The 72,089-nt window shown below is 43.7% G+C and overlaps 1 long non-coding RNA gene across 1 annotated transcript; it reads left to right on the top strand.

Annotated features, from left to right (window-relative positions):
- The first annotated feature begins 21,270 nt into the window (after positions 1 to 21,270).
- LOC146079672 (uncharacterized) lies at positions 21,271 to 46,106 on the top strand. The gene is made up of 3 exons (XR_014474689.1): positions 21,271 to 21,421; positions 41,965 to 42,091; positions 45,654 to 46,106. It is a non-coding gene; the product is annotated as an uncharacterized LOC146079672 (long non-coding RNA).
- Positions 46,107 to 72,089: the final 25,983 nt, after the last annotated feature.

The raw sequence follows: 72,089 nt of genomic DNA, 5'->3' as shown, positions 1-72,089 counted from the left end.
TACCTGTAAAAAAATATGTGGGTGATCCCTCACTCCTTGTGTTATAGTGCAGCTCAGCCAGCAGGGAGTTGTTATCCTTTGGGCCCCACATATTTTTTCACTGAGTGCATTAACTGTAGATAGATAGATAGATAGATAGATAGATAGATAGATGTTTAGGTAAATAAATGGGTGGGATGTTGGGTGGGTAGGTGTATAGATAGTGAATCATTAGATAGACAGATAAATGGGCGGGTGGGTGGATAAATGGTAAATCATTAGATAGATAGTTGGGTGGGGGAATCTCAATACCTGTAAAAAAATATGTGGGTGATCCCTCACTCCTTGTGTTATAGTGCAGCTCAGCCAGCAGGGAGTTGTTATCCTTTGGGCCCCACATATTTTTTTCACTGAGCGCACTAACGGTAGATAGATAGGTAGGTAGATAAATGGGAGGGTGGTTGGGTAGGTCGGATAGATAGTGAATCATTAGATAGACAGATAAATGGGCGGGTGAGTAGATAAATGGTAAATTATTAGATAGATAGGTGAGTGGGTGAAGCGCAATACCTGTAAAAAAATATGTGGGTGATCCCTCACTCCTTGTGTTATAGTGCAGCTTAGCCAGCAGGGAGTTGTTATCCTTTGGGCCCCACATATTTTTTCACTGAGCACATTATCTGTAGATAGATAGATGGGTAGGTAGACAAATGGGTGGGTAGGTGTATAGATAGTGAATCATTAGATAGACAGATAACTGGGCGGTTGGGTGGATAAATGTTAAATCATCAGATTGATTGATAGTTTGGTGGGTGGATTTCAATAACTGTAAAAGAATATGTGGGTGATACCTCACTCCTTGTGTAATAGTGCAGCTCGGCCAGCAGGGAGTTGTTATCCTTTGGCACCCACATATTTTTTCACTGAGCAAACTAAATGTGGATAGACAGATAGATAGGTAGGTAGATAAATGGGAGGGTGGTTGGGTAGGTGGATAGATAGTAAATCATTAGATAGATAAATGGGTGGGTAGATATATGTTAAATCATTAGATAGATAGGTGGGTGGTAGAAGTGCAATAGCTGTAAAAATATATTTGGGTGATCCCTCACTCCTTGTGTAATAGTGCAGCTCGGCCAGCAGGGAGTTATCCTTTGGGACCCACATATTTTTTAACTGAGCGCATTAACCGTAGATAGATAGATAGATAGATGGATGTGTAGGCACATGGATAGTAAATCATTGGATATACAGATAAATTAAGTGGATAGGTAGATAGATGGTAAATTATTAATTAAATAGACAAATTATAGCTAGAATAGTTCATAAAGTAGAGGCATGGATAAAGAGGTGAGGGATCCCTCTCATTTTTCTTAAGCCCCATAAACGCTACTCAAAAAGAAAAGTTATCGCTCAGAATGGCATTTTTGAGCGATCTCTTTTCTTTAAAACAAATCTGTAGTATGTATACTCAATATAGTTAATGATGTGTGCTCCCGCGCATCCTTAACGACCACCCTCCTGCCCCTTCACCTGAACATACAGGTCATCTTTGGCCATATAGCCTATGACCCGCATGTTCAGCAGGTCACTGGGACATCATTGAATGATATCGGTAACAGATTTCTTTCAGTGTGAATAGTGGAACCACATATATAGTTGACTATATAGATGGTGCCCCTAGACTCACAGTGTGTACAGGGCTTTAGGGTCAATGTATACTGAGAACATATTATCATGCCTATTTCCATTTTTTAGGTGAGAATTCTCCATAAAACATGTGATGAGGTCATAACAGCTGACTACTGCAAAGTGACCTGGACTGCAGAATCCTCCTCAAGTCAAAAAACAAAGATTAAGCACAGCAACAGGAGACCGAAGTCAGGTAATTAATGAAAATTAATTACTGATAATATGTTTTTGGTATACATTTGGTCTTCACAAATAGGACTTCTAGCTATGAACTCTTCTATTATTGTACTTTGTGATTACTTAGTGTACAGTTAAATAGATAGAGATAGGTAGAGATAAATAGAAAGAGTAAAAGATAAACTGATACCTTCCTCCACTGTCCGTTAAGGCAGCTTAACGGACATGGGGGTGGGAGGGAAGTCAGTAACCCACTTTTTTTCAGTCAGCAACTTTCTTCCCTTTGTAATGTTGCAGCTTGACCAGCAGGGAGGGTGGGATCAATGTTCCCTCTAATTTTATGAAGGCTGTGTGCGGAAAAAGATTTTGGCTGTGCAACTTTGGAAGGAAATTTAAATTTTTGTGCGTCACTTATATATAACTGGAAAATGACATTCAGCATTTGTGTGAACTTTACTTCAAAATGATATTACACATTTAAACATTCAAAACACAGCACACAATGTAGTTAATGGGTGAAACACACATTAATTGAGTCCACAACTGCAAAAAAGGACCACTGCTGCTCTGTGCGCTCTGTTGTAATGTCTGTGCGCACGCTCGTTGAGTTGTGTGCGCGCGCACGTGCGCACAGCTTAGAGGGAACACTGGGTGGGATCCTTAACTGGGTAGGTAGGTAGATGGTAAATCATGAAATAGAAAATGGCTAGGTGGTTGAAGTGCAATATCTGTAAAAGATATGTGGGTGATCCCTCACTCCTTGTGTAAAAGTACAGCTCGGCCAGCAGGGAATTGTTATCCTTTGGGACCCCTTTTTTTTTACTGAGCATATTAACTGTAGATAAATAGATAGATAGATATATGGATATATAGATAGATGTTTAGGTAAATAAATGGGTGGGATGTTGGGTGGGTAGGTGTATAGATAGTGAATCATTAGATAGACAGATAAATGGGTGGGTGGGTAGATAAAAGGTAAATTATTAGATAGATAGGTGGGTGGGTGAAGCTCAATACCTGTAAAAAATATGTGGGTGATCCCTCACTTCTTGTGTTATAGTGCAGCTCAGCCAGCAGGGAGTTGTTATCCTTTGGGCCCCTCATATTTTTTCACTGAGCGCATTAACTGTAGATAGATAAATAGATATATGGATAGATAGATGGTTAGGTAGATAAATGGGTGGGATGTTGGGTGGGTAGGTGTATAGCTAGTGAATCATTTGATAGACAGATAAATGGGCGGGAGGGTGGATAAATGGTAAATCATTAGATAGATAGTTGGGTGGGTGAATCTCAATACCTGTAAAAAAATATGTGGGTGATCCCTCACTCCTTGTGTTATAGTGCAGCTCAGCCAGCAGGGAGTTGTTATCCTTTGGGCCCCACATATTTTTTCACTGAGCATATTATCTGTAGATAGATAGATGGGTAGGTAGACAAATGGGTGGGTTGTTGGGTGGGTAGGTGTATAGATAGTGAATCATTAGATAGACAGATAAATGGGCGGTGGGTGGATAAATGGTAAATCATTAGATAGATAGATAGTTGGGTGGGTGAAGCTCAATACCTGTAAAAAAATATGTGGGTGATCCCTCACTCCTTGTGTTATAGTGCAGCTCAGCCAGCAGGGAGTTGTTATCCTTTGGGCCCCACATATTTTTTCACTGAGTGCATTAACTGTAGATAGATAGATAGATGTTTAGGTAAATAAATGGGTGGGATGTTGGGTGGGTAGGTGTATAGATAGTGAATCATTATATAGACAGATAAATGGGCGGGTGGGTGGATAAATGGTAAATCATTAGATAGATAGTTGGGTGGGGGAATCTCAATACCTGTAAACAAATATGTGGGTGATCCCTCACTCCTTGTGTTATAGTGCAGCTCAGCCAGCAGGGAGTTGTTATCCTTTGGGCCACACATATTTTTTTCACTGAGCGCACTAACGGTAGATAGATAGGTAGGTAGATAAATGGGAGGGTGGTTGGGTAGGTCGGATAGATAGTGAATCATTAGATAGACAGATAAATGGGTGGGTGAGTAGATAAATGGTAAATCATTAAATAGATAGGTGAGTGGGTGAAGCGCAATACCTGTAAAAAAATATGTGGGTGATCCCTCACTCCTTGTGTTATAGTGCAGCTCAGCCAGCAGGGAGTTGTTATCCTTTGGGCCCCACATATTTTTTTCACTGAGCGCACTAACTGTAGATAGATAGATAGATAGATAGATAGATAGGTAGGTAGATAAATGGGAGGGTAGTTGGGTAGGTTGGATAGATAGTGAATCATTAGACAGACAGACAGATAAATGGGTGGGTGAGTAGATAAATGGTAAATCATTAGATAGATAGGTGAGTGGGTGAAGCGCAATACCTGTAAAAAAATATGTGGGGGATCCCTCACTCCTTGTGTTATAGTGCAGCTCAGCCAGCAGGGAGTTGTTATCCTTTGGGCCACACATATTTTTTTCACTGAGCGCACTAACGGTAGATAGATAGATAGGTAGGTAGATAAATGGGAGGGTGGGTGGGTAGGTGTATAGATAGTGAATCATTAGATAGACAGATAAATGGGCGGGTGGGTGGATAAATGGTAAATCATTAGATAGATAGTTGGGTGGGGGGATCTCAATACCTGTAAAAAAATATGTGGGGGATCCCTCACTCATTGTGTTATAGTGCAGCTCAGCCAGCAGGTTGTTATCGTTTGGGCCCCACATATTTTTTCACTGAGCACATTATCTGTAGATAGATTGATGGGTAGGTAGACAAATGGGTGGGTTGTTGGGTGGGTAGGTGTATAGATAGTGAATCATTAGATAGACAGATAAATGGGCGGTGGGTGGATAAATGGTAAATCATTAGATAGATAGATAGTTGGGTGGGTGAAGCTCAATACCTGTAAAAAAATATGTGGGTGATCTTTCACTCCTTGTGTTATAGTGCAGCTCAGCCAGCAGGGAGTTGTTATCCTTTGGGCCCCACATATTTTTTCACTGAGTGCATTAACTGTAGATAGATAGATGTTTAGGTAAATAAATGGGTGGGATGTTGGGTGGGTAGGTGTATAGATAGTGAATCATTAGATAGACAGATAAATGGGCGGGTGGGTGGATAAATGGTAAATCATTAGATAGTTGGGTGGGGGAATCTCAATACCTGTAAAAAAAATATGTGGGTGATCCCTCACTCCTTGTGTTATAGTGCAGCTCAGCCAGCAGGGAGTTGTTATCCTTTGGGCCCCACATATTTTTTTCACTGAGCGCACTAACGGTAGATAGATAGGTAGGTAGATAAATGGGAGGGTGGTTGGGTAGGTCGGATAGATAGTGAATCATTAAATAGACAGATAAATGGGCGGGTGAGTAGATAAATGGTAAATTATTAGATAGATAGGTGAGTGGGTGAAGCGCAATACCTGTAAAAAAATATGTGGGTGATCCCTCACTCCTTGTGTTATAGTGCAGCTTAGCCAGCAGGGAGTTGTTATCCTTTGGGCCCCACATATTTTTTCACTGAGCACATTATCTGTAGATAGATAGATGGGTAGGTAGACAAATGAGTGGGTAGGTGTATAGATAGTGAATCATTAGATAGACAGATAACTGGGCGGTTGGGTGGATAAATGTTAAATCATTAGATTGATTGATAGTTTGGTGGGTGGATTTCAATAACTGTAAAAGAATATGTGGGTGATACCTCACTCCTTGTGTAATAGTGCAGCTCGGCCAGCAGGGAGTTGTTATCCTTTGGCACCCACATATTTTTTCACTGAGCAAACTAAATGTGGATAGACAGATAGATAGGTAGGTAGATAAATGGGAGGGTGGTTGGGTAGGTGGATAGATAGTAAATCATTAGATAGATAAATGGGTGGGTAGATATATGTTAAATCATTAGATAGATAGGTGGGTGGTAGAAGTGCAATAGCTGTAAAAATATATTTTGGGTGATCCCTCACTCCTTGTGTAATAGTGCAGCTCGGCCAGCAGGGAGTTATCCTTTGGGACCCACATATTTTTTAACTGAGCGCACTAACCGTAGATAGATAGATAGATAGATAGATAGATAGATAGATAGATAGATAGATAGATAGATAGATAGATAGATAGATGGATGTGTAGGCACATGGATAGTAAATCATTGGATAGACAGATAAATTGGGTGGATAGGTAGATAGATGGTAAATTATTAATTAAATAGACAAATCATAGCTAGAATAGTTCATAAAGTAGAGGCATGGATAAAGAGGTGAGGGATCCCTCTCATTTTTCTTAAGCCCCATAAACGCTACTCAAAAAGAAAAGTTATCGCTCAGAATGGCATTTTTGAGCGATCTCTTTTCTTTAAAACAAATCTGTAGTATGTATACTCAATATAGTTAATGATGTGTGCTCCCGCGCATCCTTAACGACCACCCTCCTGCCCCTTCACCTGAACATACAGGTCATCTTTGGCCATATAGCCTATGACCCGCATGTTCAGCAGGTCACTGGGACATCATTGAATGATATCGGTAACAGATTTCTTTCAGTGTGAATAGTGGAACCACATATATAGTTGACTATATAGATGGTGCCCCTAGACTCCCATGTGTACAGGGCTTTAGGGTCAATGTATACTGAGAACATATTATCATGCCTATTTCCATTTTTTAGGTGAGAATTCTCCATAAAACATGTGATGAGGTCATAACAGCTGACTACTGCAAAGTGACCTGGACTGCAGAATCCTCCTCAAGTCAAAAAACAAAGATTAAGCACAGCAACAGGAGACCGAAGTCAGGTAATTAATGAAAATTAATTACTGATAATATGTTTTTGGTATACATTTGGTCTTCACAAATAGGACTTCTAGCTATGAACTCTTCTATTATTGTACTTTGTGATTACTTAGTGTACAGTTAAATAGATAGAGATAGGTAGAGATAAATAGAAAGAGTAAAAGATAAACTGATACCTTCCTCCACTGTCTGCTAAGGCAGCTTAACGGACATGGGGGTGGGAGGGAAGTCAGTAACCCACTTTTTTTCAGTCAGCAACTTTCTTCCCTTTGTAATGTTGCAGCTTGACCAGCAGGGAGGGTGGGATCCTTAACTGGGTAGGTAGGTAGATGGTAAATCATGAAATAGAAAATGGCTAGGTGGTTGAAGTGCAATATCTGTAAAAGATATGTGGGTGATCCCTCACTCCTTGTGTAAAAGTACAGCTCGGCCAGCAGGGAATTGTTAACCTTTGGGACCCCTTTTTTTTTACTGAGCATATTAACTGTAGATAGATAGATAGATAGATAGATAGATAGATAGATAGATAGATAGATAGATAGATATATGGATAGATAGATAGATGTTTAGGTAAATAAATGGGTGGGATGTTGGGTGGGTAGGTGTATAGATAGTGAATCATTAGATAGACAGATAAATGGGTGGGTGGGTAGATAAAAGGTAAATTATTAGATAGATAGGTGGGTGGATGAAGCTCAATACCTGTAAAAAAATATGTGGGTGATCCCTCACTTCTTGTGTTACAGTGCAGCTCAGCCAGCAGGGAGTTGTTATCCTTTGGGCCCCTCATATTTTTTCACTGAGCGCATTAACTGTAGATAGATAAATAGATATATGGATAGATAGATGGTTAGGTAGATAAATGGGTGGGATGTTGGGTGGGTAGGTGTATAGCTAGTGAATCATTAGATAGACAGATAAATGGGCGGGTGGGTGGATAAATGGTAAATCATTAGATAGATAGTTGGGTGGGTGAATCTCAATACCTGTAAAAAAAATATGTGGGTGATCCCTCACTCCTTGTGTTATAGTGCAGCTCAGCCAGCAGGGAGTTGTTATCCTTTGGGCCCCACATATTTTTTCACTGAGCATATTATCTGTAGATAGATAGATGGGTAGGTAGACAAATGGGTGGGTTGTTGGGTGGGTAGGTGTATAGATAGTGAATCATTAGATAGACAGATAAATGGGCGGTGGGTGGATAAATGGTAAATCATTAGATAGATAGATAGTTGGGTGGGTGAAGCTCAATACCTGTAAAAAAATATGTGGGTGATCCCTCACTCCTTGTGTTATAGTGCAGCTCAGCCAGCAGGGAGTTGTTATCCTTTGGGCCCCTCATATTTTTTCACTGAGCGCATTAACTGTAGATAGATAAATAGATATATGGATAGATAGATGGTTAGGTAGATAAATGGGTGGGATGTTGGGTGGGTAGGTGTATAGCTAGTGAATCATTAGATAGACAGATAAATGGGCGGGTGGGTGGATAAATGGTAAATCATTAGATAGATAGTTGGGTGGGTGAATCTCAATACCTGTAAAAAAAATATGTGGGTGATCCCTCACTCCTTGTGTTATAGTGCAGCTCAGCCAGCAGGGAGTTGTTATCCTTTGGGCCCCACATATTTTTTCACTGAGCATATTATCTGTAGATAGATAGATGGGTAGGTAGACAAATGGGTGGGTTGTTTAGTGGGTAGGTGTATAGATAGTGAATCATTAGATAGACAGATAAATGGGCGGTGGGTGGATAAATGGTAAATCATTAGATAGATAGATAGTTGGGTGGGTGAAGCTCAATACCTGTAAAAAAATATGTGGGTGATCCCTCACTCCTTGTGTTATAGTGCAGCTCAGCCAGCAGGGAGTTGTTATCCTTTGGGCCCCACATATTTTTTCACTGAGTGCATTAACTGTAGATAGATAGATAGATAGATGTTTAGGTAAATAAATGGGTGGGATGTTGGGTGGGTAGGTGTATAGATAGTGAATCATTAGATAGACAGATAAATGGGCGGGTGGGTGGATAAATGGTAAATCATTAGATAGATACTTGGGTGGGGGAATCTCAATACCTGTAAAAAAATATGTGGGTGATCCCTCACTCCTTATGTTATAGTGCAGCTCAGCCAGCAGGGAGTTGTTATCCTTTGGGCCCCACATATTTTTTTCACTGAGCGCACTAACGGTAGATAGATAGATAGGTAGGTAGATAAATGGGAGGGTGGTTGGGTAGGTCGGATAGATAGTGAATCATTAGATAGACAGATAAATGGGTGGGTAAGTAGATAAATGGTAAATTATTAGATAGATAGGTGAGTGGGTGAAGCGCAATACCTGTAAAAAAATATGTGGGTGATCCCTCACTCCTTGTGTTATAGTGCAGCTTAGCCAGCAGGGAGTTGTTATCCTTTGGGCCCCACATATTTTTTCACTGAGCGCACTAACTGTAGATAGATAGATAGGTAGGTAGATAAATGGGAGGGTGGTTGGGTAGGTTGGATAGATAGTGAATCATTAGACAGACAGACAGATAAATGGGTGGGTGAGTAGATAAATGGTGAATCATTAGATAGATAGGTGAGTGGGTGAAGCGCAATACCTGTAAAAAAATATGTGGGGGATCCCTCACTCCTTGTGTTATAGTGCAGCTCAGCCAGCAGGGAGTTGTTATCCTTTGGGCCACACATATTTTTTTCACTGAGCGCACTAACGGTAGATAGATAGATAGGTAGGTAGATAAATGGGAGGGTGGTTGGGTAGGTCGGATAGATAGTGAATCATTAGATAAACAGATAAATGGGTGGGTGAGTAGATAAATGGAAAATATTAGATAGATAGGTGAGTGGGTGAAGCGCAATACCTGTAAAAAAATATGTGGGTGATCCCTCACTCCTTGTGTTATAGTGCAGCTTAGCCAGCAGGGAGTTGTTATCCTTTGGGCCCCACATATTTTTTCACTGAGCATATTATCTGTAGATAGATAGATGGGTAGGTAGATAAATGGGTGGGTTGTTGGGTGGGTAGTTGTATAGATAGTAAATCATTAGATAGACAGATAAATGGGTGGTGGGTGGATAAATGGTAAATCATTAGATAGATAGATAGATAGATAGATAGATAGATAGATAGATAGATAGATAGTTGGGTGGGTGAAGCTCAATACCTGTAAAAAAATATGTGGGTGATCCCTCACTCCTTGTGTTATAGTGCAGCTCAGCCAGCAGGGAGTTGTTATCCTTTGGGCCACTCATATTTTTTCACTGAGCGCATTAACTGTAGATAGATAAATAGATATATGGATAGATAGATGGTGTGAAGATACAGGGTTCCTCAATCACTCAGACACCGAGCAGATGAAACCAAAATATGGTTTATCTTTATCACAGCACACACATGTAGATAAAGACAGGAACAAGAGGCAAATGTAGCATATAAACGTTATCGGGTAGCAGCCCAAAATGTCAGTCCTTGTAGCAGCCGTTTCAAAGCACAAAACTATCACTCCTCCACACAGCAGTGATAGCAGATAAGTCCACACGATACCTTGTAGCAGCAGTTCCAAAGCACAAAACTATCACTCCTCCACACAGCAGTGATAGCAGATAAGTCCACACGATACCTAGACAGAGCATAACCTCTTAGTCCAGGACAGTCCATAAAAAATCTCCCTCCTGGCTTGTGTGCCAGTCATTTTAAAAACTTCTAAATTCCCACGCGTCTCCATACCATCAGTGGGCTTGCACTCAATCTCTATTGGTGGATTCAAGTCAGGTTTATCCCCCCTCCCAGGTACTGCTGCTGCCCCCCCCCCTGCTGGGTCAGGCCCCAGAAAGTCTTGAAGTGGCCAGAGATATGCAGAGCAGTGTCAACACAAGATACAAAACACAGTCTGATTACATTATGTCCTGATTACCCCCTGTGAACAACCTTCCTGTTGATAGCAGGGGAATTGGATCACCCCCTGTGGACATAACATATGGGTGAATCCATGCAATGTTCTTTCCTGGCTATTTCCTGTCAGACCATATTTGGGCAAGAGCGATCTGATCTGGAAATACACGCAGCTATGGGGAATATAGACATATATGGAGAACAAGAGGGTACCGACGGACTAAAAAGTACATTAATCACTACACCTACTAAAATATAACAATTACAGATTTACAGTGAGTCTGATAACCTCACAGATGGTTAGGTAGATAAATGGGTGGGATGTTGGGTGGGTAGGTGTATAGCTAGTGAATCATTAGATAGACAGATAAATGGGCGGGTGGGTGGATAAATGGTAAATCATTAGATAGATAGTTGGGTGGGTGAATCTCAATACCTGTAAAAAAATATGTGGGTGATCCCTCACTCCTTGTGTTATAGTGCAGCTCAGCCAGCAGGGAGTTGTTATCCTTTGGGCCCCACATAATTTTTCACTGAGCACATTATCTGTAGATAGATTGATGGGTAGGGAGACAAATGGGTGGGTTGTTGGGTGGGTAGGTGTATAGATAGTGAATCATTAGATAGACAGATAAATGGGCGGTGGGTGGATAAATGGTAAATCATTAGATAGATAGATAGTTGGGTGGGTGAAGCTCAATACCTGTAAAAAAATATGTGGGTGATCCCTCACTCCTTGTGTTATAGTGCAGCTCAGCCAGCAGGGAGTTGTTATCCTTTGGGCCCCACATATTTTTTCACTGAGTGCATTAACTGTAGATAGATAGATAGATAGATAGATGTTTAGGTAAATAAATGGGTGGGACGTTGGGTGGGTTGGTGCATAGATAGTGAATCATTAGATAGACAGATAAATGGGCGGGTGGGTGGATAAATGGTAAATCATTAGATAGATAGTTGGGTGTGGGAATCTCAATACCTGTAAAAAAATATGTGGGTGATCCCTCACTCCTTGTGTTATAGTGCAGCTCAGCCAGCAGGGAGTTGTTATCCTTTGGGCCCCACATACTTTTTTCACTGAGCGCACTAACGGTAGATAGATAGGTAGGTAGATAAATGGGAGGGTGGTTGGGTAGGTCGGATAGATAGTGAATCATTAGATAGACAGATAAATGGGCGGGTGAGTAGATAAATGGTAAATTATTAGATAGATATGTGAGTGGGTGAAGCGCAATACCTGTAAAAAAATATGTGGGTGATCCCTCACTCCTTGTGTTATAGTGCAGCTTAGCCAGCAGGGAGTTGTTATCCTTTGGGCCCCACATATTTTTTCACTGAGCACATTATCTGTAGATAGATAGATGGGTAGGTAGACAAATGGGTGGGTAGGTGTATAGATAGTGAATCATTAGATAGACAGATAACTGGGCGGTTGGGTGGATAAATGTTAAATCATTAGATTGATTGATAGTTTGGTGGGTGGATTTCAATAACTGTAAAAGAATATGTGGGTGATACCTCACTCCTTGTGTAATAGTGCAGCTCGGCCAGCAGGGAGTTGTTATCCTTTGGCACCCACATATTTTTTCACTGAGCAAACTAAATGTGGATATACAGATAGATAGGTAGGTAGATAAATGGGAGGGTGGTTGGGTAGGTGGATAGATAGTAAATCATTAGATAGATAAATGGGTGGGTAGATATATGTTAAATCATTAGATAGATAGGTGGGTGGTAGAAGTGCAATAGCTGTAAAAATATATTTGGGTGATCCCTCACTCCTTGTGTAATAGTGCAGCTCGGCCAGCAGGGAGTTATCCTTTGGGACCCACATATTTTTTAACTGAGCGCACTAACCGTAGATAGATAGATAGATAGATAGATAGATAGATAGATAGATAGATAGATAGATAGATAGATAGATGGATGTGTAGGCACATGGATAGTAAATCATTGGATAGACAGATAAATTGGGTGGATAGGTAGATAGATGGTAAATTATTAATTAAATAGACAAATCATAGCTAGAATAGTTCATAAAGTAGAGGCATGGATAAAGAGGTGAGGGATCCCTCTCATTTTTCTAAAGCCCCATAAACACTACTCAAAAAGAAAAGTTATCGCTCAGAATGGCATTTTTGAGCGATCTCTTTTCTTTAAAACAAATCTGTAGTATGTATACTCAATATAGTTAATGATGTGTGCTCCCGCGCATCCTTAACGACCACCCTCCTGCCCCTTCACCTGAACATACAGGTCATCTTTGGCCATATAGCCTATGACCCGCATGTTCAGCAGGTCACTGGGACATAATTGAATGATATCGGTAACAGATTTCTTTCAGTGTGAATAGTGGAACCACAGATATAGTTGACTATATAGATGGTGCCCCTAGACTCCCAGTGTGTACAGGGCTTTAGGGTCAATGTATACTGAGAACATATTATCATGCCTATTTCCATTTTTTAGGTGAGAATTCTCCATAAAACATGTGATGAGGTCATAACAGCTGACTACTGCAAAGTGACCTGGACTGCAGAATCCTCCTCAAGTCAAAAAAACAAAGATTAAGCACAGCAACAGGAGACCGAAGTCAGGTAATTAATGAAAATTAATTACTGATAATATGTTTTTGGTATACATTTGGTCTTCACAAATAGGACTTCTAGCTATGAACTCTTCTATTATTGTACTTTGTGATTACTTAGTGTACAGTTAAATAGATAGAGATAGGTAGAGATAAATAGAAAGAGTAAAAGATAAACTGATACCTTCCTCCACTGTCCGCTAAGGCAGCTTAACGGACATGGGGGTGGGAGGGAAGTCAGTAACCCACTTTTTTTCAGTCAGCAACTTTCTTCCCTTTGTAATGTTGCAGCTTGACCAGTAGGGAGGGTGGGATCCTTAACTGGGTAGGTAGGTAGATGGTAAATCATGAAATAGAAAATGGCTAGGTGGTTGAAGTGCAATATCTGTAAAAGATATGTGGGTGATCCCTCACTCCTTGTGTAAAAGTACAGCTCGGCCAGCAGGGAATTGTTATCCTTTGAGACCCCTTTTTTTTTACTGAGCATATTAACTGTAGATAGATAGATAGATAGATAGATATATGGATAGATAGATAGATGTTTAGGTAAATAAATGGGTGGGATGTTGGGTGGGTAGGTGTATAGATAGTGAATCATTAGATAGACAGATAAATGGGTGGGTAGAAAAAATGTAAATTATTAGATAGATAGGTGGGTGGGTGAAGCTCAATACCTGTAAAAAAATATGTGGGTGATCCCTCACTTCTTTTGTTATAGTGCAGCTCAGCCAGCAGGGAGTTGTTATCCTTTGGGCCCCTCATATTTTTTCACTGAGCGCATTAACTGTAGATAGATAAATAGACATATGGAAAGATAGATGGTTAGGTAGATAAATGGGTGGGATGTTGGGTGGGTAGGTGTATAGCTAGTGAATCATTAGATAGACAGATAAATGGGCGGGTGGGTGGATAAATGATAAATCATTAGATAGATAGTTGGGTGGGTGAATCTCAATACCTGTAAAAAAATATGTGGGTGATCCCTCACTCCTTGTGTTATAGTGCAGCTCAGCCAGCAGGGAGTTGTTATCCTTTGGGCCCCACATATTTTTTCACTGAGCGCACTAACTGTAGATAGATAGGTAGGTAGATAAATGGGAGGGTGGTTGGGTAGGTTGTATAGATAGTGAATCATTAGACAGACAGACAGATAAATGGGTGGGTGAGTAGATAAATGGTAAATCATTAGATAGATAGGTGAGTGGGTGAAGCGCAATACCTGTAAAAAAATATGTGGGTGATCCCTCACTCCTTGTGTTATAGTGCAGCTCAGCCAGCAGGGAGTTGTTATCCTTTGGGCCCCACATATTTTTTCACTGAGCATATTATCTGTAGATAGATAGATGGGTAGGTAGACAAATGGGTGGGTTGTTGGGTGGGTAGGTGTATAGATAGTGAATCATTAGATAGACAGATAAATGGGTGGGTGGGTAGATAAAAGGTAAATTATTAGATAGATAGGTGGGTGGGTGAAGCTCAATACCTGTAAAAAAATATGTGGGTGATCCCTCACTTCTTGTGTTATAGTGCAGCTCAGCCAGCAGGGAGTTGTTATCCTTTGGGCCCCTCATATTTTTTCACTGAGCGCATTAACTGTAGATAGATAAATAGATATATGGATAGATAGATGGTCAGGTAGATAAATGGGTGGGATGTTGGGTGGGTAGGTGTATAGCTAGTGAATCATTAGATAGACAGATAAATGGGCGGGTGGGTGGATAAATGGTAAATCATTAGATAGATAGTTGGGTGGGTGAATCTCAATACCTGTAAAAAAATATGTGGGTGATCCCTCACTCCTTGTGTTATAGTGCAGCTCAGCCAGCAGGGAGTTGTTATCCTTTGGGCCCCACATATTTTTTCACTGAGCATATTATCTGTAAATAGATAGATGGGTAGGTAGACAAATGGGTGGGTTGTTGGGTGGGTAGGTGTATAGATAGTGAATCATTAGATAGACAGATAAATGGGCGGGTGGGTGAATAAATGGTAAATCATTAGATAGATAGTTGGGTGGGGGGATCTCAATACCTGTAAAAAAATATGTGGGGGATCCCTCACTCCTTGTGTTATAGTGCAGCTCAGCCAGCAGGTTGTTATCGTTTGGGCCCCACATATTTTTTCACTGAGCACATTATCTGTAGATAGATAGATGGGTAGGTAGACAAATGGGTGGGTTGTTGGGTGGGTTGGTGCATAGATAGTGAATCATTAGATAGACAGATAAATGGGCGGGTGGGTGGATAAATGGTAAATCATTAGATAGATAGTTGGGTGTGGGAATCTCAATACCTGTAAAAAAATATGTGGGTGATCCCTCACTCCTTGTGTTATAGTGCAGCTCAGCCAGCAGGGAGTTGTTATCCTTTGGGCCCCACATATTTTTTTCACTGAGCGCACTAACGGTAGATAGATAGATAGGTAGGTAGATAAATGGGAGGGTGGTTGGGTAGGTCGGATAGATAGTGAATCATTAGATAGACAGATAAATGGGCGGTGGGTGGATAAATGGTAAATCATTAGATAGATAGATAGTTGGGTGGGTGAAGCTCAATACCTGTAAAAAAATATGTGGGTGATCCCTCACTCCTTGTGTTATAGTGCAGCTCAGCCAGCAGGGAGTTGTTATCCTTTGGGCCCCACATATTTTTTCACTGAGTGCATTAACTGTAGATAGATAGATAGATAGATGTTTAGGTAAATAAATGGGTGGGACGTTGGGTGGGTTGGTGCATAGATAGTGAATCATTAGATAGACAGATAAATGGGCGGGTGGGTGGATAAATGGTAAATCATTAGATAGATAGTTGGGTGTGGGAATCTCAATACCTGTAAAAAAATATGTGGGTGATCCCTCACTCCTTGTGTTATAGTGCAGCTCAGCCAGCAGGGAGTTGTTATCCTTTGGGCCCCACATACTTTTTTCACTGAGCGCACTAACGGTAGATAGATAGGTAGGTAGATAAATGGGAGGGTGGTTGGGTAGGTCGGATAGATAGTGAATCATTAGATAGACAGATAAATGGGCGGGTGAGTAGATAAATGGTAAATTATTAGATAGATATGTGAGTGGGTGAAGCGCAATACCTGTAAAAAAATATGTGGGTGATCCCTCACTCCTTGTGTTATAGTGCAGCTTAGCCAGCAGGGAGTTGTTATCCTTTGGGCCCCACATATTTTTTCACTGAGCACATTATCTGTAGATAGATAGATGGGTAGGTAGACAAATGGGTGGGTAGGTGTATAGATAGTGAATCATTAGATAGACAGATAACTGGGCGGTTGGGTGGATAAATGTTAAATCATTAGATTGATTGATAGTTTGGTGGGTGGATTTCAATAACTGTAAAAGAATATGTGGGTGATACCTCACTCCTTGTGTAATAGTGCAGCTCGGCCAGCAGGGAGTTGTTATCCTTTGGCACCCACATATTTTTTCACTGAGCAAACTAAATGTGGATATACAGATAGATAGGTAGGTAGATAAATGGGAGGGTGGTTGGGTAGGTGGATAGATAGTAAATCATTAGATAGATAAATGGGTGGGTAGATATATGTTAAATCATTAGATAGATAGGTGGGTGGTAGAAGTGCAATAGCTGTAAAAATATATTTGGGTGATCCCTCACTCCTTGTGTAATAGTGCAGCTCGGCCAGCAGGGAGTTATCCTTTGGGACCCACATATTTTTTAACTGAGCGCACTAACCGTAGATAGATAGATAGATAGATAGATAGATAGATAGATAGATAGATAGATGGATGTGTAGGCACATGGATAGTAAATCATTGGATAGACAGATAAATTGGGTGGATAGGTAGATAGATGGTAAATTATTAATTAAATAGACAAATCATAGCTAGAATAGTTCATAAAGTAGAGGCATGGATAAAGAGGTGAGGGATCCCTCTCATTTTTCTAAAGCCCCATAAACACTACTCAAAAAGAAAAGTTATCGCTCAGAATGGCATTTTTGAGCGATCTCTTTTCTTTAAAACAAATCTGTAGTATGTATACTCAATATAGTTAATGATGTGTGCTCCCGCGCATCCTTAACGACCACCCTCCTGCCCCTTCACCTGAACATACAGGTCATCTTTGGCCATATAGCCTATGACCCGCATGTTCAGCAGGTCACTGGGACATAATTGAATGATATCGGTAACAGATTTCTTTCAGTGTGAATAGTGGAACCACAGATATAGTTGACTATATAGATGGTGCCCCTAGACTCCCAGTGTGTACAGGGCTTTAGGGTCAATGTATACTGAGAACATATTATCATGCCTATTTCCATTTTTTAGGTGAGAATTCTCCATAAAACATGTGATGAGGTCATAACAGCTGACTACTGCAAAGTGACCTGGACTGCAGAATCCTCCTCAAGTCAAAAAAACAAAGATTAAGCACAGCAACAGGAGACCGAAGTCAGGTAATTAATGAAAATTAATTACTGATAATATGTTTTTGGTATACATTTGGTCTTCACAAATAGGACTTCTAGCTATGAACTCTTCTATTATTGTACTTTGATTACTTAGTGTACAGTTAAATAGATAGAGATAGGTAGAGATAAATAGAAAGAGTAAAAGATAAACTGATACCTTCCTCCACTGTCCGCTAAGGCAGCTTAACGGACATGGGGGTGGGAGGGAAGTCAGTAACCCACTTTTTTTCAGTCAGCAACTTTCTTCCCTTTGTAATGTTGCAGCTTGACCAGTAGGGAGGGTGGGATCCTTAACTGGGTAGGTAGGTAGATGGTAAATCATGAAATAGAAAATGGCTAGGTGGTTGAAGTGCAATATCTGTAAAAGATATGTGGGTGATCCCTCACTCCTTGTGTAAAAGTACAGCTCGGCCAGCAGGGAATTGTTATCCTTTGAGACCCCTTTTTTTTTACTGAGCATATTAACTGTAGATAGATAGATAGATAGATATATGGATAGATAGATAGATGTTTAGGTAAATAAATGGGTGGGATGTTGGGTGGGTAGGTGTATAGATAGTGAATCATTAGATAGACAGATAAATGGGTGGGTAGAAAAAATGTAAATTATTAGATAGATAGGTGGGTGGGTGAAGCTCAATACCTGTAAAAAAATATGTGGGTGATCCCTCACTTCTTTTGTTATAGTGCAGCTCAGCCAGCAGGGAGTTGTTATCCTTTGGGCCCCTCATATTTTTTCACTGAGCGCATTAACTGTAGATAGATAAATAGACATATGGAAAGATAGATGGTTAGGTAGATAAATGGGTGGGATGTTGGGTGGGTAGGTGTATAGCTAGTGAATCATTAGATAGACAGATAAATGGGCGGGTGGGTGGATAAATGATAAATCATTAGATAGATAGTTGGGTGGGTGAATCTCAATACCTGTAAAAAAATATGTGGGTGATCCCTCACTCCTTGTGTTATAGTGCAGCTCAGCCAGCAGGGAGTTGTTATCCTTTGGGCCCCACATATTTTTTCACTGAGCGCACTAACTGTAGATAGATAGGTAGGTAGATAAATGGGAGGGTGGTTGGGTAGGTTGTATAGATAGTGAATCATTAGACAGACAGACAGATAAATGGGTGGGTGAGTAGATAAATGGTAAATCATTAGATAGATAGGTGAGTGGGTGAAGCGCAATACCTGTAAAAAAATATGTGGGTGATCCCTCACTCCTTGTGTTATAGTGCAGCTCAGCCAGCAGGGAGTTGTTATCCTTTGGGCCCCACATATTTTTTCACTGAGCATATTATCTGTAGATAGATACAGTAGATGGGTAGGTAGACAAATGGGTGGGTTGTTGGGTGGGTAGGTGTATAGATAGTGAATCATTAGATAGACAGATAAATGGGTGGGTGGGTAGATAAAAGGTAAATTATTAGATAGATAGGTGGGTGGGTGAAGCTCAATACCTGTAAAAAAATATGTGGGTGATCCCTCACTTCTTGTGTTATAGTGCAGCTCAGCCAGCAGGGAGTTGTTATCCTTTGGGCCCCTCATATTTTTTCACTGAGCGCATTAACTGTAGATAGATAAATAGATATATGGATAGATAGATGGTTAGGTAGATAAATGGGTGGGATGTTGGGTGGGTAGGTGTATAGCTAGTGAATCATTAGATAGACAGATAAATGGGCGGGTGGGTGGATAAATGGTAAATCATTAGATAGATAGTTGGGTGGGTGAATCTCAATACCTGTAAAAAAATATGTGGGTGATCCCTCACTCCTTGTGTTATAGTGCAGCTCAGCCAGCAGGGAGTTGTTATCCTTTGGGCCCCACATATTTTTTCACTGAGCATATTATCTGTAAATAGATAGATGGGTAGGTAGACAAATGGGTGGGTTGTTGGGTGGGTAGGTGTATAGATAGTGAATCATTAGATAGACAGATAAATGGGCGGGTGGGTGAATAAATGGTAAATCATTAGATAGATAGTTGGGTGGGGGGATCTCAATACCTGTAAAAAAATATGTGGGGGATCCCTCACTCCTTGTGTTATAGTGCAGCTCAGCCAGCAGGTTGTTATCGTTTGGGCCCCACATATTTTTTCACTGAGCACATTATCTGTAGATAGATAGATGGGTAGGTAGACAAATGGGTGGGTTGTTGGGTGGGTTGGTGCATAGATAGTGAATCATTAGATAGACAGATAAATGGGCGGGTGGGTGGATAAATGGTAAATCATTAGATAGATAGTTGGGTGTGGGAATCTCAATACCTGTAAAAAAATATGTGGGTGATCCCTCACTCCTTGTGTTATAGTGCAGCTCAGCCAGCAGGGAGTTGTTATCCTTTGGGCCCCACATATTTTTTTCACTGAGCGCACTAACGGTAGATAGATAGGTAGGTAGATAAATGGGAGGGTGGTTGGGTAGGTCGGATAGATAGTGAATCATTAGATAGACAGATAAATGGGTGGGTGAGTAGATAAATGGTAAATTATTAGATAGATAGGTGAGTGGGTGAAGCGCAATATCTGTAAAAAAATATGTGGGTGATCCCTCACTCCTTGTGTTATAGTGCAGCTTAGCCAGCAGGGAGTTGTTATCCTTTGGGCCCCACATATTTTTTCACTGAGCACATTATCTGTAGATAGATAGATGGGTAGGTAGACAAATGGGTGGGTAGGTGTATAGATAGTGAATCATTAGATAGACAGATAACTGGGCGGTTGGGTGGATAAATGTTAAATCATTAGAATGATTGATAGTTTGGTGGGTGGATTTCAATAACTATAAAAGAATATGTGGGTGATACCTCACTCCTTGTGTAATAGTGCAGCTCGGCCAGCAGGGAGTTGTTATCCTTTGGCACCCACATATTTTTTCACTGAGCAAACTAAATGTGGATAAACAGATAGATAGGTAGGTAGATAAATGGGAGGGTGGTTGGGTAGGTGGATAGATAGTAAATCATTAGATAGATAAATGGGTGGGTAGATATATGTTAAATCATTAGATAGATAGGTGGGTGGTAGAAGTGCAATAGCTGTAAAAATATATTTGGGTGATCCCTCACTCCTTGTGTAATAGTGCAGCTCGGCCAGCAGGGAGTTATCCTTTGGGACCCACATTTTTTTAACTGAGCGCACTAACCGTAGATAGATAGATAGATAGATAGATAGATAGATAGATAGATGGATGTGTAGGCACATGGATAGTAAATCATTGGATAGACAGATAAATTGGGTGGATAGGTAGATAGATGGTAAATTATTATTTAAATAGACAAATCATAGCTAGAATAGTTCATAAAGTAGAGGCATGGATAAAGAGGTGAGGGATCCCTCTCATTTTTCTAAAGCCCCATAATCGCTACTCAAAAAGAAAAGTTATCGCTCAGAATGGCATTTTTGAGCGATCTCTTTTCTTTAAAACAAATCTGTAGTATGTATACTCAATATAGTTAATGATGTCTGCTCCCGCGCATCCTTAACGACCACCCTCCTGCCCCTTCACCTGAACATACAGGTCATCTTTGGCCATATAGCCTATGACCCGCATGTTCAGCAGGTCACTGGGACATCATTGAATGATATCGGTAACAGATTTCTTTCAGTGTGTATAGTGGAACCACATATATAGTTGACTATATAGATGGTGCCCCTAGACTCCCAGTGTGTACAGGGCTTTAGGGTCAATGTATACTGAGAACATATTATCATGCCTATTTCCATTTTTTAGGTGAGAATTCTCCATAAAACATGTGATGAGGTCATAACAGCTGACTACTGCAAAGTGACCTGGACTGCAGAATCCTCCTCAAGTCAAAAAAACAAAGATTAAGCACAGCAACAGGAGACCGAAGTCAGGTAATTAATGAAAATTAATTACTGATAATATGTTTTTGGTATACATTTGGTCTTCACAAATAGGACTTCTAGCTATGAACTCTTCTATTATTGTACTTTGTGATTACTTAGTGTACAGTTAAATAGATAGAGATAGGTAGAGATAAATAGAAAGAGTAAAAGATAAACTGATACCTTCCTCCACTGTCCGCTAAGGCAGCTTAACGGACATGGGGGTGGGAGGGAAGTCAGTAACCCACTTTTTTTCAGTCAGCAACTTTCTTCCCTTTGTAATGTTGCAGCTTGACCAGTAGGGAGGGTGGGATCCTTAACTGGGTAGGTAGGTAGATGGTAAATCATGAAATAGAAAATGGCTAGGTGGTTGAAGTGCAATATCTGTAAAAGATATGTGGGTGATCCCTCACTCCTTGTGTAAAAGTACAGCTCGGCCAGCAGGGAATTGTTATCCTTTGAGACCCCTTTTTTTTTACTGAGCATATTAACTGTAGATAGATAGATAGATAGATATATGGATAGATAGATAGATGTTTAGGTAAATAAATGGGTGGGATGTTGGGTGGGTAGGTGTATAGATAGTGAATCATTAGATAGACAGATAAATGGGTGGGTAGAAAAAATGTAAATTATTAGATAGATAGGTGGGTGGGTGAAGCTCAATACCTGTAAAAAAATATGTGGGTGATCCCTCACTTCTTTTGTTATAGTGCAGCTCAGCCAGCAGGGAGTTGTTATCCTTTGGGCCCCTCATATTTTTTCACTGAGCGCATTAACTGTAGATAGATAAATAGACATATGGAAAGATAGATGGTTAGGTAGATAAATGGGTGGGATGTTGGGTGGGTAGGTGTATAGCTAGTGAATCATTAGATAGACAGATAAATGGGCGGGTGGGTGGATAAATGATAAATCATTAGATAGATAGTTGGGTGGGTGAATCTCAATACCTGTAAAAAAATATGTGGGTGATCCCTCACTCCTTGTGTTATAGTGCAGCTCAGCCAGCAGGGAGTTGTTATCCTTTGGGCCCCACATATTTTTTCACTGAGCGCACTAACTGTAGATAGATAGGTAGGTAGATAAATGGGAGGGTGGTTGGGTAGGTTGTATAGATAGTGAATCATTAGACAGACAGACAGATAAATGGGTGGGTGAGTAGATAAATGGTAAATCATTAGATAGATAGGTGAGTGGGTGAAGCGCAATACCTGTAAAAAAATATGTGGGTGATCCCTCACTCCTTGTGTTATAGTGCAGCTCAGCCAGCAGGGAGTTGTTATCCTTTGGGCCCCACATATTTTTTCACTGAGCATATTATCTGTAGATAGATACAGATGTGTCTACATACATCTTGGCTTTTTTTCTCAATTTGTCACAACATGTAAAACACGGCTTAGCTGTTTTTCCAAATGTAGCAACTAGATAGAGTCTAAAAAATTTCTGATGCAGTAGAACTTGTATAAACTAATAGTTTAGTGAAGCAAATTTTTAGAAAAATCACAAAGGGTGACTTTTGCAGAGTCCAAGGTGTGCCATATTGTGCCATACATGGTGCAATAAAACCAAGATGTACGTGGACATATCTGTAGATGGGTAGGTAGACAAATGGGTGGGTTGTTGGGTGGGTAGGTGTATAGATAGTGAATCATTAGATAGACAGATAAATGGGTGGGTGGGTAGATAAAAGGTAAATTATTAGATAGATAGGTGGGTGGGTGAAGCTCAATACCTGTAAAAAAATATGTGGGTGATCCCTCACTTCTTGTGTTATAGTGCAGCTCAGCCAGCAGGGAGTTGTTATCCTTTGGGCCCCTCATATTTTTTCACTGAGCGCATTAACTGTAGATAGATAAATAGATATATGGATAGATAGATGGTTAGGTAGATAAATGGGTGGGATGTTGGGTGGGTAGGTGTATAGCTAGTGAATCATTAGATAGACAGATAAATGGGCGGGTGGGTGGATAAATGGTAAATCATTAGATAGATAGTTGGGTGGGTGAATCTCAATACCTGTAAAAAAAATATGTGGGTGATCCCTCACTCCTTGTGTTATAGTGCAGCTCAGCCAGCAGGGAGTTGTTATCCTTTGGGCCCCACATATTTTTTCACTGAGCATATTATCTGTAAATAGATAGATGGGTAGGTAGACAAATGGGTGGGTTGTTGGGTGGGTAGGTGTATAGATAGTGAATCATTAGATAGACAGATAAATGGGCGGGTGGGTGAATAAATGGTAAATCATTAGATAGATAGTTGGGTGGGGGGATCTCAATACCTGTAAAAAAATATGTGGGGGATCCCTCACTCCTTGTGTTATAGTGCAGCTCAGCCAGCAGGTTGTTATCGTTTGGGCCCCACATATTTTTTCACTGAGCACATTATCTGTAGATAGATAGATGGGTAGGTAGACAAATGGGTGGGTTGTTGGGTGGGTTGGTGCATAGATAGTGAATCATTAGATAGACAGATAAATGGGCGGGTGGGTGGATAAATGGTAAATCATTAGATAGATAGTTGGGTGTGGGAATCTCAATACCTGTAAAAAAATATGTGGGTGATCCCTCACTCCTTGTGTTATAGTGCAGCTCAGCCAGCAGGGAGTTGTTATCCTTTGGGCCCCACATATTTTTTTCACTGAGCGCACTAACGGTAGATAGATAGGTAGGTAGATAAATGGGAGGGTGGTTGGGTAGGTCGGATAGATAGTGAATCATTAGATAGACAGATAAATGGGTGGGTGAGTAGATAAATGGTAAATTATTAGATAGATAGGTGAGTGGGTGAAGCGCAATATCTGTAAAAAAATATGTGGGTGATCCCTCACTCCTTGTGTTATAGTGCAGCTTAGCCAGCAGGGAGTTGTTATCCTTTGGGCCCCACATATTTTTTCACTGAGCACATTATCTGTAGATAGATAGATGGGTAGGTAGACAAATGGGTGGGTAGGTGTATAGATAGTGAATCATTAGATAGACAGATAACTGGGCGGTTGGGTGGATAAATGTTAAATCATTAGAATGATTGATAGTTTGGTGGGTGGATTTCAATAACTATAAAAGAATATGTGGGTGATACCTCACTCCTTGTGTAATAGTGCAGCTCGGCCAGCAGGGAGTTGTTATCCTTTGGCACCCACATATTTTTTCACTGAGCAAACTAAATGTGGATAAACAGATAGATAGGTAGGTAGATAAATGGGAGGGTGGTTGGGTAGGTGGATAGATAGTAAATCATTAGATAGATAAATGGGTGGGTAGATATATGTTAAATCATTAGATAGATAGGTGGGTGGTAGAAGTGCAATAGCTGTAAAAATATATTTGGGTGATCCCTCACTCCTTGTGTAATAGTGCAGCTCGGCCAGCAGGGAGTTATCCTTTGGGACCCACATTTTTTTAACTGAGCGCACTAACCGTAGATAGATAGATAGATAGATAGATAGATAGATAGATAGATGGATGTGTAGGCACATGGATAGTAAATCATTGGATAGACAGATAAATTGGGTGGATAGGTAGATAGATGGTAAATTATTATTTAAATAGACAAATCATAGCTAGAATAGTTCATAAAGTAGAGGCATGGATAAAGAGGTGAGGGATCCCTCTCATTTTTCTAAAGCCCCATAATCGCTACTCAAAAAGAAAAGTTATCGCTCAGAATGGCATTTTTGAGCGATCTCTTTTCTTTAAAACAAATCTGTAGTATGTATACTCAATATAGTTAATGATGTCTGCTCCCGCGCATCCTTAACGACCACCCTCCTGCCCCTTCACCTGAACATACAGGTCATCTTTGGCCATATAGCCTATGACCCGCATGTTCAGCAGGTCACTGGGACATCATTGAATGATATCGGTAACAGATTTCTTTCAGTGTGTATAGTGGAACCACATATATAGTTGACTATATAGATGGTGCCCCTAGACTCCCAGTGTGTACAGGGCTTTAGGGTCAATGTATACTGAGAACATATTATCATGCCTATTTCCATTTTTTAGGTGAGAATTCTCCATAAAACATATGATGAGGTCAAAACAGCTGACTGCTGCGAAGTGACCTGGACTGCAGAATCCTCCTCAAGTCAAAAAACAAACATTAAGCACAGCAACAGGAGACCGAAGTCAGGTAATTAATGAAAATTAATTACTGATAATATGTTTTTGGTATACATTTGGTCTTCACAAATAGGAATTCTAGCTATGAACTCTTCTATTATTGTACTTTGTGATTATTTAGTGTACAGTTAAATAGATAGAGATAGGTAGAGATAAATAGAAAGAGTAAAAGATAAACTGATACCTTCCTCCACTGTCCGCTAAGGCAGCTTAACGGACATGGGGGTGGGAGGGAAGTCAGTAACCCACTTTTTTTCAGTCAGCAACTTTCTTCCCTTTGTAATGTTGCAGCTTGACCAGCAGGGAGGGTGGGATCCTTAACTGGGTAGGTAGGTAGGTGGTAAATCATGAAATAGAAAATGGCTAGGTGGTTGAAGTGCAATATCTGTAAAAGATATGTGGGTGATCCCTCACTCCTTGTGTAAAAGTACAGCTCGGCCAGCAGGGAATTGTTATCCTTTGGGACCCCTTTTTTTTTACTGAGCATATTTACTGTAGATAGATAGATAGATAGATAGATAGATAGATAGATAGATAGATAGATAGATAGATAGATAGATAGATATATGGATAGATAGATAGATGTTTAGGTAAATAAATGGGTGGGATGTTGGGTGGGTAGGTGTATAGATAGTGAATCATTAGATAGACAGATAAATGGGTGGGTAGATAAAAGGTAAATTATTAGATAGATAGGTGGGTGGGTGAAGCTCAATACCTGTAAAAAAATATGTGGGTGATCCCTCACTTCTTTTGTTATAGTGCAGCTCAGCCAGCAGGGAGTTGTTATCCTTTGGGCCCCTCATATTTTTTCACTGAGCGCATTAACTGTAGATAGATAAATAGATATATGGAAAGATAAATGGTTAGGTAGATAAATGGGTGGGATGTTGGGTGGGTAGGTGTATAGCTAGTGAATCATTAGATAGACAGATAAATGGGCGGGTGGGTGGATAAATGGTAAATCATTAGATAGATAGATAGTTGGGTGGGTGAATCTCAATACCTGTAAAAAAAATATGCGGGTGATCCCTCACTCCTTGTGTTATAGTGCAGCTCAGCCAGCAGGGAGTTGTTATCCTTTGGGCCCCAGATATTTTTTCACTGAGCACATTATCTGTAGATAGATAGATGGGTAGCTAGACAAATGGGTGGGATGTTGTTTGGGTAGGTGTATAGGTAGTGAATCATTAGATAGACAGATAAATGGGCGGGCGGGTGGATAAATGGTAAATCATTAAATAGATAGTTGGGTGGGGGAATCTCAATACCTGTAAAAAAATATGTGGGTGATCCCTCACTCCTTGTGTTATAGTGCAGCTCAGCCAGCAGGGAGTTGTTATCCTTTGGGCCCCATATATTTTTTCACTGAGCGCACTAACTGTAGATAGATAGATAGGTAGGTAGATAAATGGGAGGGTGGTTGGGTAGGTCGGATAGATAGTGAATCATTAGATAGACAGATAAATGGGTATGTGAGAAGATAAATGGTAAATCATTAGATAGATAGGTGAGTGGGTGAAGCGCAAAACCTGTAAAAAAATATGTGGGTGATCCCTCACTCCTTGTGTTATAGTGCAGCTCAGCCAGCAGGGAGTTGTTATCCTTTGGGCCCCACATATTTTTTCACTGAGCGCATTAACTGTAGATAGATAGATAGATAGATAGATAGATAGATGTTTAGGTAAATAAATGGGTGGGATGTTGGGTGGGTAGGTGTATAGATAGTAAATCATTAGATAGACAGATAAATGGGCGGGTGGTTGGATAAATGGTAAATCATTAGATAGATAGTTGGGTGGGGGAATCTCAATACCTGTAAAAAAATATGTGGGTGATCCCTCACTCCTTGTGTTATAGTGCAGCTCAGCCAGCAGGGAGTTGTTATCCTTTGGGCCCCACATATTTTTTCACTGAGCACATTATCTGTAGATAGATAGATGGGTAGGTAGACAAATGGGTGGGTAGGTGTATAGATAGTGAATCATTATATAGGCAGATAACTGGGCGGTTGGGTGGATAAATGTTAAATCATTAGATTGATTGATAGTTTGGTGGGTTGATTTCAATAACTGTAAAAGAATATGTGGGTGATCCCTCACTTCTTGTGTAATAGTGCAGCTCGGCCAGCAGGGAGTTGTTATCCTTTGGCACCCACATACCGTATATACTCGAGTATAAGCCGACCCGAATATAAGCCGAGGCACCTAATTTTACCTAAAAAAACTGGGAAAACTTATTGACCCGAATATAAGCCTAGGATGCGAAATGCACAGAGCAGTTACTAATACACTGGCCACAGGGAGATATAATGGTAGCTCAGGTCTCATTCTAGGGGCATAAGATAAAACCCATGACACTGAAGTGTCCCAATCACCAGATCATTGGGGTTCCACAGGCAGGAGTCTGTGGTACATAGTCAACTATGACCTCTAAGAGGGAAGGGGAGGAAGTTCTGGGGCAGAGGAGGGAAGGAGATAGGCCCCAACAGGGACACTAGTACTCACAGTGACCTGGTTGCTCACTCCGGATCCTACAGCTTCATAGTGCTGGTGGCTGCTGCCCTGTTTCTCCACAAGTCTTGGCTGTCCCCTCCTCAGGGTGGCCCTGTCGGCATTGCAGGGTGGCCCGGCCCCCAGAGCACCAGTACTAGTGTGGTACTAGATAGGGAGGCAAAGCTGCTTCTTATGCAGATATCGGCAGTGTAGGTGAGCTTCCATTAGCGGTGCTGGGGCTGCAGGATTGACGGATGTGGCACTGTGTACGCACAGTCAGTCAGCGTTTATCAGCCGCGCAGCTCCGGCACCACTAATTCAGGCTCACCTACACTGTCAGAATCTGCAGAAGCAGCTTCTTCCTCCTCCCTACGTGTAAGCAGGTGGCTGTGACTTTATTTCCTGCCCCGCTCCCCGCACTCCTTCCTGGCGCACGCACCGAGCTGTGAGAGGGCAGGAGAGACTAATTACACTTGCAGGCTCTAACCCCGGCACGGCAGCACTGATTTCAAATAAACTACCGTATACACCCGAGTATAAGCCGAGGAGGTGCTTTTTCAGCATAAAAAATGTGCTGAAAAAGTCGGCTTATACTCGAGTATATACGGTATATTTTCACTGAGCAAACTAAATGTGGATAGACAGATAGATAGGTAGGTAGATAAATGGGAGGGTGGTTTGGTAGGTGGATAGATAGTGAATTATTAGATAGACAGATAAATGGGTGGGTAGATATATGTTAAATCATTAGATAGATAGGTGGGTGGTAGAAGTGCAATAGCTGTAAAAAGATATTTGGGTGATCCCTCACTCCTTGTGTAATAGTGCAGCTCGGCCAGCAGGGAGTTATCCTTTGGGACCCACATATTTTTTAACTGAGCGCACTAACCGTAGATAGATAGATAGATAGATAGATAGATAGATAGATAGATAGATAGATAGATAGATGGATGTGTAGGCACATGGATAGTAAATCATTGGATAGACAGATAAATTGGGTGGATAGGTAGATAGATGGTAAATTATTAATTAAATAGACAAATCATAGCTAGAATAGTTCATAAAGTAGAGGCATGGATAAAGAGGTGAGGGATCCCTCTCATTTTTCTAAAGCCCCATAATCGCTACTCAAAAAGAAAAGTTATCACTCAGAATGGCATTTTTGAGCGATCTCTTTTCTTTAACACAAATCTGTAGTATGTATACTCAATATAGTTAATGATGTGTGCTCCCGCGCATCCTTAACGACCACCCTCCTGCCCCTTCACCTGAACATACAGGTCATCTTTGGCCATATAGCCTATGACCCGCATGTTCAGCAGGTCACTGGGACATCATTGAATGATATCGGTAACAGATTTCTTTCAGTGTGAATAGTGGAACCACAGATATAGTTGACTATATAGATGGTGCCTCTAGACTCCCAGTGTGTACAGGGCTTTAGGTTCAATGTATACTGAGAACATATTATCATGCCTATTTCCATTTTTTAGGTGAGAATTCTCCATAAAACATATGATGAGGTCATAACAGCTGACTACTGCGAAGTGACCTGGACTGCAGAATCCTCCTCAAGTCAAAAAACAAAGATTAAGCACAGCAACAGGAGACCGAAGTCAGGTAATTAATGAAAATTAATTACTGATAATATGTTTTTGGTATACATTTGGTCTTCACAAATAGGACTTCTAGCTATGAACTCTTCTATTATTGTACTTTGTGATTACTTAGTGTACAGTTAAATAGATAGAGATAGGTAGAGATAAATAGAAAGAGTAAAAGATAAACTGATACCTTCCTCCACTGTCCGCTAAGGCAGCTAAACGGACATGGGGGTGGGAGGGAAGTCAGTAACCCACTTTTTTTCAGTCAGCAACTTTCTTCCCTTGGTAATGTTGCAGCTTGACCAGCAGGGAGGGTGGGATCCTTAACTGGGTAGGTAGGTAGATGGTAAATCATGAAATAGAAAATAGCTAGGTGGTTGAAGTGCAATATCTGTAAAAGATATGTGGGTGATCCCTCACTCCTTGTGTAAAAGTACAGCTCGGCCAGCAGGGAATTGTTATCCTTTGGGACCCTTTTTTTTTTTCTGAGCACATTAACTGTAGATAGATAGATAGATAGATAGATAGCTATATGGATAGATAGATAGATAGATAGATAGATAGATAGATAGATAGATAGATAGATAGATAGGTAAATAAATGGGTGGTATGTTGGGTGGGTAGGTGTATAGATAGTGAATCATAAGATAGACAGATAAATGGGTGGGTGGGTAGATAAAAGGTAAATTATTAGATAGATAGGTGGGTGGGTGAAGCTCAATATCTGTAAAAAAATATGTGGGTGATCCCTCACTTCTTGTGTTTTAGTGCAGCTCAGCCAGCAGGGAGTTGTTATCCTTTGGGCCCCTCATATTTTTTCACTGAGCGCATTAACTGTAGATAGATATATAGATATATGGATAGATAGATAGATGGTTAGGTAGATAAATGGGTGGGTAGGTGTATAGCTAGTGAACCATTAGATAGACAGATAAATGGGCGGGTGGGTGGATAAATGGTAAATCATTAGATAGATAGTTGGGTGGGTGAATCTCAATACTTGTAAAAAAATATGTGGGTGATTCCTCACTCCTTGTGTTACAGTACAGCTCAGCCAGCAGGTAGTTGTTATCCTTTGGGCCCCACATATTTTTTCACTGAGCACACTAACTGTAGATAGATAGGTAGGTAGATAAATGGGAGGGTGGTTGGGTAGGTTGGATAGATAGTGAATCATTAGATAGACAGACAGATAAATTGGTGGGTGAGTAGATAAATGGTAAATCATTAGATAGATAGGTGAGTGGGTGAAGCGCAATACCTGTAAAAAAATATGTGGGGGATCCCTCACTCCTTGTGTTATAGTGCAGCTCAGCCAGCAGGGAGTTGTTATCCTTTGGGCCCCTCATATTTTTTCACTGAGCGCATTATCTGTAGATAGATAGATGGATGGTTAGGTAGATAAATGGGTGGGATGTTAGGTGGGTAGGTGTATAGCTAGTGAATCATTAGATAGACAGAAAAATGGGCGGGTGGGTGGATAAATGGTAAATCATTAGATAGATAGATAGTTGGGTGGGTGAATCTCAATACCTGTAAAAAAATATGTAGGTGATCCCTCACTCCTTTTCTTATACTGCAGCTCAGCCAGCAGGGAGTTGTTATCCTTTGGGCCCCACATATTGTTTCACTGAGCACATTATCTGTAGATAGATATATGGGTAGGTAGACAAATGGGTGGGTTGTTGGGTGGGTAGGTGTATAGAGAGTGAATCATTAGATAGACAGATAAATGGGCGTTTGGGTGGATAAATGTTAAATCATTAGATTTATTGATCGTTGGGTGGGTGGATTTCAATAACTGTAAAAAAAATATGTGGGTGATCCCTCACTCCTTGTGATATAGTGCAGCTCAGCCAGCAGGGAGTTGTTATCCTTTGGGCCCCACATATTTTTTCACTGAGCGCATTAACTGTAGATAGATAGATGGTTAGGTAGATAAATGGTTGGGATGTTGGATGGGTAGGTGTATAGATAGTGAATCATTAGATAGACAGATAAATGGGCGGATGGGTGTATAAATGGTAAATCATTAGATAGATAAATAGTTGGGTGGGTGAATCTCAATACCTGTAAAAAAAATATGTGGGTGATCCCTCACTCCTTGTGTTATAGTGCAGCTCAGCCAGCAGGGAGTTGTTATCCTTTGGGCCCCACATATTTTTTTCACTGAGCACATTATCTGTAGATAGATAGATGGGCAGGTAGACAAATGGGTGGGTTGTTGGGTGGGTAGGTGTATAGATAGTGAATCATTAGATAGACAGATAAATGTTAAATCATTAGATTGATTGATAGTTGGGGGGGTGGATTTCAATAACTGTAAAAAAATATGTGGGTGATCCCTCACTCCTTGTGTTATAGTAAAGCTCAGCCAGCAGGGAGTTGTTATCCTTTGGGCCCCACATATTTTTTCACTGAGCACATTATCTGTAGGTAGATAGATGTGTAGGTAGACAAATAGGTGGGTTGTTGGGTGGGTAGGTGTATAGAGAGTGAATCATTAGATAGACAGATAAACGGGCGGTTGGGTGGATAAAAGTTAAATCATTAGATTGATTGATAGTTGGGTGGGTGGATTTCAATAACTGTAAAAAAATATGTGGGTGATCCCTCACTCCTTTAGTAATAGTGCAGCTCGGCCAGCAGGGAGTTGTTATCCTTTGGGCCCCACATATTTTTTCACTGAGCGCATTAACTGTAGATAGATAGATAGACAGATAGATAGATACATAGATAGACAGATAAATGGGCGGGCGGGTGGGTGGATAAATGGTAAATCATTAGATTTATAGTTGGGTGAGTGAATCTCAATACCTGTAAAAAAAAAAATGTGGGTGATCACTCACTCCTTGTGTTATAATGCAGCTCAGCCAGCAGGGAGTTGTTATCCTTTGTGCCCCACATATTTTTTCACTGAGCACATTACCTGTAGATAGATAGATGGGTAGGTAGACAAATGGGTGGGTTGTTGGGTGGGTAGGTGTATAGATAGTAAATCATTAGATAGACAGATAAATGTTAAATCATTGGATTTATTGATAGTTGGGGAGGGGGATTTCAATAACAGTAAAAAAATATGTGGGTGATCCCTCACTCCTTGTGTAATTGTGCAGCTCAGCCAGCAGGGAGTTGTTATCCTTTGGGCCCCACATATTTTTTCACTGAGCGCATTAACTGTAGATAGATAGATAGAATGATAGATAGATAGATATATGGATAGATAGATAGATGGTTAGGTAGATAAATGGGTGGGATGTTTGGTGGGTAGATGTATAGATAGTGAATCATTAGATAGACAGATAAATGGTCGGGTGGGTAGATAAATGGTAAATCATTAGATAGATAGATAGTTGGATGGGTGAATCTCAATACCTGTAATAAAATATGTGGGTGATCCCTCACTCCTTTAGTAATAGTGCAGCTCGGCCAGCAGGGAGTTGTTATCCTTTGGTCCCCACATATTTTTTCACTGAGCGCATTAACTGTAGATAGATAGTGTGAGGGTACGAGTTCCTCAATCACTCAGACACCGAGCAGATGAAACCAGAAGAATGGTTTATTTTCCACAGCACGCACAAATAGACAATAAACAGTGGCAAAGGTAAATTGCAGAGTAGAAAGATATTCAGGTAGCAGGCCCAAACAGACAGTCCTTGTATAGTCACAGTCCCAGATCAGTTCCACAGGGCAAACTATCACTTGTCCACACAGCTGTGATAGCAGAAAACTGTATAAGTCCACAAAACACTGGCAACTCCACAGAAGCGAGGATGAGGCGTTCCACAAGACACAGGTAGAGCATACCTCTGAACCTTAAGACTGCGACTAACCTCCTTCCTCCTCTCTTCTCCTTCAGCTCTCATTCACATCTCTCCCCTCTCTTCCTGCAAACACCAACTTACATCCCAAAGGCACCCCTCTCCCCCTCCCTCAGGAATTCTTAACCCTTCCTATGCTGGGTGCAGTTGTATGAATATAACAGGGTCTCCTATTACCTGTCCAGGGGCTGATTAACTCACTCCCTTCATCTGGCTTTGAAGCTTGTGTATGTGAGGGATTTCACACCTTCATGTAAACAGATCTCTTCTCTGGAGACTGACCCTGGTGTTATCCATCCTTAGCCTCTTGTTATTTGGGGGGGAAGTGTATGTCTCTGCCACTATCTGTCTCTGTTACTAAACAGCCTATAAAGAGGTCCTTTGATCCCTGAACCAAAAACTATACACAAACTGAACAGATTCTAATCTAAGCATTTGGTCGCTTCTAGCCGGACCATTTGTCTCCACATACACAGTTACAATATTTAAGTAATACGCAATTGGGGCTTACATGACTAAAGTCCTGGGAAATACAGACATACATAGGGAACAATAGGGCTAAAATGTACATTAATTACTGTGGAGTAGAGGATGTCACAATTCACTTATCGCCAATGCAATTCCTTCACATTTCCTCCCCCACATTTTAGTCCATGTTCCTGGTGTCCTGGGTAATGGCAAGGGCTGGTCTCCTGGTGTTAGGTGGCACTGGGTCTGGTTCCTGCTGACGGGATAGGCCATCCGCGTTTCCATGATCTTTACCCTTTTTGTGAGAAATAGAGAAGTTGTACAGTTGTAGGGCTAAGCTCCACCTCAGTAACCGTCCATTGTCTCCAGCTGTACGTTGTAGAAAACTAAGGGGGTTATGATCTGTTACCACTGAAAACTCACGCCCATACACATAGGGCTGCAACTTCTTTAGTGCCCAGACGATGGCTAGGCACTCCTTTTCAATGGTGGCGTAGGCTATCTCGCGGGCAACTAGTTTTCGGGAAATAAAGGCAACTGGGTGCTCACACCCATCCTCCCCTATTTGACTTAGCACAGCTCCTATTCCACAAGCTGAAGCATCTGTTTGCACAATGAACCGCCGGCGGAAGTCAGGGGCGGCTAACACTGGGGACCGGGACAAGATGTCCTTAAGCTGGGAGAAAGCCTGCTCGCAGTCAGGGGTCCAGTCAATGTTTCGGGTGTACTTTTTGGTCGTTAGGTCAGTCAGTGGTTTGGCAATGGTGCTGTACTGAGGAACAAATTTACGATAGTACCCCGCTGTGCCCAGGAAGGCACGTACCTGTTTTTGGTTAGTGGGGTGAGGCCACTTCAGAATGGCCTCAATTTTTGCTGGTTCTGGACGAATACGGCCTCCCCCAACCCTGTGGCCAAGGTACAGCACCTCTGCCATCCCCATCTGACACTTATCCGGTCTGATTGTCAACCCTGCCTGGCTAATCTCTGCTAAAACCTGGGCTACATGCTGCAGATGATCCTCCCAGGTCTCACTAAAAATTGCTATATCATCCAGGTAGGCCTGGGCAAACTCCTGACACCCTGTCAGTATGCGATCTACTGTACGCTGGAAGGTGGCAGGGGCATTCTTCATCCCGAAGGGCATGTCAGTAAATTCAAAAAGCCCAAATGGGGTATTGAACGCTGACCTCTCCTGTGCCTCTCTGGTAAGGGGTATCTGCCAGTACCCCTTGCTAAGGTCCAGGGTGGACACATAGCGAGCCATCCCCAACCTGTCTAACAGCTCATCTACCCGGGGCATGGGGTATGCGTCTGTCACTGTCACCTCATTCAGCTTCCTATAGTCCACGCAGAAGCGTGTACTCCCATCCTTCTTGGGCACTAAGACCACGCTGGAGGCCCAGGGACTATTTGATGGCACAATGACCCCAAGCGCCAGCATTTCGTCTACCTCTTTTTTCATCATATTGAGCACCTCGGGATTCAGCCGATATGCTGGTTGCCTAATGGGCCGAGTTGCTCCGGTGTCGACATGATGGGCTGCTACATGAGTGCGTCCTGGCCTGCTAGTGAACTGAGGCCCCACTAGCTCCAAAACCTCCCTCATTTGTCGGGTCTGGGTTTCAGTTAACTGTGTGCCTATGGGCACGGCCTCCACCCCCACATCCTTCTTGGTTGCTGCCAGAATGTCAGGGATGGGGTCAGTCTCTGGGTCATCCATTGGTGGGCAGCAGATTGCCACAGCCCCTATTTCCCTGGTGACATATTTTTTTAATCTATTTATGTGGTAGGTGCCCACCCGCTTCCCGGTTTGATCTAGGGCAATGATATAATCTACCTGCCCCTGTCGGTCCACTACAGTATATGGCCCTGCCCAGGTCGCCTGTAACTTGTGCTTTCGTACAGGTACCAGTACCATCACTTTCTGACCCACTTCCAACTCCCGTTCACGTGCATGCTGGTTGTAATACTTGCACTGCCTTCCCTGTGCCTCCAGCATATGGTCATGCGCAAGCTGCATTAGCCTTTGCAGTCTCTCCCTCATTTGGGCCACATATTCTAAGACCGGAACCTCCGGTTCCTGGAATGATCCTTCCCAGCTTTCCCTGACTAAGTCGAGAGGACCCCGGACCCTTCTGGCATATAGTAACTCAAAAGGGGAGAACCCGGTAGAATCTTGCCTTACTTCGCGGTATGCGAATAGAAGCTGTTGCAAGGATTTCTCCCAGTCTCCCCCCTCTGATTCAGCATATGCCCGTAGCAACTGCTTAAGGGTCGCATTAAATCGCTCACACAATCCGTTTGTTTGGGGGTGATAGGCAGTAGTGCGAAAGGGATGGACCCCAAATTTGGCCCATATGGTCTGCAGTAAGTCCCCTTGAAATTGCGCACCTTGGTCGGTGACCACTTCTTCGGGAAATCCCACACGACTAAAGATATCCATGAGAGCCTGGGCAATATGCTCAGCATCTATGGATGCCAGCGCCACCGCCTCTGGGTACCTAGTCGCATAGTCAACCACAGTCAGTATGTATTTCTTTCCTGTTCTGCTCGGTTTCTTAAAAGGCCCAACAATGTCCATGGCCACTCTCCTGAATGGCTCACTGATCACAGGCATGGGTTGTAGGGGGACACGACGTGGGGGTCCCCCGAGGCGTTGACAGACCCCACATGACTCTCTATACTGTCTTACCTCCTGGTTTATTCCTGGCCAGAAGAAGTGCCGCAGCAGTCGGGCCCGGGTTTTACGAATCCCTAAATGGCCTGCTGAGGGGATGTCATGGGCAAGTGCTAGCAATCGCGCACGGTACTGCTGGGGAACAATTAACTGTTTCCTAGGGACTTCGGGCTCTAATGGGTCTGCTTTTGCTGGCACCCTGTACAGTCTCCCCTCCTCCCACTGAATGCGATCCTCCTGAGTTCCCCAATCACTCCGTCCTGCTGCCCTGCGGAGGCTAGCTAGGGACGGATCTGTTTGTTGGGCTTCCCTAAATTCCACTCTATCTACCTCCCCCAGATTCACGTCACAGTCAAGCAAGTCTGGTACCATGTTACTCACCGGCGGTGGCTCAGGGGCTGTAGCAGTAATTCCTGGTGCTGGCGGGAGAGGGCCCTCAGGTGCTATCTCTCCAGCCTGTGACTGGCTCCGGGTGATAGCTCCCACGAAACAACTGGCCAATCCACCACCCAAATCATTTCCTAGAATAACATGGGTGGGGAGCCCTTCCAGAAGTCCCACGTTCACTTCCCCAGAGTCCTGACCCCAATCCAAGTGTACCCGGGCCATGGGGATGACAGTGATCTGCCCCCCTGCCATGGAGATCTTAATTTTCCGTTGCTTCAGTAGTTGGCAGGGGGGGATTAATTCTGGGCGGATAAGGGTGATGGAGGCACCCGAATCTCTTAACCCCTGCAGTTCCTTCCCATTAACTTTTACAGGCTGTAGATGTGGCTTCATGTTATCCGGGGTGGCTTTTCCAATAGCTGCTACCACCTCCACCTGGTATACTACTTCCTCCGCCTCTGGCGCATCAGGACAGTACTCCCCTCCCCCTCCCCCAAATGATGGTTCCTGGCACACAGCTACTCGAGGCAAGGCATGTCGGGCACCTGGAAATGGTCCTCTTCCCCGGGGGCAATCTCGGCGGACATGACCCACCTTGTCACAGTTGTAGCAGCGACGGGCTCCTGGTAGCTCGGGTCCCCAAGGCCGGGGGTTGGGGGGCTGTGGAGCTGGGCGTTGGGGGGCCGCCGGTAGATCCCGATCTGGCTGGGCCCGTCGGAGATTAGTCTTTTCCTCGATGTTGGCCCCTCTCCACCGAGGCCTGTTAGCTGTGAACTCGTCCGCTAGTTGTGCCGCTTTCTCGGGGGTGGTAGGGGTCCGATCTGCTACCCATTCTCTGATCTCAAGAGGCATCTTGTTCAGCAGCTGCTCCAAGATAAAAGCATTTTTAATATCTTTTACAGTAAGGGCCTGCTTCACGGACAGCCACTTATCACAGTTCCTCCGCAACAGGTTATTAAACTCTGTAAATGAAGAATCGCCTTTTCGGGTTATGGTGCGAAACTTCACACGGTATGATTCAGCAGTCACCGCATATCTAGCAAGCAGGACACTTCGTACCTCCTCATATACCAGCACCTGCTCTGGGCTCAGGGCATGGAATGCTTCCAGAGCCCTTCCTCTCAGACTGGGGAACAGAAATCGAGGCCACTCTGCTGCCTCAATTCCATGCAAAGTCATAACAGATTCAAACATCTGCAAATGGGTATCAATATCCGAACCGGCATCATCAAAAGGTGGGATGTCATTATATCTCAGCCTGGCCACCTGGCTTACTGATGCTGCCGTAGTGGGTATAGAGGACTGCAACCCCAATGCAGCTCCCAAAACTGAGGCTCCTTGTCCCAGAGCTGCCAGCAAGTCCTGCAACTGATCTGCATTTCCAACAGGCAGCGCAGCCCCTGAAGCATTTGTCCTGTTGGCCCCCTGCACCTCGTTCCGCTCTAGGACGGGGTCCTCATCGTCCTCCTGTCCAGGGTGTTCTTGGTCCCATTGTGCCAGCTTTGCCATTAATGCTGCTCTGGTGTCCAATGCCTCAAACTCAATCTGCCTCGTACGGCACAGATCCTGCAGTTGATCCTTTTTGCTGTATCGGTAGCATAGTGGTGCTGGATCCATTCCCTGAGGTGTTTATGACTCGTTGCTCGAAGGTTGGTGTCTGAGTGGTCCCGCTGCTGCCGCCAAATGTGAGGGTACGAGTTCCTCAATCACTCAGACACCGAGCAGATGAAACCAGAAGAATGGTTTATTTTCCACAGCACGCACAAATAGACAATAAACAGTGGCAAAGGTAAATTGCAGAGTAGAAAGATATTCAGGTAGCAGGCCCAAACAGACAGTCCTTGTATAGTCACAGTCCCAGATCAGTTCCACAGGGCAAACTATCACTTGTCCACACAGCTGTGATAGCAGAAAACTGTATAAGTCCACAAAACACTGGCAACTCCACAGAAGCGAGGATGAGGCGTTCCACAAGACACAGGTAGAGCATACCTCTGAACCTTAAGACTGCGACTAACCTCCTTCCTCCTCTCTTCTCCTTCAGCTCTCATTCACATCTCTCCCCTCTCTTCCTGCAAACACCAACTTACATCCCAAAGGCACCCCTCTCCCCCTCTCTCAGGAATTCTTAACCCTTCCTATGCTGGGTGCAGTTGTATGAATATAACAGGGTCTCCTATTACCTGTCCAGGGGCTGATTAACTCACTCCCTTCATCTGGCTTTGAAGCTTGTGTATGTGAGGGATTTCACACCTTCATGTAAACAGATCTCTTCTCTGGAGACTGACCCTGGTGTTATCCATCCTTAGCCTCTTGTTATTTGGGGGGGAAGTGTATGTCTCTGCCACTATCTGTCTCTGTTACTAAACAGCCTATAAAGAGGTCCTTTGATCCCTGAACCAAAAACTATACACAAACTGAACAGATTCTAATCTAAGCATTTGGTCGCTTCTAGCCGGACCATTTGTCTCCACATACACAGTTACAATATTTAAGTAATACGCAATTGGGGCTTACATGACTAAAGTCCTGGGAAATACAGACATACATAGGGAACAATAGGGCTAAAATGTACATTAATTACTGTGGAGTAGAGGATGTCACAATTCACTTATCGCCAATGCAATTCCTTCACAGATAGATAGATAGTTAGGTAGATAAATGGGTGGGATGTTGGGTGGGTAGGTGTATAGCTAGTGAATCATTAGATAGACAGATAAATGGGCTGGCGGGTGGGTGGATAAATGGTAAATCATTAGATTTATAGTTGGGTGGGTGAATCTCAATACCTGTAAAAAAAAAAATGTGGGTGATCACTCACTCCTTGTGTTATAGTGCAGCTCAGCCAGCAGGGAGTTGTTATCCTTTGGGCCCCACATATTTTTTCACTGAGCACATTATCTGTAGATAGATAGATGGGTAGGTAGACAAATGGGTGGGTTGTTGGGTGGGTAGGTGTATAGATAGTGAATCATTAGATAGACAGATAAATGTTAAATCATTAGATTGATTGATAGTTGGGGGGGTGGATATCAATAACTGTAAAAAAATATGTGGGTGATCCCTCACTCCTTGTGTTATAGTGCAGCTCGGCCAGCAGGGAGTTGTTATCCTTTGGGCCCCACATATTTTTTCACTGAGCGCATTAACTGTAGATAGATAGATAGAATGATAGATAGATAGATATATCGATAGATAGATAGATAGATAGATAGATAGATGGTTAGGTAGATAAATGGGTGGGATGTTTGGTGGGTAGGTGTATAGATAGTGAATCATTAGATAGACAGATAAATGGTCGGGTGGGTAGATAAATGGTAAATCATTAGATAGATAGATAGTTGGGTGGGTGAATCTCAATACCTGTAAAAAAAATGTGGGTGATCACTCACTCCTTGTGTTATAGTGCAGCTCAGCCAGCAGGGAGTTGTTATCCTTTGGGCCCCACATATTTTTTCACTGAGCACATTATCTGTAGATAGATAGATGGGTAGGTAGACAAATGGGTGGGTTGTTGGGTGGGTAGGTGTATAGATAGTGAATCATTAGATAGACAGATAAATGTTAAATCATTAGATTGATTGATAGTTGGGGGGGTGGATTTCAATAACTGTAAAAAAATATGTGGGTGATCCCTCACTCCTTGTGTAATAGTGCAGCTCGGCCAGCAGGGAGTTGTTATCCTTTGGGCCCCACATATTTTTTCACTGAGCGCATTAACTGTAGATAGATAGATAGAATGATAGATAGATAGATAGATAGATAGATAGATAGATAGATAGATAGATAGATAGATAGATAGATAGATAGATAGAAAGATAGATATATCGATAGATAGATAGATGGTTAGGTAGATAAATGGGTGGGAAGTTTGGTGGGTAGTTGTATAGATAGTGAATCATTAGATAGACAGATAAATGGTCGGGTGGGTAGATAAATGGTAAATCATTAGATAGATAGATAGTTGGGTGGGTGAATCTCAATACCTGTAATAAAATATGTGGGTGATCCCTCACTCCTTGTGTAATAGTGCAGCTTGGCCAGCAGGGAGTTGTTATCCTTTGGCACCCACATATTTTTTTTCATTGAGCGAATTAACTCTAGATAGATAGATAGATATGTAGATGGATAGATAGTTAGATATATGGATAGATAGATGGGTAGGTAGATAAATGGGATGGTGCTTGGGTAGGTGGATAGATAGTGAATCATTAGATAGACAGATAAATGGGTTGGTAGATATATGTTAAATCATTAGATAGATAGGTGGGTGGTAGAAGTGCAATAGCTTTCAAAATATATTTGGGTGATCCCTCAGTCCTTGTGTAATAGTGCAGCTCGGACAGCAGGGAGTTGTTATCCTTTGGGACCCACATATTTTTTAACTGAGCGCACTAACCGTAGATAGATAAATAGATAGATAGATAGATGGATGTGTAGGCACATGGATAGTAAATCATTGGATAGACAGATAGATGGGTGGATAGGTAGATAGATGGTAAATTATTAATTAAATAGACAAATCATAGCTAGAATAGTTCATAAAGTAGAGGCATGGATAAAGAGGTGAGGGATCCCTCTCATTTTTCTAAAGCCCCATAAACGCTACTCAAAAAGAAAAGTTATCGCTCAGAAGGGCATGTTTGAGCGATCTCTTTTCTTTAAAACAAATCTGTAGTATGTATACTCAATATCGTTAATAATGTGTGCTCCCGCGCATCCTTAACGACCACCCTCCTGCTCCTTCACCTGAACATACAGGTCATCTTTGGTCATATAGCCTATGACCCGCATGTTCAGCAGGTCACTGGGACATCATTGAATGATATCGGTAACAGATTTCTTTCAGTGTGAATAGTGGAACCACAGATATAGTTGACTATATAGATGGTGCCCCTAGACTCCCAGTGTGTACAGGGCTTTAGGGTCAATGTATACTGAGAACATATTATCATGCCTATTTCCATTTTTAGGTGAGAATTCTCCATAAAACATATGATAAGGTCATAACAGCTGACTACTGCGAAGTGACCTGGACTGCAGAATCCTCCTCAAGTCAAAAAACAAAGATTAATCACAGCAACAGGAGACCGAAGTCAGGTAATTAATGAAAATTAATTACTGATAATATGTTTTTGGTATACATTTGGTCTTCACAAATAGGACTTCTAGCTATGAACTCTTCTATTATTGTGCTTTGTGATTACTTAGTGTACAGTTAAATAGATAGAGATAGGTATAGATAAATAGAAAGAGTAAAAGATAAACTGATACCTTCCTCCACTGTCCGCTAAGGCAGCTTAACGGACATGGGGGTTGGAGGGAAGTCAGTAACCCACTTTTTTTCAGTCAGCAACTTTCTTCCCTTTGTAATGTTGCAGCTTGACCAGCAGGGAGGGTGGGATCCTTAATTGGGTAGGTAGGTAGATGGTGAATCATGAAAAAGAAAATGGCTAGGTGGTTGAAGCGCAATATCTGTAAAAGATATGTGGGTGATCCCTCACTCCTTGTGTAAAAGTACAGCTCGGCCAGCAGGGAATTGTTATCCTTTGGGACCCCTTTTTTTAACTGAGCACATTAACTGTAGATAGATAGATAGATGATTAGGTAAAAAAAATGGGTGGGTGGGTGGTTAGGTGGATATATAGTGAATAATTAGATAGATATATGGGTGGGTGGGTGGGTAGATAAATGATAAATAATTAGATAGTTTGGTGGGTAGGTGAAGCTCAATACCTGTAAAAAAAAAATATTTGGGTGATCCCTCACTCCTTGTGTTATAGTGCAGCTCAGCCAGCAGGGAGTTGTTATCCTTTGGGCCCCACATATTTTTTCACTGAGCTTATTAACTGTGGATAGATAGATAGATAAATAGATAGATAGATGGTTAGGTAGATAAATGGGTGGGATGTTGGGTGGGTAGGTGTATAGATAGTGAATCATGAGATAGACAGATAAATGGGCAGGTGGGTGGATAAATGGTAAATCATTATATAGATAGATATTTGGGTGGGTGAATCTCAATACCTGTAAAAAAAAATATGTGGGTGATCCCTCACTCCTTGTGTTATAATGCAGCTCAGCCAGCAGGGAGTTGTTATCCTTTGGGCCCCACATATTTTTTCACTGAGCGATCTAAATGTGGATAGATAGACAGATAGATAGATAGATAGATAGATAGATAGATAGATAGGTAGGTAAATAATGGGAGGGTGGTTGGATAGGTCAGATAGATAGTAAATCATTAGATAGATAGATAAATGGGTGGGTAAGTAGATAAATGGTAAATCATTAGATAGATAGGTGAGTTGGTGAAGCGCAATACCTTTAAAAAAATATGTGGCATGTGGGTGATCCCTCACTCCTTGTGTTATAGTGCAGCTCAGCCAGCAGGGAGTTGTTATCCTTTGGGCCCCCCATATTTTTTCACTGAGCACATTATCTGTAGATAGATGGGTAGGTAGACAAATGGGTGTGTTGTTAGGTGGGTAGGTGTATAGATAGTGAATCATTAGATAGACAGATAAATAGGCGGTTGATAAATGTTAAATCATTAGATTGATCGATAGTTGGGTGGGTGGATTTCAATAACTGTAAAAAAATATGTGGGGGATCCATCACTCCTTGTGTAATAGAGCACCTTGGCCAGCAGGGAGTTGTTATCCTTTGGGCCCCACATATTTTTTCACTGAGCGCACTAACGGTAGATAGATAGGTAGGTAGGTAAATGGGAGGGTGGTTGGGTAGGTCGGATAGATAGTGAATCATTAGATAGACAGATAAATGGTTGGGTGAGTAGATAAATGGTAAATCATTAGATAGATAGGTGAGTGGGTGAAGCGCAATACCTGTAAAAAAATATGTGGGGATCCCTCACTCCTTGTGTTATAGTGCAGCTTAGCCAGCAGGGAGTTGTTATCCTTTGGGCCCCACATATTTTTTCACTGAGCACATTATCTGTAGATAGATAGATGCTTAGGTAGACAAATGGGTGGGTTGTTGGGTGGGTAGGTGTATAGATAGTGAATCATTAGATAGACAGATAAATGGGCGGGCGGGTGGGTGGATAAATGGTAAATCATTAGATTTATAGTTGGGTGAATGAATCTCAATACCTGTAAAAAAAAAATGTGGATGATCACTCACTCCTTGTGTTATAGTGCAGCTCAGCCAGCAGGGAGTTGTTATCCTTTGGGCCCCACATATTTTTTCACTGAGCACATTATCTGTAGATATATAGATGGGTAGGTAGACAAATGGGTGGGTTGTTGGGTGGGTAGGTGTATAGATAGTGAATCATTAGATAGACAGATAAATGTTAAATCATTAGATTGATTGATAGTTGGGTGGGTGGATTTTAATAACTGTAAAAAAATATGTGGGTGATCCCTCACTCCTTGTGTAATAGTGCAGCTCAGCCAGCAGGGAGTTGTTATCCTTTGGGCCCCACATATTTTTTCACTGAGCGCATTAACTGTAGATAGATAGATATATGGATAGATAGATAGATAGATGGTTAGGTAGATAAATGGGTGGGATGTTGGGTGGGTAGGTGTATAGATAGTGAATCATTAGATAGACAGATAAATGGGCGGGTGGGTGGATAAATGGTAAATCTTTAGATAGATAGATAGTTTGGTGGGTGAATCTCAATACCTGTAATAAAATATGTGGGTGATCCCTCACTCCTTGTGTAATAGTGCAGCTCGGCCAGCAGGGAGTTGTTATCCTTTGGCACCCATATATTTTTTCAATGAGCGAATTAACTCTAGACAGACAGATAGATAGACAGTAGATATATGGATGGATAGATAGATAGATAGATGGGTAGGTAGATAAATGGGAGGGTGGTTGGGTAGGTGGTTAGATAGTGAATCATTAGCTAGACAGATAACTGGGTGGGTAGATATATGTTAAATCATTAGATAGATAGGTGGGTGGTAGAATTGCAATAGCTGTAAAAATATATTTGGGTGATCCCTCACTCTTTGTGTAATAGTGCAGCTCGGCCAGCAGGGAGTTGTTATCCTTTGGGACCCACATATTTTTTAACTGAGCGCACTAACCGTAGATAAATAGATAGATAGATAGATAGATAGATAGATAGATAGATAGATGGATGTGTAGGCACATGGATAGTAAATCATTGGATAGACAGATAAATTGGTTGGATAGGTAGATAGATGGTAAATTATTAATTAAATAGACAAATCATAGCTAGAATAGTTCATAAAGTTTAGGCATGGATAAAGAGGTGAGGGATCCCTCTCATTTTTCTAAAGCCCCGTAAACGCTACTCAAAAAACAAAGTTATCGCTCAGAAGGGCATTTTTGAGCGATCTCTTTTCTTTAAATCAAATCTGTAGTATGTATACTCAATATCGTTAATGATGTGTGCTCCCGCGCATCTTTAATGACCACCCTCCTGCCCCTTTACCTGAACATACAGGTCATCTTTGGCCATATAGCCTATGACCCGCATGTTCAGCAGGTCACTGGGACATAATTGAATGATATTGGTAACTGATTTCTTTCAGTGTGAATAGTGGAACCACAGATATAGTTGACTATATAGATGGTGCCCCTAGACTCCCAGTGTGTACAGGGCTTTAGGGTCAATGTATACTGAGAACATATTATCATGCCTATTTCCATTTTTTAGGTGAGAATTCTCCATAAAACATATGATGAGGTCATAACAGCCGACTACTGCGAAGTGACCTGGACTGCAGAATCCTCCTCAAGTCAAAAAACAAAGATTAAGCACAGCAACAGGAGACCGAAGTCAGGTAATTAATGAAAATTAATTACTGATAATATGTTTTTGGTATACATTTTGGTCTTCACAAATAGGACTTCTAGCTATGAACTCTTCTATTATTGTACTTTGTGATTACTTAGTGTACAGTTAAATAGATAGAGATAGGTAGAGATAAATAGAAAGAGTATAAAATAAACTGATACCTTCCTCCACTGTCCGCTAAGGCAGCTTAACGGACATGGGGGTGGGAGGGAAGTCAGTAACCCACTTTTTTTTTAGTCAGCGACTTACCTCCCTTTGTAATAGTGCAGCTTGACCAGCAGGGAGGGTGGGATCCTTAATTGGGTAGGTAGGTAAATGGTGAATCATTAAATAGAAAATGGCTAGGTGGTTGAAGCGCAATATCTGGAAAAGATATGTGGGTGATCCCTCACTCCTTGTGTAAAAGTACAGCTCGGCCAGCAGGGAAATGTTTATCCTTTGGGACCCATTTTTTTTTTTTACTGAGCACATTAACTGTAGATAGATAGATAGATAGATAGATAGATAGATAGATAGGTAGGTAGGTAGATAAATAGGTAGGTAGGTAGATGGTTAGGTAGATAGATAGATAGATGGTTAGGTAGATAGATAGTTAGGTAGATAAATGTGTGGGTGGCTGAGTGGGTAGGTGGATAGATAGTGAATAATTAGATAGACAGATAAATGGGCGGGTGGGTAGATAAATGGTAAATCATTAGATAGGTGGGTGGGTTTTACAATACCTGTCAAAAAAATATGTGGGTGATGCCTCACTCCTTAGGTAATAGTGCAGCTCGGCCAGCAGGGAATTGTTATCCTTTGGCACCCAGATATTTTTTTCACTGAGCGAATTAACTCTAGATAGATAGATAGATAGATAGATAGGTATGTGGGTGGGTATATGTTACAGCATGCGCCTATTCAGAGGCACAGTAACCGTAAACGGGGATGCGGCCCTCATTTTCATACGCCGCACCCTTATTTTCATAAGCCATGCCCCCTTTCTGGGCGCTTCGCCGAGCGAGTGTCCCTATTCTCGCAATAGAAAAGTTGGGAGGTATGTATGTATAAAGTGGTGGAGACACCCTCAGGATATATGTGAGTATCTTGCTAGATTCAGGCTAGTATATCCATGATGCCACACACACTGTGGTTTAGAACGAACCGGCTGCACAGATGTTTATAAACTGATAACTGGGTCAGTGGTGGAATTGCTAGTCTCGGGCTCAAGGTCAATTTCCACAATGTGTACATTTTCCATGGCAACGTGAGGTGACATCATCATTAGGCATCACAAATAGGGAAAGACGGCTGCAGTAGATGCACTTCCTCAGCTAAAAAATATACTGCTTTTGGTGCTGGGATGATGACATTAAAAATAAAACCTAAGCAAAAAAATAAAACACTATAAAATACAAGGGTGGGGATAGTTAAGTCAACAGTGTCTAGGTCGATAGTCAATAGGTTGACACATGAAAAGAAGCAAGTTAGGTCGACATGATCTAAAGGTTGCCTATGGCGACGTAGGTCGGCATGGACAACGTATTAGTGTACCGCGCACCCTAGCATGTCTCGCTGCGCGTACCATGCCCACTGGGATGGAAAATAATTAAGTTGTTTAAAAAAAAAAACTCTTGTCGACCTTGGTCCATGTCGACCATTTAACCATGTCGACATAATGCATGTCAACCTTTTTCATGTGTCTACCTATTACAATGGAGAACACAACTCAGCTGCCTTATATTAAGTAATTATGGAGAAGCTAAAAGGGAGGAACTTAGGCCAGTTGGCAATCAGTCTTGAAAAAGTCCTTGTCTTGAAGGGGACATTGGGGCAGATGTATTAAGCCTGGTGAAGAGATAAACTGGAGATAAAGTGGAAGGAGATAACACACCAGCCAATCAGATCCCAACTGTCATATTTCAAACACAGCTGATTGGCTGGTGCGTTAACTCTTCCAAGTTATCTCCACTTTATCTCCAGTTTATCTCTTCTCCAGGCTTAATACATCTGCCCCAAAACGTGTTGACCTATCATCCATTTGCTTCTCCCCCACCAACGGCACAAAGAAGCACGCCTTGCATCTCTGCAGCCCGGCGCTATTTGGCGCACTACAGATCCCAGGGGACCGCTAATACCAAGACGGCCGCTCGGAGACAGCATTCACAAACTCCCCATTAGCCTATTCACAGGCACATCAACCTGACATCTTGGAGCAGCACCAGAGAGAGGTATCGGAATTACAAATATCATTGGTGAGCATCCACCTCCCCCAAACGCTCCCACTGCAAGGGGTCAGTGCACCCGGAATCTGGTAACATCTACCTTGCTGTAGCTATGTCAGCACAGAGATTTCGGGACCTACCAGACTCTACATTTGCGGACAGATCACCTTTCATCCACGCTCCCGCTTCTAGCAGTTAGAGCTCAGTGACTACCACGATTTGGGGTCACTGTCAACATTGATTTACAACAAATTGCAGAGAGCTCCAGTGCATCCGGTGGTGAGTGACTAAAACCTTACTGAAGGAAACAATCTCTGCTTATTAAATTTAACTAGCGGATTCTAGAGCCGGGACGCCGGCGACACAGTGCAAGAGACTTTGGAATTGATAAGGCTCATATTGAAAGCATTATGGGCCATATTCTAGTTCACTCTTTCTGACAAAATCCTTCTTAGATGGACAAAACCATGTGCACTGCAGGTGGGGCAGATGTAACATGTGCAGAGAGAATTAGATTTGGGTGGGGTTTTACTTCAAAGTGAGATCTATATTGCAGTGTAAAAATAAAGCAGTCAGTATTTTCCCTGCACAGAAACAAAATAACTCACCCAAATCTAATTCTCTCTGCACATTTTACATCTGCCCCACCTGCAGTGCACATGGTTTTGTCCATCTAAGAAGGATTTTGTCAGAAAGAGTGAACTAGAATAAGGCCGTATACTGTATGTATCCAGAATAGCAGTGATATATATATATATTTTTCCTGAAGTAGTTGGAAAATTGTGTAGACATTAGACGCATCATCATCTTCAAATCAGATTGAATCTATTAAATACATGGTTTAAAGATATTATGTTTGTGGGATATGCATAACTTTTTAGACTTTTTGTATTTTTTTCTATTTTGTTTTTATAAAAAAATTATTTAAAGATCACATCTGGTTCAAGTTGTGTTAAGAAGCAAAGCAATTACCGATTTTTATTATTATTTATGATTACCTGAATCTATACAATTATGACATGAATTTGATAATCCCTAGACACAGTGGGCGGTATTCAATGTGAATTCCGGCGACGTGCAGCGAATCCTGTTTAGGATTCGCTGCACATTCGCCACTGGTCGCCGCGTTCCGGAGCCTCGCCGGCTCCGGTATTCAACGAGTCAGGGGCTCGCTGCCCCTGACCGGCGAATATGAGCTCCTGCGGTGAACGCCGCAGGGAGCCTGAGGACGGTGGCAGGCAGGGAGATGGAAGTCTCCCTGCCTGCCCCAGAACGTTTGTGGGGGGGAGGTGGGCTCCCCGGGTGCCAGGCAGCACAGGCTGCCCCCCGGGGGTGCCAGCAGGGGACCGGGTATATTCACTACACCCGATCATGCATATGTAATGATTGGGTGAAGTGAATATATGAATATGTAATGAGCGGCTCGGCTCCGGCCCCCTGCTGGCTGGTCTGTGTAAAAAAAAAAAATAATAATTTTTTTTTTTAAATTAAAATGACAGCACATGAATAAAAATAGCATGCCCCTCCTCAGAATAAAATTCCAGATTTTTTGACACCAATTGTAAAAAACAAAATACTTTATTTTAAAAGTTCACCTTCCACTTCACCATAAAAAGATAGCGATTGCTACTGGGTGAATCATGGCGAAAAAAACCTTGAAATGTATTCGCCATCTGGTCATTGAATAGGGTGATTTACCGTTTTAGTCAGAAATTCGCCTTACAGCACAAAATCGCCATAAAAACCTGGCGAATCAGCCTCATTGAATACCGCCCAGTGTCTTCTTCTGCCGACCTAATTCATGTCAACCTTTTTCATGTGTCTACCTATTGTCTGTCAATCAATAGTGGTTGACCTATTGACTGTGGACCTAGACTCTACAGGCTTTCCCAACCACGGTCCTCAAGGCACACCAACAGTGCAGGTTTTAGTGATATCCAGGCTTCAGCACAGATGGTTTAATCAGAATCCCTCAGGTACTAATTAAGTCACCTGTGCTCAAGCCTGGATATCACTAAAACCTGCACTCTTGGTGTGCCTTGAGGACCGTGGGTGGGAATGTCTGACCTAGACATTGTCCACCTAATGACCCATACCAAATACAAATGCAAGTACAGTAATATACACCCTTGTGCAAATTAATTGAAACAAGCAATGAAAATGACATTATTTCATGGATTTTATTTCAAACAACATTTTAGTAGTTCGTATGACCTCCTTTGTTTTTCAAAAGCATTTTAACAGGGTTTGGCATAGAATCCACCAAGTTGGACCAGTCATTGGTGATTTTAGGGTCATGCTACCACACTTGAATCAGTGCTTCAATCAGCTTCACTTTCATCGTACAGTCCTTTCCTCTAATGGTGTGTACACACGGTGAGATTCCCTTGCTATTCGACTTGAGATTAGACTGCAATACAATCTTTGCTAACTCTGTACTATCTACATACAATTCTTGCTATCTACATTCGATTTGCACTATACAGTCATTGCTGCCCTGTCTATCTGGGTTTCGATTTGTGCTGCCACGGGAGCGCGCATCGGGATCGCAAGTAGGGTGACCAACTCATCCCTTTAATCCGGGACAAATATTAATTACACAGGTTCTGTGTCTGGCTTTCACCTGGTTTTAAACTGCCACGGTAAAAAAACCTGTGCAATCTGCTTATGACCTGCATACGATCTGCTTGCGATCTGCATGCGATTTTGACTATATAGTCAAAATAACATGCTGGATTGTCGAGTGCTACTGTATGTAATCTTTGATAGCTCTGTACTTTTTACATGGGATTCATGTCTGGTGAGTTCCCAGGCCAGTCTAATACCTTTATATTCTTCCCTGCCATGAAATTCTTGACCATTTTTTATGTATAGTATGGGGCGAGATCAGGGGCGGGCTGGGCCGGGGGGCACATGGCACGACATGACAGGACATGTCCTCAGTGCAGGAGGCCGGCGGCCATTTTCCTGTAGCCGCGGCCGTGTTCTGGAAGCCACGGCCAGCGCAGGAGGGCTGCCTGGAGGAGGTGGATGGTGATTCAGTGCGGCCCACAGCCAGTGACTGGCTAAGCGGCCTGGGGGAGCAGGAGGCTGTCGGACCCCAGTGACTGGCTAAGCAGCCCGGGGGAGCAGGACTGCTGTCGGACCCCACCAGACCCCCCCCCCCCCCCCCCCCGCCGAGCAGCAGATGAAGAGACAGCAACAATGGTGAGTTGCTGGTGGGGCATATGTGTTTCTGGCACTGTGGGGGCATTTCTGGCACTGTGGGGGCATACGTGTATTTGGCACTGTGGGGGAATATCTGGCACTGTGGGGGCATATGTGTTTCTGGCACTGTGGGGGCATATGTGTATCTGGCACTGCGGGGGGAATATCTGGCACTGTGGGGGCATATGTGTCTCTGGCACTGTGGGGGCATATGTGTCTCTAGCACTGTGGGGGCATATCTGGCACTGTGGGGGCATATGTGTATTTGGCACTGTGGCAGAATATCTGGCACTGTGGGGGCAAATCTGGCACTGTGGACATCACATTGTGCGGTGTAATGAGCATCATGGTATGGGGCGTAATGGGCATTACGGTGTGGGGAGCATTGGGTAATTGCCATCACAGTATGTGGTGCAATGGGCATCAAGGTGTGCGGCATAATGTGTAATTAGCATCACAATGTGCAATCTGCAGGTACACAATACAATCAAGGTACAGGCCACGTCCCCTTATTATAGGCCACACGCCTAATTTTTCAGTGCGCCTCCGGTGGGCACAAGCATTCAGTCTTCCAGAGAGGTGGGGAGTGTGGGCCAGTGCTCTGGACTTGCCCCCTAGGCTAAAACTTGCCAGCCAGCCACTGGGTGAGATCCTGTTGGAAGAAGTCTGATCCATCTGGGAAAGTTTTTCCAGCTCTGGAACCGGTTTGCTTTGAAGAATATCTATGTACTAAAGCTGAGCGCATTATACCATCAACTGGCTTCAAGCTCTCAGCACCATAGTAGCTAAAGCATCCCCAAAACATTTTCATTTCTGGCTGTTTCACACACTGATCAATGTGATAATCACTGAATTGTGGGCAAGTGGACATGGCGTAGTGGAAAGTAGGCGTGGTGTCACAAAGGGGCGTGGCATTATACACCGTAATGCCCATTGCACATTTTAGGGAACTTCATAATACGGATTACACATAAAGCCACATGCCGTAATGCCAATTACACATAAGGCCACACGTAATGCCCATTACATAAAACCGTAATGACCATTACATAGTATATAACAAACCGTAATGCCCATTACATAGTATATAACAAACTGTAATGCCCATTACACATTGTGTCACACAACATAATGCCACTTACACATATTACCACATACCATAATGCCCATTACACATAATACCACATACCATAATGCCCGTTACACATAAAACCACATACCATAATGCCCGTTACACATAATACGACATACCATAATGCCCATTACAGACACCACACCGTAATGCCTATTAGATATTATGCCATGTAAGTGCCATTTACCTACATTATAATTGATAGTGGTTATATGCTTGATGCCAGGGCCTTCATACTCAATGCCACTGGGGAGTGCAAATGCATGTTGCCAAGGGGGAGAACAAATGCCTATTGCCAAGGGGGAGTGTAATCAATGCTTGTTGCCAAGGGGAGCTTAATTAATGCTCGTTGCCAAGGGGGAATATTGTTAATGCTCATTGCCAAGGGGGAATATTATTAATGCTCGTTGCCAAGGAGGGAATATTATTAATGCTCGTTGCCAAGGGGGAGTTTAAGCAGGGGGCAGACAGGTAACATGATTGTAGTCTAACACCACGCTTACCCGTGATGCTATATTGTGTTGTGGCACTGCTACTGTATACTTAAAGGGTGTCCCAACCCCTTTACGTTGTTGATAATGAAAAAATAATGTACAGCGCGGCCAATGTGTGCTATGTGAGAGGAAGGGGGTCTGGTGTCCCAGTTGCCCCAATATAGGAGTAGGTACCTGTCACACTGTTTGCTGGGGCTGGACTCGGTCCCTCGCCGTATGATCAGTCCCCCGATGTGTCTCCGGTGCCGAGCTGCCGGTGGGCGGTACTGCACACCAGCACCACAGACCGCTTGCTATGCGAGGCGCAACTTCCGGGCAGACGCTCCTGCGACAGAGCGGTACCCGGGAGCACTCTCACTTGCCATCTGTGTGTGCCCAATTCTTCAGGCAGGTAACAGCCCGCTGAGCCCGGCAATATCCCTTTTCCATACCCCCACTTTTAAATTTAAATTATACCCCACTCACCCCCTTGTCCTGGTACTGTTACCCCACTCACCCCCTTGTCCTGGTACTGTTACCCCACTCACCCCCTTGTCCTGGTGCTGTTACCCCACTCACCCCCCTGTCCTGGTACTGTTACCCCACTAACCCCCTTGTCCTTGTGCTGTTACCCCACTCACACCTCCCAACATGGCCAGGTGGGACGAATTACTCTGCTTCTGGACTTTTCTCTTAATGTATGATTGCCATCACCTGTTTTAGAGCAGGTTAACAAATAAGAAAGGAGTTCCTCCACAGGTGATGGCAATCAAAATTAAGAGGGAAGTACAGAAGCAGAGCAATGTGTCCCTCCTGGAGAGGGTCATGTTGGGAGGTATGCCCCCTTGTCCTGGTACTGTTACCCCATGGGACACTTTTGACCTTCCAGCCCCTTGAGTTACAGGACTGGTTACTCTCACACTCTGTGCTCCCGGTACTGTTACCCCTATGAGGTCCTCGGCGCCGGTGCCCCTATCTCCCGCCACACACCACCGTCACCCATATCCCCCCCTGCCCTCTCACCTCTATCTCAAAGTCGGGCCGCTGAAAGGCGGCACGGAAAAGGGAGCAGAAGTGGGCGACAGCCGGGACCTGCCAGCAGGAGCGGAGCTGCCCCAGGGCATCGTCTGGGGGAATTCCTGGGGGTAGAGGGATGGGGCATCACCGGGGGAGCAAGGCACGCCCACACCGCCCAGGACACAGGGAGATAGCCATAGCGCTGCACGGACCTGGCTGCTATTTCAAATCTCGCGCCATCTCGCAGTCCGGCAGCCAATCAGGAGCCACCACTCCTGATTGGCTGCTGATGATTTGAAATAGCCGATGAGCAACCAGGTCTGCGCAGCGCCACAGCTATCTCCCTGTGTCCCGACTCAGTCAGACCTACCACCCGGCGCATCACCGGCTCACAACTAGTCAATAGTGGCAGCACCCCATAGCAGCGTCCTGCACCTGCAGCAGGACACTGTAGGGCACAACATTTTCAGGACTGTGGAAGAAGTGCCGGTATGTCATACCGTCACATACCGGCCCACTTTGACCACTGCCTTTGAACATGTTGACTTCTGTGTTCCTGTACAAAGAATTGGCTTTCATCACTGAAGACAAACTTCCTCCAGCATTCCTTGGTCCAGTTTTTATTTTTCTAAGCCCATTTGTAATGCTTTTTTTCATAGGTTTTGTGAGCAGCGGTTTTATCACTGGCCTTTTAGCCTTCAGTCCAACTGCAAGAAGTGGCCTGCGCGCTGTAGATTAGCTAACCTGTATTCCAATTTCTTTCAAATCCATATTCCACGCATCACTTCCAAAAGCTTCCATAAAATAAATACAGAAGTCACATTATTATTTTTTAGAAGGTGGAAAGAGATTAAGGGGTATATTCAATGCCCTGACAGTGAGCTATCGATGGCAAGAAGTGCCGATAGCTTGCCATCATATATTGAACTCCCTCCTCTTCACTCATTGTTTCCACCTCGCCTGTTCCCTGAGGTGAGGTGGAAACGGCAAACATGGCCAATAAAATGGCTTGGCATGCCACAAAATGCGGCGAACCTTGCCGTTTAAGGGTATCCTCATCGTCCTCTCACTACAGCAGGGGTTGGGGAACCTCAGGCCCGGGGGCCATATGCGCCCCCCCGTAGTCGTTCTGAGTGGCCCCCACCTGCCCGTGGCTTTACCGGGAGTAAAGTACAGGGGAATTCTCACAAGAGGTCGGTAGTTCTTGCGAGATTCCTCTTAATCAACAGCAGCCGGAGACTGTCAGGCCTATTCAGCAGCAGCCGCTGGAGCGTGGGACGGCTGCAGCAGGACAATTTGTAAGAACATTTTTTACATATGGCCCCCGAAGGATTTTTTCCCCATACAAACGGCCCTTGGCACAAAAAAGGTTCCCCACCACTGCAATACAGAGAGTGGGTTTGTTGGCGACGATGGCTTGTTTTCGGCGAGGAAAAGCCATCCTCCACGTACAAACCCCCTCGCCGAAGGCAATGAATAACACCTTATTTATCAAACAAAAAAATCATCTCTTGTTTCAATTAATTTGCACAAGGGTGTATGTGATTTCCAGGGTTTTGGTACTTTGTGTTGACATTCCATATGTCGACCTGAACTACAGTAGGGCCCTGTGTTGGCAAAGAAATATATTTTGAATTTATGGAATGCAATCCAATTCAATGTCGTAACTGAAATAGAGGTAACTTCAGGACTAATCTGATTTCGGATGTGCACATATTTTACATATGGACTGAGAAGTAAGTGACCACTAGGTGGCAGCACTAATATGTTGAATGCTAAACTGGATTTTAATGCTACACAATAGTTATAGATAATTTAGTACAGATGGAGCGCTCGCCAGATTTCACTAGATGGTGAGCACTGGTGCAAGGCAGCGGTGGGCGGGCCGGCAGACGGTGACGTGCGTGCGTCTCACTCGTTCGTGAGTCCCACTGCCGAGAATGGGGAGCCCAAGCGTCTCGTGCGCCCTATTCTGGCACAAGGTGGAGGTGGCTGGCGGGAGCCACTCTAACGAGAGCAGCTCCATCTATACAGTATGTACATGTACAGCAGATAATAAAAGTGTACTGTATGAAGACAGCACTGACATGTACTAGTGTTCAGGCACACTTGTACATTTAGCACAGGATAATCTGCCACACTAATGAATACGTTTAGTATTTTATCATCTATATATATATATATTTGTCTCGTGTCCGTGAGTCTCCGAAACACTGCCAATCTGCTGGCAGAGAGTGAAACTACATCTCTTTCACACACATGCACAAACACAGAAGGTAGCAGACTAGCTTTCGAAGCTTTTGCTTCAAGCGTGCTTACTAGTATCAGAATATCTAGCAAGTAATATGGGATGGTGAAGTGTGAAGCAGAAAAAAAGTGTAATTGCTGCTAGTGAGCACCAGATGTCAGTGTTACTTAGCAGATAATAATGAGCATTCAAAGCAATAGAACAATCTTTGCCTCTTGAAGGGATTAAGGAACAGATTTATTAACAACTAGGTGATTCATTGCGCCCTACGGGCACTCTTCACACCGTTTAACTGGGGAAAGCAGTTATTGCGTGAAATATGGTTTGTGTAGGAGGGGCGGGTGAGGAAATACTGGTGGTGTAGGAGTTGTGGGTGTTTAGTGGTGGTGGGAGATGGGAGCGGGTGGTGCGTAACTGGGAAAGCTAGGTTTGTGCTGGGACTTTCTCCGGACACAGTTGTTTAGTGGTGGCGGGAGAGGGGTGTGGGGTGGGTGGGGACAGGGGGTTCTGGACGGGGACTTGCTCAGTGATATATCTGGGTGGGGTAGGTGTTCTGCGGGAGCGGGTGGGGGGTGACTGGGACAGTCGGGTCTGGGTGGGGACTTGTTTTGGACACACACACATACCTGGCCGCAGGGGCGGATCCAGGAGAAAATGACGGGAGGCACCATGATAGGGCGGCAGTGGGGGGTGATAATGGTGCCAGTGTGCCCGCTCAGAGAGTGGAGAGAGAGAGATAGAGGAAGAGAGCAGAGAGAGGGTGGGAATGGGATTATAAATAGGCCCTGGCCTTTAAAGTACACAGGCCCACCTTGGCATCAAACACGAAGGATGCAGTTGTGCGCGCGTGGTATGAAAAAAGGGTGTGTAGCCTCTTGAAAAGGGGGAGTGTCCTTGAGTGTAGTGTACCACACCATATACCACTTCTACACATTATTGTACACAAAATTCACATAATGCCACATGGATTGAGCAAAAATTCACAAAATGCCACACAGATTACATAAAAATTCACAACATGTTCAACAAAGATGGACATTGCGCATTCACAATACACGTTAAGTCACGGACCATAATGTTCATTACGTATTATACCAAACACCATAATGCCTATAACACATTATGCCCCAAACCATAATGTTCATTACACATTATGCTAAACACTATAATGTCCATTAGACATTATGCTAAACACTACAATGTCCATTACACATTATGCTAAACACTACAATGTCCATTACACATTATGCCACATGCCATAATGCCCATCAGACAATAGATCTCACATCTTAATGCCTCTCTTACACATTCTGCACAGGGTAGGGTAATGCTGTGCAATGGGAGGGTTAGGTTTAGGCACTAGTGGGGAGGGTAAGGGTCAGACTGTGTGTGTGGGGGAATAAGGTGATATAATCTATCTGTACGAACACACTGACCCTGATCCCCACTGCACCTCTCGGTTCCCCATGCACCTCTCCATCCCCTGTCCTACCTGCACCTCTATGTCCATCTGTTCTCTGCTGCACATTTCCAACCCCTGAACCTCTTGGTACCTCTGTCCTTCTCTGCACCTCTCTGTCCCCCCTTTACCTCTCCATCCTCCTGTCCCTCCTGCACCTCTCTGTCCCCCTTTACCCCTCCATCCCCCTGTCCCCCCTTCACCTCTATTCCCCTGCATCTCTCCGTCCCTTTGTCCTCCCTACATTTCTTTATGTTACTCAAATAAAATATACTGTACATACAAAACATAAAAATGACTAAGAAGAAATTCTATTTACCTAAGTTAAGGCAGGCAGCAGGTGGAGGATGGGGCGGGCCGCGTGCAGCAGATAGCAGATGGGCGACAGAGGAGGTAAAGTGCCTCTCTAACAGCCGCGTCTGTGTGATAGACTCCCAGTCTCATCCATTGCAGCCTGCGCTGCACTGCGCCCCACCAAAGCCGTGGCAGGACAGGCTTTCAGAGAGGGGGGCCCATGGGTATTAGTGATAGCAGCTCACCTCTGGAGTCTGGCGTGACGTGCAGAAGTAGGGAGGGAAGGACGCGCAGTGCGCGCACCCTCTGCCCCTGTTCCTGTTAATCAGGCGGCAGATTCCTCCTGCTCCACGGTGCGCACTTCAGCTCCCACCGGCTCTTTGCATTTCCCCAGCGCCTGTTAGTGCAGAAGTTCCCTGCGCTCCCTGCAGTCCCCACCGGCGTTGGCTCCCCAAGCAGCTGCTGTATTCAGTGTCAGAGACCACTGCAGCGGCCTTTGATCCCGGCTCCCAGCTATTTTGAATTTCGCGCTGCCCTGCCTGTCATCGGGTCCCCGAACCATTCCTGATTGGCTGCCGGGCCGCGAGCGAGCTCCGATTGGCTCGCAGACCCGACAGGTGGCCGCAGCACCACAAGATTAAAAAGAAAACGGGAACCGGGATCGAGGACTGCTGCTGTGCTCTCTGACACTGAATACAGCCGGGTACTCGGCGATCTCTGCCCGGCTGTAAATTCTTTCCGTCAGCTAAAGTGAAAAAAAAAGTGTCAGAAATGACAGGGGGGGCACGTGCCCGGGTGCCCCCCCCCCCCTAAATCCACCAGTGGCCGGGTCAGCTTTTAAGTGGCAGCGGGGTGGACGGTGACAGGGACGGTTGCTTTTGGGCGTGGACTTGCTTAGTGAGATACAGGGCCAGGAATAGAGATGGGCAGAATGGGTCACTAAAAAGAGCTGGGATCAAGGGATCAATCTGTGTGAAGATCCGGATCTTTTAGACAAATCACTGGCTGGCTTTTAAAAAGGGGGTAATTGGATAATAACGAAGGATTATTTGTTGTACAATCTTTCTTTAGCGTAAACGGTAAAAGCAACAGTTTTTTTTTTAAAACAGTGAGCTGAACAAATAAGAACATACATGACTGAGTAAAACACTAATCCATGGCTGGGTGCAGAATCGCCATTGATTGCAACCATCAATGGCGTCTGCACCGATGGCCAACCCTAGCAGCAGCAGCCTTGTGATTGTTTCTTTTACTTGCAGTCGCAGCAACTCAGTCTCCAGAGTTAGTACATCTCAGCTGCCACAGGGGGCAGTGCTGAGCTCAGGCAAATGCATTGTAATGGAAAACGAAACTGAAAGAATGACGGATCACCTGTTTGGGAGCGGGGCTCACTCACTCGTTTATCCGATCCGTCCAAAAGATCAGCTTCCTGCACGAATGCCCCATCTGTATCCGGGTGCTGTTTAGCGGTGGTGGGAGAGGGGTGGGGGGGGGGGGGGACTTGCTGAGCATAGGGGGATTGTAGGGACAGGACAGCTCTGTCAGCTATGTGTTCAAAAGCCATAGCAAGTTCCCCGGCAGCATGATGAGGACAGTGAAGGAGGGGGCATGCAGGGTCGGTTCTCTGCGGGGAGTGGCAGCGGGACTCTGATTGTAAGTGTCCCCAGCTGCAGATAGGGTAGGAGCAACCTCTGCACAGTAGTTTACCTGCCTGCAGGAAGTGGGGTGCAAATGGATCCCCGGCCACTGCAGGCTAGTTTGTAGGAAGCTGCTGCATGGAGTCCTGTCTGTCATTCTGGGACTGTGTGTGGGCTCTGATTGAGCCTTGACTCCGCCCAGCATTATAGACACACTCCCAGAACGATTGACACATGTAGCTAAATATATAAGAAATTTGTTTTACTAAAATAATGTGAAAAAGGATGGTTTCACACGCTTCACCTTCTTTTAGTATCACCTAAATGCATTAAAGGGCATTTTGAGCAGTTTTCATGAAAAACTGCTTCAAACCCTATAATTCACATTTTTAGTAACCACATCTTGTATTGAAAATGTGATCTGTGTGAATTTATTTAATACTTGAAAAAAAGCCGCAGTGAGCCCTGTGATAATTACGTCAGCTTCAGGACTCACTGTGATACACATGTTCAAGCATAGCTTTGTCTGGCCATGTGCAAAGAAAGCTGAGTGGGGACCATACTTGCCTACTTTTGAAAGCTAGTTTCAGGGAGATTATAGTTGGAATTAAAATTTTGCACAGCTCCCCATTGAGGGGGCGTGTCATGCTCCGCCCAAAGAGCATGTCTAGTTCCATATATGGAAAGATTGTGAAAAGAGATTCTGAACGTGGCACCTAGAAGCGTGGGTGTGCACTGCTACATCTGAGAGGAATCTTTTAAAATGATTTATAACCAAATGTAGATGAGCCCCAAAGCAGTTAGTAAGAGTTGCTATACTCATACTTTCCTAATTTTGAAAACTAGTTTCAGGGAGATTATAGTTGGTAGCAGGATTTTGCACAGAGCCCCATTGAGGGGGGGGGGGGGGGTGTCATGCTCCATTTACAGGGCGTGTCTAGTCCCATAAATATAGAGATTGTGAAAAGAGATTGTGAATGTGGCACCTAGAAGCGTGGATGTGCACTGCTACATCTGAGAGGAATCTTTCAAAATGACATATCCAAATGTAGATGAGCCCCAACGCAGTTAGTAAGAGATACTATACTACTGCTATAGAGCTAAAGTTCTGGGAAATGGCGCTGATGATTCAATGTAAATGTATCTGTCTCTCATTCCTTTTTTCCCAAAAAATGTAACAGTGTAATGTGGTCTAGCTGCAATGAGGGAGATTGCTAGACTAATGAGGGAGAGAGGGAGATTGATGCTATATCAGGAAGTCTCCTGCAGAATGCAGGAGGGGAGGTAACTATGATGTAACAGTGTAATGTGGGCTAGTTGACATGAGGGAGATTGCTAGACTAATGAGGGAGAGAGGGAGATTGCTGCTATTTCAGGGAGTCTCCTGCAGAATGCAGGAGGGTAGGAGGCGGCTATGGAGGAAGCATTGCTGCGCGGAATCCATCAACCATAAGTATACACAGAAATACTGACACATAAGTGAGTAGATTCCAATAGTCAGTTATCCATCTCTCTCTCTCTCTCTCTCTCTCTCTCTCTTTCTCTCTCTCTTTCTCTATCTCCACAGTACTGCCAGTTTTGCTACATGTGCCCAGTTATATGTGAGACAGCCTGCAAGCCTGATAAGTCACTCAGAAATTATAATTGTGTGGCAGGGAGGCCCCACGAGAGGCGGAACTCTTGTATTATAAATGTTTAGCACTGGAATGCAGCAGGCATGGCCAAAACGATGGCCCTCCAGCTGCTGTGAAACTACAAGGTCCATCATGACGTGCAACTGTTTTGCTATTAGGGAATGCTAAAACTATGGCAAGGCATGCTGGGATGTGTAGTTTCATAACAGCTTTGAGCGCCATAGTTTCACCATGCCTGCCTTACAGTTAACCAGAAGTGGCAACACACACGTTATAAAGTCTTCATCTGCAAACTGCCTCCAATTCCGATCCGTTGTGCGGTCCCGTGCGCATCGGATCAAATCCGGAGATTGCAACTGCCGCAATCGTATCCTGCAGAAATGAATGGAATCACATGTGACACATCCAGGGAAATTTTCTAAGATGGGAGTTCTATTTGAGATGGGATGTTGCTATGGGCAACCTATCATCTTCTAGAAGGTGCTAAATAAAGAACTAGATGCTGATTGGTTGCCGATAGCAACATCCCATGTGAAATAGACTTCCATCTTAGTAAATTTCCCTTATCATATGCAAAGTGGACGCATAGGATGTTTTGTATGTGATCTAGCCAACAAGGAGCCCGGCGGGGAGTTGCCGAATTATAGTATGTGAGGCTGCATGTAATACCCCAGCTTAAGGTATGGAGACAAGGCTCTGTGTGTCCGGCACATAAGCTGATCACCATATCAACAAAAAAAACCCCCACAAATTTATACTCCCCTACCCAGTGTTCGGTGATTGGTTCTCTATGAGGGCAGCCGGTCATCAGGACTCCCTGATTTTCCTATGTCCCCTGGTGCAGTAAAAGTGATGCTGCAAAGTAGCAGGGCTTACTTAAGAGCACTATTGGCCCAGGGCAAAGCAGTTTCTGGGCCCCTCCACACCCATTTATGGGAAAAAATGTTGACATGCCCCTTCTGTAGTCCCGTGCTACTTTTCCACTTGCTCTATACTATGAATGGCTGTAAACTCTCTGTTTGGTTACACAATCAGAGCAACAGGCAACCTTCTCTACTGCCTCCCAAGAAGCTTAGGAGGCAGATGCCCCAAACCCAATATGCCCAAGCTCCAATGCTGCTAGATTTGGGGGGGCCTTGGGAAGCTGATCATTGAGCCCTTATGTTAAGATGGCAGTTAACTTTACAGCACTGGAGGTGTCAGCAGCAGGGGGCCCCCAAAGACTGGTAGCCCTCCGGTGGCTCTGGTGTAGGCGACTATGATCAGGGGTGGAGGAGGGGGGATCACAGTGTGGAGCGAGGTAAGGTAATTTTCTAACCAGATCGCTTAGAAAATGGGCTGAAATGTGTAGGTCCCATAAAGCCCTGTGGGACCGCAATTAGGGAAGATACAGTGCCCATCAAATACAACAGTTGAGAGCTGCAGATTAGAAATCTCTACATTCTAGCAGTCCTTTATGATCTAAGAACATTAGATAAGATGTAAATGCTGATATACTGTAGTTAGCAGTGATGAAACACATTCAAGACACAAAATAAATTAGCAATCGAGTAGTGTTTCTCTTGTGGTTATTTATTGTTGAGGATTACAGCAGAGCTCAGTTTACCAGCTATATATGGGAATCAAGGGCAGTCTAAATATGGAATGCCCCTGAATTATGACCCCACATGCTCTCCTACACCTCAGCAAGGGTCTGTCCAGGGGAAGAAATGGTCACACACGCATAGCATGACTAGCAAACTTCAACTAATTATCCCCAGTTGTCAAAGGTTCCAAGAGTAATCACTTTGTCCTCAGTCATGGCACCATATCTGGCAATCAGTGTGCAACAAGAACCTGAATGTTCTCACTTGGGGTTTGTCCTTTGCATACTTCCACTAGACGGTGTGGTGCTCTCTACATACGTCAGAGCAGAGGGGTCTGGAAAGAAGAAGAGAAGCGTTAGTAAGGTACCCCAACTCTGCAAAGTGAAACTATGATGCCCTTTACAGAGTAGAATGAAAGTCGTCATCTGCATTTTTGGCCTTAGGCAACATTTCTCATAAGTGCCCGTGCACAAGATGAACAGTTGTAACATTATATATAATTATTAGAGATGTGCGGCGGACACTTTTTCGGGTTTTGGTTTTGGTTTTGGATCTGGATCTCCATTCATGTTTTGGATCTGGATTGGTTTTGGCAAAACCACCCTTGTGGGTTTTGGTTTTGGTTTTGGATCTGGATTTTTATGAAAAAATGCTAAAAATGTCTAAAATAACAGAATTTGGGCCTGTTTTTGCCCCTAAAGTATTATTAACCTCAATAACATTAGTTTCCACTCATTTCTAGTCAATTTTGATCACTTCACAGCTTACAAAATTGTTTTCATTTACTGTAGTTGGGCCAAAAGGGTATACCGAGGTAGCTGGATGACTAAGCTAAGCGACAGCAGTCGGCATCACATACATGTGGACCTTACACTTCCAACCTGGCAGAGCGGCACTGCAGGGGCAGACAGGGTGGCAGTTTAATAAACTATCCCAAAAAAAGAAAAATGCTCCAAACAGCAAATACAAAGAGGTATAGGCCTTGTCATTACTGGTGGTAGCAGCTTCAGCACTCCCACTATTTCCTCCTCCATCATCCTCCAAAAATGTGTTTTTATTATATTTATTACTTTTATTTATTTTTCTTACTTTACACTGGACACAGCCTGTCACACTGGACACAGCCCCTTGGACACTGGACACTGCCCCTGGACACAGCCCCTGGACACTGCCCCTGGACACTGGACACAGCCTGTCACCCTGGACACAGCCCCTGGACAATGGACACAGCCTCTGGACACAGCTCCTGTACACTGGACACAGCCGTCACACTGGACACAGCCCCTGGACAATGGACACAGCCGTCACACTGGACACAGCCTCTGGACACCGCCCCTGGACACAGCTCCTGTACACTGGACAATGGATATATGTCACGCTGGACACTGGATATATGCCGTCACACAATGGTTAGATGTCACACTGGCCACTGGATATATGTCGTCACACTGGACACAGGATATATGTCGTCACACTGGACACAGGATATATGTCGTCACACTGGACACTGGATATATGTCGTCACATTGGACACTGGATATATGTCGTCACACTGGACACTGTATATATGTCACGCTGGACAAAGGATATATGCCGGCACACATTACATGTCACACTGGACACAGGATATATGTTGTGACTTGTGACACTGGACACAGGATATATTGTCGTCACACTGGACACTGGATATATGTCGTCACACTGGACACAGGATATATGTCGTCACACTGGACACAGGATATGTCGTCACACAGGACACAGGATATATGTCGTGAGTGACTTGTGACACTGGACAATGGATAAGATATAGGCCGTCACACTGGACACAGCCCCTTGTATTACTGCAGCCCCTGTACACAGTGTACTACTCAGCAGCACTGCAGCCCCTGCGTGTGAGCACTGCAGCACTGAGTTAGTTAGTTAAATCACAAAAAACACAGGGTTCAGGGCTAAATAAATCACAACACAGGGCTTAGGGCTAAATAAATCACAACAGGGCACGGGCCACAGGACAGCCCCTGGACAGTGGACACTGCAGCCCCTGCGTGTGAGCACTGCAGCACCTAGTTAGTTAAATCACACTACAGGGCTCAGGCCTATAAACAGTCACTGACTCTCAAGTCTACAACACAGGGCAGTGAGGGCACAGGGCAGGTCACGGAGCACAGCACAGCACGGAGCACATGGCACGGAGCACAGCACAGGGCAGTGAGGGCACAGGTCAGGTCACTGAGCACATGGCACAGAGCACAGCACGGAGCACACGGAGCTTCCCAACCACCCTCTTCCCTCTCCAAGATTGGAGTGAAGATGGCGGGGCGCGCGTGCGTCTTTTATAAGATCCCGCTCCTGCGAGAATCCGACAGCGCGATGATGACGTTCGGCCTCGTTATTGGTCCGGAATTCAGGCGGGAACTCCCGAGCCGGCTTGGATCTGACCCGGATACCCGATATTCGGATCTGTCGGATCTCGGGGATCCGGACCCGCTCATCTCTAATAATTATATATATATATATATATATATATATATATATATATACACGTAAAGGCACCAGGCCCACTTTGCCCAGTGAAGAAAAGGTGAAAGACACAATACAGAGTTCCCTCAATGATGTAACTTTTTACAAGGAAGCACACTCTCAGAAACAGCTTTATTGGCCAGGTATAATTGCGTATACTAGGAATTAGATTTGGATTGCTGTGCAACAGCCAGTTGGGTAACAGTTAAACAGTAACAGTACAGATATACATAACACATACAAGTATACACTAGATGTACTCTGGGTATTGTAGATGCAGGGAACATCTGTTCGCTGACCTGTACAGTGCCTAGGCAGCCATCAGTGCACCACTGGTCGTTGCAGCAGCCAGGTAGGTAACAGTATAAGCAGAGAAAGAACAGTTATTACACAGGGAACACATACCTGCCGAGCTGCACAGCACCATCAGCAGCACCACTGGTCTTTGCAACAGCCAGGTAGGTAACAGTTAAGCAGAGACAGTACAGTTATCCAGTGTACAAGACAGGGGAGACACAGGGGTATATATGGCTGAGTGCACAGTTCCTAGGCAGCCATATTGCGGCGCCATCTTGATCATGCTGCTCAAGATGGCAGGGTCCTGGATGCAGGAGAAGAGGGGGGAGCCGTACTATGCCGGGGGCTGGGACTGCAGCCTGCGCTGGGGAGCATCCACTTCCCTCCTCCGTTTTACCCTCCTCTGCCTGCGGTCCTCCTCTCGGCTAATGGGAGAGGAGCACAGCATCCTGCTGTTGCCGAGGCCTCGTCCTGCGCCGGAGGCCACATCCACGTCATCACCGGGGCCCGTAGCCGTGTCACCACTGGGGGCCACAGCCGCATCATCGCCAGGCGGGCAGCTGACATTAGCTGCCCACCCCCAGCTTTAGAAAATTACAGCAGGTTATTAAGACTTGTACTTGTCTTTTCCTTCTGTACCCACTTAATCAATTCTGATATTTTCCAAGAGGAGTTTAAATATGTTCCCTCTTCACAAGCTGATTGAAGCATGTATTCTCCTAAACAACTAATTACTTTGTGTACAAATACAGCCGAGTTCAGCTACAAATAGCAATGTTGTGTAATCGGCATGTTTTTGTTTCTTTATCAGATCAGTTCCAAAAAATAATGTTCTTTCTTCAAGATATTTTTGTGGGGTTTGGATGAATAATAGTAACTAATGTAGTTACTCGGTTTGTTTCAGTAATTCAATCATATGTTGTCTGGAAAGGATTAGCCATGAAACCACACTCCTTTACACAATGAAATGGATATTGAGCATGCTGATGCACTTCAGGATCGCATTTTATGGACTTCATTGTACAAATAAAAAAATAGTGGTTCTTTAAAACTGTGTATGCACAACTGGTCTATGCTGACTAATTATTCAGGTATCCTCTTGCATTTGTTATTTTAATGAAAAGAATGAGATTACAATTAGTGGATGACTTATAAAGAGACGTCTGGGGGAAACCATTTATTTCAGGTTGAGAGTGCCAAGTTGAACTTCCTTTCCTCTGTTGACTGCTGACAGCTTATCCTTCCTGTCAAAAATTTGGCTTTAGCTGGACGTCCGGGGATGAAAGCACTTAGTGAAAAAGAAAACAGTTTAAGCTCCTCTGTCTTCATGGTCTATAACTTTGGGATTATATATTTTCATTTACCAGTCACAACAGCTTGTTAGGACCCGGCTTCTGTTTAGTGTATGCAAACATAAATCTAGCAAATGGCCATAGACTTGCCTCTGAAAGCACCAGTAAAAGGGTACCACCGCACTGAAAGCACCAGTAAAAGGGTACCACCACATTGGCCATTCCTAGGAATGCGGTGCAAACCGCACTAGCCATCCCCAGGTTGGGGTTCATTTGCCTGTGACAACATGTTCAAATAAAAAAAAGAAACAGAGGGCTCAACACTCACCATAATAAACTAGAAAATGCATGCATTGATCAACACTATTATTTATTTGATTATTTGTGTATTATTATTGTTTATTTATTTATATGGAACCACAAGGGTTCCGCTGTGCCTGACAATACATAGATGAGCGAAAAACAAGAAAATAATGAATTACAGTAAAAGGCAAATTAGTACAAGTACATGGTAAGTAAAGGCAGGACATTGAGGCAATTATCAGGGTGGCAGATACTATATATATATATATATATATATATATATATATATATATATATATATATATATACTTTAAGGAAAACACATGAGGAGAGCTTACATTCTAGACAGGGAAGAGGCAGACAGACTGGTGATTAAGGGTATTAAGGTGAGTTAGTTTATTGTGGTGCTTCCAGAGGCAAGTCTCTGGTCTCTTCTTAGCACAGTGCATACACTACTGATGCAGAACCAGGTATATCTTGTAATACCTACTCCTCATTGTATGGCTCATGGGGAGCCCTGTGCTTTCAGATGCATTTTGTTGTTTACAACTTCCTCAAAGAGAAAGTTGTTGTAAGCAGCGAAATGCGTCAGTCTGCTCAGGGCTCCCCATAAGCCCATTGAACACCAGAGGACTTGGACTGTCATCTTGTATTGAACCAGCTCTTAAATCCTCTCAACCTGGCCATTACAGCAATTTTTTCTACATTGCAGTATTATTGGAACACCACTACCTACTAAATTTCTTGGATTAAACTGGTCCAAAACATTGTGAGGTCGACTCGGGAGCATCAGAGCTTAACATCCTCCAGCTTTATTCCAACAAATCCAGGTATATGGACTCCAATGCTGCTATTAGTACATTTGGTAGAATTCATTGGGGATCATTATACATAAAGACTGTGCAATCTAGTAACAAGTGGGACTCCAATGAGTATAAAAATCCCTCTAAGTGTCCTAAATCTATATACAGATGGAGCGTGCTCCATCCTTGCAGGGGCTAGTAATTCTATCGCCAGCCCCTGCCAGCCGGCAACGAGAACCCAGGGGAGCTCCCCCGGGTCTTCGTCGCCGATGCCTGCCCCCACCTCCCCGCAACCCCCCTAACTCTGCCTGTCTTACTAAAGCGGAAACGGGTCCTGCCACCCAGCTGCCGAGAGACTGGGACGCACGTGCGTTTGAGGCGCATGCACATCCCAGTCTGATGGGGTCCCTTTCCACCAGCGCTCGCCAGCAGGGACGTTCTGGGGAGCGCAGGCCAAGGAAGAGAGGGACTCCACCTGTATCCTAAAGTGCATATGTTTTTAGTATATTTTTATATTCCTGTTTTAAATGAATTTCTGTGTAATTATTAATCTTATATGATTAATAAATATTGTTATTAAAATACTCAATTGATCCAATTGAACTATTTAGCGCTCCACCATACCCATTTTAGCCCCCACACCCGCTCTGCTATGCAGAGGCAGATCTGTTCTGACGCCTGAACAGAATACAATACAGAACCGATAGATTGTGCAAAGAAGCAGCCAATAAGTTATATATTCCTTAAGGTACTTGTACCCTTCACCACCCACCAGTGTAATAACAAAAATGGAATATAAAACTGATCAGGCGCTCCATTTAATCAGCTAAATGCAATGTCACTCCATCATAGATTTCACATGAAAGAGGAATATCATATCATGGTGAAGTACAGCCAGAATGTAATATATTAATAAAACATAAAAACTATTTCAAATATAAAGGGCACTATGCAATATGAAAAGTGCACAAATCACATACAAAATGCACTGTATACTCCATATAAATGCATCACATAGACAAAAAAAACGTATCAGCGGTGGGTAATTACCATGTCATTCAGGGTTTAATTAGTTCTAATAAAGCGTAGATATTTGCCCAGGTCCCGATCGTCCGTTTAGGTTTAGCCCCTGGTTTTGGGCTTAGCTCCTCCACCGTTCGCCTGGGTAAGTATAAAGTCTTTCCGGTGCATTTCTTCCCACTTGGGGACTTTATCAAGGTGTCTTTTTTTCATCAGAGCAGTATGGACCTGAAACAGTTTGTGAAACAATCCTTTGCTGGAAAAGGGTCCCCTTGCATTTTTATTGGGAAGTTTAATTTTAAAATAAATGATCGTACAGTATTTCAACTGATTTATTGTGTATTATTGTTATTCAGCCAGATTGCATAGTTCATTATTAAAATGCAAAGCACAGTACTTTTTTCTACCATTACACATTATGCCACACACATATATAATGCCCATTACACATTATGCCACATTTCTGCCCATAGACTGCAGTTGCATTTTTCTAAATGATTACCAAAAATTGCCTTATAGCGATTTTTAAGTAATCTGCAGGCCATGCTGAATTAGGCCCCATATCTGAAGTTTTGCCATCACTGCAGTCTGCTGCTTGAAATCAAGAAACAACTAACACAAAACACAGTTCAGCTTTGCTAGACATAACTACTTATATACTGAAGCAGGACCAGTCTGCTGTAGTATCAGAAGACTTAATAAGAGAATAGAGCAGAGTTCTGGTTGTAGTAATACAGGTTGAGTATAGAGAAATGCGCGGGACCACAACCATTTTGGATAAGGGATTTTTTTCAGATTTTGCAATATTTATTTTTCATACTTACCTAGTCCCCTGGTGGTGCCTGGAAAACCACAGTGTTCCATGGCAGCCTTCAGGATCCTCTTCAGCGGCATCTCCGGTCCCAGGGGTGCATTGTGTGAGTGCGCGGGAGTGCAGGTGATGTTAGCGCAATGCATCCCTGGGACCGGAGGATTGCGGAGGCCACCGTGGACATCGGGGGATGAGGCAAGTATGATAAAAGGGTATGGGGGGGGGAGGGAGACCCAGGGGCGGGCTGGGCCGGGGGGCAGGGTGCTATGTGCCCCCCAGGCCACTCTGACAGGAGGGCTGCGGGCCGTGGCCGCCTTACCTATTTCTGCACTGCCGGCGGCTATGTTCCTGTAGTCTTTTAAAACATGTCTGCGGCTACAGGAACATGGCCGCCAGCCTCCACAGCTACGTGGAGGAGGGACAGCCACCTGTTGCCTCTGATCCCCGGCAGTGGCAGACGCTGGGTGTGGACGTCATGACGATGACGACGCCCACCCACGCGTCTGTAGAGGAAGGAAGTAGGAGCAGGCAGGCTGTACGAGTCGTGGACTTAGTCTGACCTGGGGCCGCATCAAGTAGTATAGAAAATCTGGGAGCCGCAGCAGCAGCAGGACAGAGAAAAATACAGTAAGTGAGGATCTAACTCACAAATAAAAAATATTTCCGCTGTTTTTTGAGGTGTCCTCCTGTATAATAATAATGCCATGACACCACAGGCTGCTCCCCCTGTATAATAATTTGTGTCATGGCATTACTTTTATTATATTATACAGGGGGAGCAGCCTGTGGTGTCATGGCATTACTTTTATATTATACAAGGCTGCTCCCCCTGTATCAGGGGCGCCGATCTCCTTTTTTTGGGGGGGTGCTCCCAACCCCCACCAACCACCCCCCCCCCCCCCCCCCCCAAAAAAAACCCTGTTGTTGGGGTCAGGGAGCAGCAGCGCCGCAGCAGGGTCCCAGCAGCAGCGGATATGCCGTCAGCAGCAGGGTCCCTGCGGAAGATGGGAACTAGCAGCAGTCCCCCTGCTGATGACAGCATATCCGCTGCTGGGACCCCGCTGCCATGGGCCGTGCCGTGGGTGCTCCTCACCTTCCGTGGGTGCTTGGGCCCCGAAGCACCCACGGTTTGGCGCCTATGCCCTGTATAATATAAAAGTAATGCCATGACACCACAGGCTGCACCCTCTGTATAATAATAATGCCATGACACCACAGGCAGCTCCCTCTGTATAATAATAATGCCAGGACACCACAGGCTGCTCCCCCTGTATAATATAAAAGCAATGCCACGACACCACAGGCTGCTCCCCCTGTATAATAATAATAATGCCATGACACCACAGGCCGCTCCCCCTGTATAATATAATAAAAGTAATGCCATGACACATAAATTATTATACAGGGGGAGCAGCCTGTGGTATCAAGGCATTACTTTTATTATACAGGGAGAGAGGCCTGTAATGTTATGGCATGATTATTATACAGGGGGAGCAGCCTGTTGTGTCCTGTCTTTTATGCAATGGAGCAGCCTGTGGTGTCCTGTTTTTTTACACAAGGGTGCAGCCTGTGGTGCCGTGTTCTTTATGCAGGAGAGCAGCCTGTGGTGTTGTGTTCTTTATTTATGCAGGAGAGCAGCCTGTGGTGTCCAGTTCTTTATTTATGCAAGGGAGCAGCCTGTCATGTCCAGTTCTTTATTTATGCAAGGGAGAAGCCTGGAGTGTCCTGTTCTTCATTTATGCAGGAGAGCAGCCAGTGGTGTCCTCTTCTTTTTTTTTATGCAGGTGAGCAGCCTGTGGCTGGGGCGGATTGGGACTCCGGGAAACCAGGCAAATTTTCAGTGTGCCGTGTCCCGCATCTTTCTCAGTGGCCATTCTGCTACCAAGCCAGGCTGATACATACAAAACCTCGGCTGCCACATTTGGAGCTTCTGCACTTGCGCAAAATCTCAGTTAACCTGAAGCCACATGACAATAATGTGCTAGGCCACGGGGTAGTGTCACTAGCCCCCCTGCATCATATATTAGGCTGGCTGCAGGAGGCGGAGCTGACCAGCTATGACAGTAAGAGCGCCCGGAAGCGTCCGCAGCCAGCTGTAAGCATGGCAGAGGGTGGTGGGGTGGTGTGTGCAAAAGCCATCGGCCGGCTACTGTGAGTTTGTGTGTGCCAGTGCCCAGCTTCCCCTAATCCTTGTGCGGGTAGCAGCCTGCGGTGTCCTGTTATTATACAGGGGAGCAGTTATGTGGTGTCCTGTTATTATACAGGGCAGTAGTCTGTGGTGTCCTGTTATTATACAGGGGAGCAGTTATGTGGTGTCCTGTTATTATACAGGGGGAGCAGCCTGTGGTGTCCTGTTAT

Source organism: Crinia signifera, chromosome 5 (genome assembly GCF_055691185.1).
Source record: "Crinia signifera chromosome 5, ASM5569118v1, whole genome shotgun sequence".
NCBI classification, from domain to species: Eukaryota; Metazoa; Chordata; class Amphibia; order Anura; family Myobatrachidae; genus Crinia; species Crinia signifera.
Note: the sequence above shows the minus strand (reverse complement) of the source record. Positions and strands in the feature narration are given on the sequence as shown.